The sequence below is a fragment of the Taudactylus pleione genome, unplaced genomic scaffold (genome assembly GCF_031769625.1).
Source record: "Taudactylus pleione unplaced genomic scaffold, aTauple2 ptg000136l, whole genome shotgun sequence".
Classification (NCBI taxonomy): domain Eukaryota; kingdom Metazoa; phylum Chordata; class Amphibia; order Anura; family Myobatrachidae; genus Taudactylus; species Taudactylus pleione.
This window is the reverse complement of record NW_028284538.1, coordinates 3,659,424-3,725,989: the sequence shown is the minus strand read 5'-3', so window position 1 is coordinate 3,725,989 and position 66,566 is coordinate 3,659,424. Positions and strand designations below refer to the sequence as shown.

The window sequence follows — 66,566 nt, the reverse complement described above, 5'->3', positions numbered from 1 at the left end:
TAAAATAATATGACTGTCCAGTGGAAAATTTTTAAATGTTAATACAAACCCGGTTAAGGCTTTTGGTGGCGATTTCAGATACAGCTATTGCTTGGCTCTCAAATAAATGTTTTAATACAAAAATCAACATCTGCTTGATCTTATCTTCTTTTTTTAATATTTTTAACCTTTTCCTTAGTTTGACATTTTCTCAGTCAATTGTAAAATGTTGTAGTAAAAATGTGCATGAAACTACATAAACAGACTTTATCCATAGGGCTCCTAGAGATCTCAGCATTGTTACAATGTAGCTATTGAATTATTTTACAAATTGAAACTTCAAGATAAACTTTAGATGCCAGCAATATTTGAGCAAGGCGCACATCTTCAACCATGTTTGATGTGATATTTACATATTTCCAACAACAATTTTGACTTAAACCACCATAACCCAACAAATGCATTTGTCCTACTGCTACTCACCGTAAAACCAGATACTGTACATGTTGATAATCCAACCAGTAGCGGAACTTGTGAGTGGGGGGCCCGTGTGCAAAATTGCTTTGGGGCCCCCTCCTCCACTCTACTCCAAGTTCAAAGTGGTAGAGGGTGACAGGGAGAGGCAAGAGGTAGCAAGAAGGTAGGAGGAGGGTGACAGGGAGTCAAGAAGGTGACAAGGAGAAGGGTGACAGGGAAAAGCAATGGGTGACAGGTAGAGATAACAGGCAGTGGGCGACAGGGAGAGGGGAAAGGCAGTGGGTGACAGGGAGAAGGTGATAGGGAGAGGTGACAGGCAGTGGGTAACAAGGAGAGGGAAGAGGCAATGGGTGACAGGGGAGAGGGTGAGAGGTGATGGGGAGAAGTAGTGGGTGACAGCTTCTCTGGGAGAGGGTGACAGGGAGAGGGAGGGGCTTTTTGTGACAGGGAGAGGGTAATAGGGAGAGGTGACAGGCAGTGTGTGACAGGGAAAAGCAGTGGGAGAGAGGGAGAGGTGACAGGCAGTGGGTGAGAGGGAGAGGTGAGAGGCAGTGAGTGACTGGGAGAGGGTGATAGGAAGAGGTGACAGGCAGTGGGTGACATGGAGATGCAGTGGGTGCCCGACACATTATACCACACTATAGTGCCCACACATTATGCCACCTGTAGTGCCTCCATATTATACTACACTGTAGTGCCCCCACATTATGCTACACTGTAGTACCCCCACATTATGTCACATTGTAATGTCTACACATTATGCCACACTTTAGTCCCCACACATTATGTCACACTGTAGTGACCACACTATATGCCACATTGTAGTCCCCACACAATATGCCACCTCTAGTGCCCACACATTATCCTACACTGTAGTACCCACACTTTATGCCACTTGTAATGCCCACACATTATGCCACCTCTAATTGCCACACATTATTCCAACACATTATGCCATCTCTAATGCCGACACATTATGCTACACTGTAGTCCCCACACATTATGCCACCTGTAGTGCCCACACATTATGCCATCTCTAGTGCCCACACATTATGGTACACTGTAGTCCCCACACATTATGCCACCTGTAGTGCCCACACATTATGCCACACTGTAGTCCCCACACATTATGCTACACTGTAGTTTCCACACATTATGCCACCTGTAGTGCCCACACAGTGTACTCATCAGCAGCATCCTCAGGCAGCCGGCAGAGCAGCAGTCACAGCCTCACAATGAGTCACACCCATTAGGCTGCGCTGCTGCTAAACTCCCATCAGAGCACAGCACATGCTCCTCTGACCCCACTGCAGAGACTACTGGGCTTTATTACCCAGTAGTGCACTGCAGTGCTGAACCTGACTGCACTGTGCCCTGGTCCTCTCTGTGTGTAGCTTCCGGGGGGTGGGGTCAGTCACAGCCTTGATGACTGCCCGGCAAGTAGCTGCACTGCAGCTGGCCATTTTCAAGGGCGCCGGGCAGCGTGGGCCCCTATATTGCGGTGGGTCCCGATGCAGTGCACCGCCTGCTCTGTAGGTAGTTCCACCACTGAATCCAACCATTTCTCAAGAATAGCAGGAATAGTGGCTTTTGGATTTTTACTATAAAACAAAAGATCATCTGCAAAGTAGAAACATTGAACCTTACTTGGGAGCAAAGCAAAACAAGCAAGTAACTGTGCAGCTGGACAAACCATGTATCAATGCAAGGGGTTCAAATACATGCTATTCAATTAGCCTCTCGAATTCGCCCGATAACTGTGTCAACACCTGTTAACTGAACGTGTTAAAGGGCGTTAACACTGGTTATCTGGCGTTAACACACAGAGGGGTCTATTTACTAAGCAGTGTTAGGCGATAGAGTGAAAAGTGATAAGAAAGTGATAAGGTACCAGCCAATCAGCTCCCAACTGTCATCTCACAGACTGTTTGAAAAATGACAGTTGGGAGCTGATTGGCTAGCATCTTATCACTTTTCACTCTGTCTCCTAACACTACTTAGTAAATAGACCCCTGAATCTGTGAAAAGTTCTTGGATTAGTGCGTTAACTGGCTGTTATCACCGGAGAGACCCAAAAAGAAATCCCCGCTAAGTGGGGCTAATAGAATAGCCTACAGCGATCAATAAGCCCAAGGTAAATTGCCACAGCTAATTTAATCTCCCCCTGAATGTCTAATTCTCTGTATTGACCTTTTGTAAACCTCGCTGAGAGGCATGTAACAAGTCAGGCAAAATTGTCTGAAATCTTGTTGCGTTCATTTTTGTAAAGATTTTAAAGGTTTGCTTAAGTAATGATATTTAACAATAAGGTTGAACCTGTTCTGGTCTTTTTGATTTTAATGAAACAATTATATGAGCTGTGTTAAATTTATTTGAAGTTATTTTGCCCTCTAGTATAGAATTAAATAACGCTGCTAAATGTGGGCAAACATAAATTGAGAGCATTTTATAAGACTCCACAATTAACCCATCTGGTCCTGGTGTTTTCCGAAACTTAATGAAGATATACTGTATGTTGACTAACTTCTTGTTCTGTGAATGAGGCTGATACAAATTTCTCTCTCTAATGGTGTACATTTACGTAAATCTGTCTGCTCAATATAGGAAGAACTTTTATAAGAGTCATACTCTATAGTTTTATAATGTTCTTTCAAGAAAATATTTTAAATCCTTTTATGGTCTACTGTCATATTTTGAGATATGGACTTCTTCTAGTATTAGTATTACACTCCATTTTGACACCACACTCTGTAACACTCCATTCTAATACTACACATTATGGCAGTCCATTCTGATACCACATAATATAGCAATCCATTCGCAATACATTCTGATTCTACATTTTATGACAGTCCATTCTGATAACATACTCTATGTCAGTCCATTCTGATAACATACTCTATGACAGTCCATTCTGATACTACATACTATAGCAATTTATTCTGATACCACATACTATAGCAATCTATTCTGATACCACACTCTACGGCAGTCCATTCTGATACCACACTCTATGGCAGTCCATTCTGATACCACACTCTATGGCAGTCCATTCTGATACCACACTCTATGGCAGTCTATTCTGATACTACATAGTATAGCAATCCATTCTGATACTACACTCTGTGGCAGTCCATTCTGATAACACATACTATTGCCATCCATTCTGATACTACACTCTATGACAGTCGATTCTGATACTACATTCTATGTCGATTCTGATACCACATTCTATGTCAGTCCAATTTGATAACATGCTCCATGGCAGTCCATTCTGATACTACATACTATAGCAATTTATTCTGATACCACATACTATAGCAATCCATTCTGATACCACACTCCATGACAGTCCATTCTGATACCACACTCCATGACAGTCCATTCTGATACCACACTCCATGACAGTCCATTCTGATACCACGCTCTAAGACAGGCTATTCTAATACTACACTCTATGGCAGTCCATTATGATACTACACTCTATGGCAGTCCATTCTGATACCACACTCTATGACAGTCTATTCTAATACTACACTCTGTGGCAGTCCATTCTGTACTACATACTATAGCGATCCATTCTGATACCAAATACTATGGCAATCCATTCTGATACTACACTCTATGACAGTCCATTCTAATACTACACTCTATGGAAGTCCATTCTGATAACATACTCTATGGCAGTCCATTCTGATACCACATACTGTAGCAATCCATTCTGATACTACACTCTATTAGCCATTGCAATCGCCTTCGGAGTATGAGAGCTCTCTGCGTGTCATGAGAGCTGCAAGAGGTATGGCTTGGCAGATGTTACTTGCATGCTGCGTGACTGCCCGATGTGCGTCGATAGTACTGATGTTTACGGTGTTGTACGTCGTTCGATGGATATGAAAGGCAGCAGTGGGTGTCAATATGCTCGGCTGTGCTTTGGGAAGCACTAGCATATTTTAGCAACTGCGATCCATGAGCGAATGCATTTGCTATTACATTAGAGTAAATCCCTGAATCAGGCCCAAAGTATTTTAGTTTAAAGTTACAGTCAGTATAAACTTAATTTAACGTTAATATATTTTACTGTCACTAGATGGCGATATAATGATTTTGTATGTCGATAATTAAGCCAGCAAGTATGCTGAAAGACAGGATCATTGTTTTCAATTAAAGATTTAAAGTAAAATGTAAAATGAAGAATTAGTTTGATATGATCTGTGTTGTGTGAGTGTCCTAGTGTTTGTAACTCTTTGTTATATATTGGTATCTAATACCCTGCAATTGAAAATGTGGGAATCATGGAGCAAATTACTAAGTGGAAAAAAATAAGTGTTCAATGTAATTCTGTCTTGCTCCCTGGCAATTACTGAAGATCATAGTATACTTGCAAAGTGCGGGATATTATTACAATTATTAACGTAATAACACTGTGGGCCTGATTCAGAGCCGCTCGTAAGCGGCCACTCGTTCACTCTGAGCGATGTTCTCACAACTGCGCATGCATATGGGTCGTAATGCGCATGCGCCAACCAGTCATTGCGGTCGGAAATCGTGCGCTCGCAAAACAGCGAGGGGCTGCTAATTTGATTGACAGAATGTACCGTTTGTGGGTGGTAACAGGGGAAGGTGCTTGAAACCTGGGAAGTGGAGATCTGAACGCAAGCGTGACAAACGGTCAAAACGGCATTTAATGGGAGTGCATAATTAGTAAAGGAGCGTCATCGACCACGTCACTTGGTTGTCTCTTAGCCTGAACTGCACGCAGTGATTGCGGTAGGAAAAAGCTACCACAAGCACTGCAAGCAGTTCAGATGCCTTTCGATGTTCCCGATTAATCTAATAAATACCGGAGATGACGTGTGATGCGAACGGCAAAGGGGCGTCTTTACAAAATAGCGAGCGCATTTTTCGTTCGCTCGCTCAGACATAGAGGCGTCAACAAACCGCAAAGAGCGAGCGCTCAATTTAAATAGACGGACCCTTTTTTGGAACGACCGTCCACAAATAGCGTCCGGGTCTGAATCAGGCCCAGTGTGTGAAGAGAGCATATGAGAAAAAAAATAGATTGTATATCCCACACTTTACAAGCACAGTATAATGATCATACAGTACACAGTCATTATAGCGCCATTTAATGACAGCAATCAAAACGTAATATTATTGTTTGTACATATCCTGAACAGAAGCAGTGAGACAACCACATAGTAAGTGGCATAGTGACTCTACCTCTCTTGGAGCCTAGTTATCATTAAATATTTGCAGTATATTCCCTGAAAACACCCCTTTTCTTGGGATATCCGCAAATATTTAGTATCCTCCAGATGCACTATAGAGCGATTGCACGAGAGAGAGATAGAGAGAGAGAGAGATAGAGAGACAGATGGGCACAAAATGAAAAAATAATATTTATTTACTCACGATCGGTCTATCACAGGCCTTTGTCAAGACAAGACAGCATTGTAGTATCAGGATCAACCCTTGGGTTGATCTGTGTTAAATATGGTAATGCAGCAGGAGGCATCACAGCATCGGAAAACACAGCATCGGATTCTCTGCGGAACATCGGCCGGCTAAGGTAAGGGTGGGGAACCTTTTTTCTGCAGAGGGCCATTTTGATATATATAACATTATTCACGGGCCCGGTGCAGGCCACGCCCCCTCTGTGTAATGTCACACGGGGCACAATCACAGGTGATTACAGCAATGCCCGAAGCATCTTGAGGATGCTCAGGGGAGCTGTAACGGCAGCGGTGTGACCGTGTGACGTTCCAGGCGGCACTCCTGCATAGATTTTGGCTGCAGGGTGCCATTCTAGGCACCCTGCTAGCCAGATTAGGCTAGAAGAAAAAAGCTCCAAGGGCCAGAGGTTCCCATCCCTGACTCAGGGACCCAGAGCTAAGGAGACCCATGGGGTCACGCAGCCGTTGAGAGGAAGAAGCCAGGAAATCTTCAACCGACGGAGATACTCGCTTCTTCCCTCCTCCCCAACAGCAGCGACACGCCTCGGCTTAGAGAATGGAGGGCATCGCCGCCTCCTCCTCACCCACAAACGGCAGCAGACTGTCAATCACTGACAATCTGCTGTCAGTTTACTGCGGGATCGCAGATCCATTCAGTACATGTGCAGAACAAGTCATGTGCCTGTGCACTGCTGAATAAGGCCCACAGCCTGTAAACTGACAGGAGCTGATTGGTTGGTACTTTATCACTCTTTACTTTATCTCTCTCCAAGGCTTAGTACATCTCTTCTATAATGAGGATCAATTAAATCAGAATACACAAATGTAAAATCCACCATTAAGGGATAGAAGAAAAATAGTCAGTTTCCATCTCAATCATAAAGCACTTTCTATAGAAATGGTGCATAAATAGAATTTAAAGAGATACAACAGACATGCTCGCTCACATGGCCTCTGTGATATAGATAAAGAGCCTGATTCTGAGCCACATATAATTCGAATGCGGCTGCATCTGACCTGTGGAAGTGGACAGCAGTGAAAAAAACAGGTAACGCTTACTAGCGCAGTTGATAAGAAATTTGTTTTATTCACATTTTTCCATTTCATTTATATTTATATTCATTTATATTTCTTGAGCTATGTTTTATATACAATAAATTTCAAATATTATTTTAACCATATTTATTGTATATCTCTTTTATGTACAGTATATGGACTACATTATGGGCATATCTGAAAAAGTATTTGTTTAGGTGTACCTACACAAATACGTCTTTTTCATTTGTTGGTGTTTATGGTCTCAGTGGAGTAGTAGGTGGCATCTCATAATTATCAAACAAGGGATTTATGATCATGTCCCAAAGATAACATATATTATATGAGATAAGACTTTGACATATATAAATGTATATTTGTACTGATGCGGGATAATTTCTTTTTGTGCAATTGTATTATGGGCAGTGGCGTATCTAAGGGGGGTTAAGCAGGTTGAGTCCTGGTCCAGGTTGAGTCCTGGTCGGCATCATACTAGCGGCGCCGCCGGCCGCCGGTCCAGGACACTGGTTTCAAGTCAGTGTAGTGCGGAGCACAGTAACAAACACCGCCGGCGGTACTACACGGCGGCTGTGTTTATTTTTGGCAGCCAATGAGAGTCACACAGACTCTCATTGGCTGCTGCACACACGGCCTTAGTCGGGCTGGAGTTCACTCATAAGCTCCACCTTCCGGCTCCCGCAGTAGGTGATGGGAGAGATGTCATGACGTCTCTCCCGTAGTTCAGAGTGGGCCTGGAGGACGGAGGAGCGGACAGCGGTGAGCGCAGGAGCGGGGATTCAGGTAAGTATTGTTTGTTTTTGTTTTTTGTGTGTGTCTCTTTGTCCTATATATGTAAGGGGCACTGCATAGTGGGGCACTACTGAAGGCACTGCATAGGGGGGGAACTACTACTGGGGGCACTATATATGGTATTAAAAGATTTGTTGTGCGAACATGCAATATGCAAATACACTGAGTGAATGTTATATCCATCCATTTTAACAGTATGGTATTCAGTAGTACAAATTACATCAGTGGAGCACTCGCCACCCAGCGGTTAAGTGGTGTATTACATGTCGTGGCATATCATTCGTTGTAGAATACTATGGTACTCCAAAGTACTGCACAGCCATCACATAACGTTCCATGGCGCGACACAAAGGCCTGAATGCTATGAGCAGCATACTAGCTGGGCCCATCTGTACAGCAACCTAGGGGGTAAAACTAAAAAGTTGGAGGGAAGACATCAGTCGCCGCCCATGGGTCCATGCATGAAATTAGCGGAAAGGGAAGGGGGACTGCACTCAGAATTCAACCAGGGAGCCCAAACTTGGGTTAAAACATGCCCCCAGTCATGGAGGTAATAAGTTATTTCCTCCATGGCTGCAATGGAGATGGCAGATCTGACTCTTAAGTACAGTACAGAGAGAAGTCGTGGGGAGGGTTTTTTTTCCAGTTTAGAGCAATAAGGGATTTCACTTCCGCCAGGATGTGTGCTGACAGTTTCTTAGAACATCTGCCAATCTCCTGGGGTGGGTAGCACAATAAAAATGTCCAGGGATCTTTTGAAATCGGAGCTTCCAGGAGGGAATTCAGGAGGCCATGAACCAAATCCCAGAATGGAATAATGTCAGGTCCACCAAATATAGATCATAGTACCAGGGCCGTGACCGTGACTATGCTGGTGCGACCATAGCACAGGGCACCGCAGGGCATGGGGGTGCTGTTAGGGCCTGTCAATTTTCCTGTTTATTATCATCATTCTCACTTGTAGCTTCCTCTTCTTTTATCCCCAGCATCTCCTGGCCTCCCCTATGTCTTTCCTGGTCCTTCCCCTTGAGGCCATGGCCCTTTTTCAGGTGCACTCTCTTATGTCCCTATTTAAAAAATGGAGGGGGGGGGGTGCCAATGCTCTCTCTGGCACAGGGCACTTAAAATTCTAGTTATGGCTCTGCATAGTACCCCTGCAGCCACAACCTTCCCAACAAACGGGTGAAGAAGACAGAAACATTTAATTAAATCTCTCAGGGTTATAACACCAACGATAACACATTTTGTATGTACAGCAGACTCTTTTATTTTGGTTGCAATAGAGCTTCTGGCTATGCCCAGTCTCATGTCGTCCCAGGCCCATCATCTAGAGGAGGTCCAAGATATCATTCCCAAGCAATTTCATAGGGTCTGATACATGACTTTATTAGCATCTCTACAACCAGAAAATTAGTATCAGTGCTTAGGACTACAGACTCTATTTAATTGAGTGGGTATGGCCTCACCTGCCATACACTTTTTGCTCCAGAGTTTTGACTATAAAAATGATTAGAATAATACAAAGAACATATTTATAATATGTTCTTATCATTTTTATAGTCAAAACATTGGAGTATATCTAAGTATGACAGGAAAGGCTCTGCTAACCTGCCTCACTTGCCGACTGCCCCTGGGGACCACTCTGTGTGCAGCACCCAGCTCCTGTCACTGAGGAGTCGGCAATTTGATTCAACCCTTGGCAGGTCGGGGCGCACCCCCTTGTGATGCCACTGCGCGTATGCATCCTAGACTTAAGCACTAAAAGGCCGCACATAAACAGCGCTTATTTACGCCCATAGGCCAGGTGTAGGCATCACAAGATACATCCAGATCTGCATTAGGAGCATATGCCCCAGGTCCACGTCAGGCATACATACACCCATATACACACACACCATTCGGTCATAATCACAAGAAAAGTTTGTTAACATTTGTTTTTTAAGCAAAAAAATTGCATTCGCTATTATATTTTGGTCGAAATAAATTTGAGTAAGAATGAAAGCTGTAAAAATATAATTTTTATAATAATCATACAAAGGGTCTGATTCAGGACAGCATGCAATTCGAACGCAATAACGATTTTCACGTAGTTGAGCGATAATTTGTAACTGTGCATGTGTGAGAAGTTCAGAAAACCCCTACAACACATGCAGTCCGATCACATACACAAAACGCAATGATCGGCCGATTGCATTCGTAATTGCAGTTGCGATCGGTAGTGAATCTGGCCCCTAGTCATGTATTCCATACGGTGGGTATACCAGATCCTAGAAATTATAGAGTTAATTGAAGGAGAAGCTTATTGTTTCCAATCGGCGGCTATCTGGCAGGTGGTAGCAGAAACTATTTGGCATATCGATTTGTTTTGGTGTTTAGTAGCAGTTGGATGACCCAAAGGGAGAAGAAAATACTTAGGCTCGCGCGGGATGGGAATCTGAAGAATATGGAATTTGAGATTGATAACTTCCCACCAGAGATTCAACATTTTTGGACACGACCACCATATATGAAGGAAAGTACCTGTTGAGGCACATCCCCTCCAAAAACGGTCTGATGTATCTGGAAACATTTTGATAAGGCGGAATGGTACATACCATCTGTACAACAGCTTATGAATATTTAATATTAACACAAATTGAGCTGGAAGTGGCATCTTCCCAAATCTCTGACCAATCATCCTCTTCCAGAATGCCACCCTAGTCCGTCTCACAAGCAATTTCATGGGGGTCATGCAACTGGGGTGATTCCTCAGTCAACAATGAGTATAAATCAGAAACTAAACCTTTAGTTGAGGATGTCTAAGGCAGAGAGTTTCGAATGTCAATAGGAGTCTCGAAATTAGCCGCTGTTTAACCTTAGAGTGGAAATGTCTAAATTGAAGAAACTGAGAAAAAATTCCTAGAGAGTATGGCCAGCTGAGATTGGAGGTCTGAGAAAGAAGGAAAGTAATCGTTCCCAATGATATCATTTAAATATCTGATACTGCCCTCTCTCCAATAACTAAATGGATTTCTAGGCATACTTGGTGTAATATCTGGATTATGACAGATTGGAACAATTGGAGAAGGACATGGGGCAATTGAAAATTTCTGATTGGCACTGTTCCAGATGGTCAGGGAGTGAGCAGAGTGAGCTATAATTGGGTGGGAGGAGATCATTCTAGGACGTTGTGGCCTGGGGAGAGATAGGAGCGATGATACAGTAGATAGCCCCAAACTATTCGCCTTAATTTCTGCACAAATTTTTTGCGCACTAGGGCTAGGGGCCTGATCCTGTAAGGATCATAATTGCAAAGCTGCACGCTGGCTATAGATATATGATTTATGCATGCAGGCAGCTTTGCAATTGCGATCCTTGCAGATATGGTAATGCAGCAGCAGGCATCACACCTCCTGTGCATTACTTAACCGAGCTGCGTACCATCGGCCGGCTGCGGTGACCCATGGGGGAAGGGTGTTGGAGAATCCTTAGATGAACACGAGGACACCTACTTGCCCAAATGAAATGGGAGGTATGAGACTGCAGAAATTTAAAGACATATGAAGGGACAAAGATCGGGAGGTTTTGGAAAAGGTAAAGGAGCCGAGGGAGAACGTTCTGAGTCTGTCAGATTTCATTTTAGAGAGAACACGGCGGTAATTAGCTTGGTGAAGTTGGTGATATCGATATGTGATTAAAACACCAAGGTATTTTATTTTCTGTGTATGCCAGCAAAGTGGGTATGTCTCTTCCAAGGAAAACTTAACTAAATTGGGGATATAGAAGTCTAAAACCTGTTGTATTGATCTTATATCCAGAATATTGAGAATATAAATCAATCTCAGCAAAAAGGGACTGCAGAGACTGGGTGAGGTTAGTCAGTGAAATGAGGACATCATCTGCATACAATGCAATCTTATATTCAGAAGAACAAACTTTTATGCCAGTAATGTCATTATTACCACAAATCCTCGCTGCCAGGGGTTTCATGATCAAGGCAAATATTAAGGGAGAAAGGGGGCAGCCCTGTCTCGTGCCATTGGCAATCCCAAAGGGCAAAGAAGTGATTTGGTTGACCATGGCTGACGGTGTGTGATATAATGCCATTACGCCATCCAGAAACTTTCCATAAAAGCCCATAGTTCTAAGCGCTTCAAATGCAAAAGACCAGGAAATATTGTCACATTTTATTCTGTGTCAAGCACCAGAATAAGCGAAGAGATGTTATGGATTGGATCAAGTGTATAACTCTTCTAGTGTTGTCTGGAGATTGTCTACCTGGGATAAATCCCACTTGATCAGGGTGAACCAGGTAAGTAAGAAGGGGGCCCAAACAATTGGTCAAAATTTGGGGATAAATTTTAAGAACAACATTTAGCAATTAAATTGGTCTATAATAAGAACATTGAGTGGGGTTTTTATCAGGCTTTGAGATCACCACAATATTAGCCACGGTCGAGGCTGGAGCAAAGGAGGCACCTTGCAGTATTTTATTAAAGAAGGAGGTGAGGGGCAAGCTCCTTCATATACTTTTTGAACAGAGAAGCCATTGGGACCTGGGGCCGCAGAAGAATGCATGGATTCAATAGCAGCACGTTTCCTCCATAGAGATACCCTCATTGAGCGCTGAGACCTGGGAGTCTGACAGATGGGGTAAACGAATGCACAAAAAATATGAACATAATCCCTCAGACTCCACAGGGGAAGATGGAAGGGACTGGGAAAGATAATAGAGGGAGCTATAGAATTCGTTAAATTCTTCTGCCATTAACTTGTGGTCATATGTGATTGAGCCTAATTATTTAGAATACAGCTTATCAATCATAACTAAGGCCCGTTTTCACCTAAGTTTATTTGCAAGCATAGTGTCAATTTTATCAGCTTTGTCATAAAAGCGTTGGTGAAGTTTGAAGAGTGACCACTGCCCTGCGAGAGAGAAGAGTATTCGATTGCCCAGTGATGCTCTCAATCTGAGAGAGATCTGGAGATTTGTTAATGCATAGCAAGGAGAGGCGATAATTGTCATTCCAGTGCAGGGGTGGGGAACCTTTTTTCTGCCGAGGTCCATTTTGATGTATATAACATTATTCGCGGGCCAGGCAGCTGTGGGCATCCTAAGGACGCTCCAGGCGGCACTGCTGCATAGATTCTGGCTGCAGGGTGCCATTCTAGACACCCTGCTAGCCAGATGAGGCTAGCAGGAAAAAGCTCAGAGGGCCAGACCAAATTATTCCGAGGGCTTATACGGCCCCCGGAAAGGATGTTCCCCATCCCTTTACTAGTGAAAGGATTTCTGGTGCCGCTTTCTTCTTAGCAGCAGAAGCTGCACTGATGAGGCTGCCCCTAGTGGTAGCTTTATGGGCTTCCCATACGATGCCAGGAGAGACATTATCAGCAAAATAATAGAGGATAGCTGACTGAATATTAGAGAAAGTTGGGGGATGTAATAAAAGGGAATCATCTAATCGCCATCTATGCTCACCACGTGGGTCTTGTACAAATCTAAAAGGACATATACACCTGTGTGGTCTGTCCGAGACAAAGGGGTAATGCCTGCATCAGTGACAACTGGGGCAAGGGAGAGCGATATATGAATCATATCAATACGGTAGTAAAATTGGTGAGGAGCAGGATAGTGAGTTTAATCTCTAGCAGAAGAATGTTGTAAGCGCCAGGTGTCACCCATGTTGTTTAAGAAAATCTGAGAGAACCAGGGAGGCCTTGGAGGGGGCAGTGTTATGTTTAGTCTTAGGGGAACCTTATCTATCCAGTGAGGGGTCAATAATCGTGTTAAAGTCCCCACCTAGGATTATATGGCCCTGCGCAACTCGTGTTAGATGCTGAAATAATTCTTTAACGAACTGGGATTGGTTGTAATTAGGTGCATAGGCAGAGACCACAGTAACAGTATCGGAACGGAGGATGACAATTACAATTAAATAGCGACCATCAGGGTCGGCCACAGAGAATGGAATGTTTTGGCGAATCAGGATCGCGATACCCCTTTTTTTATGAATTGCTTACCTTGAAGTTGAGAGTGAACACCAGTGAAATGGGTTTCTTGTAGTAATACAATATCTGCTTTTTCCCTCCTACAGGCCCCCCAGAACCACAGTACGCTTTTTAGGAGAATTCAGTCCATTACCATGTAGCTGTTTCTGCACTGGATTATTATCCCGTTTTAACCCTGTCCGTTTACCAAACAGCTTTCCAGTCACTCTCCCTCATCATTCCTTCAATGTCTCATTTGTAATTAAAAATCACATCCCATTAGCTTATTCACCATTTAAACATTAGAAGCTTGTTTGTGTCTGCAAATCATGCAGAGATTCTCTCGGGCTCTGTGACCCTAGACAAAATGGTGGAAGCCATTTTGTGGGTGAAACTACGATCAGTATTACACATCTCTGAAGCAAAGCTTCACTGGGGTTGCAGATGGTAACTTAGCGCATTATAGTAGTATTACATAATGGGGATGCAAAATGAAAATTTGATATATAGAAATATTACAAGGCCATTTTGGCATCCAGTGTGGGTACCCTAGTTAATTAGGGGAATGCAGTTAAGCAGTCAATGGATGGTCACTCTTTCCACAGGGACGACATCAAAAGCCAAATGCCAGCGGCACTATCCCAATACAGCATTTTTAATGTGTGGGCATTAGAACTTTAAGGAGTCTATTTACTAAGCAGTGTTAGGAGACAGAGTGAAAAGTGATAAGAAAGTGATAAGGTGCCAGCCAATCAGCTCCCAACTGCCATGTCACAGGCTGTGTTTGAAAAATTACAGTTGGGAGCTGATTGGCTGGCACCTTATCACTTTTCACTCTGTCTCCTAACACTGTTTAGTAAATAGACCCCTAAATATGCTTTGAAAATGACATGTTTAAAGTTATAGTGTCCGCACAGTAAAAAGTTCTTAGTAGCTTTTCTACTGTGTTCAGGATTGTGCTGCCATCATTCCGCTGTCAATGTCATCACTGTTGACCTATTGACTAATGACCTCACCTTTATATATTCCCAGTCAGGCTCTCAGGAGTACAGTGACAGTGTTCTTGGATAGAATGGCCCACCTTAACAAAGCACCGCAGGACAGGGTAAATATCACATTCAGACGCAGGTTACTGCACCAGGGGAAGGCTTATATTAACATTTGCATAATTTTGGCGCTGTGACTCCGGCAGCAACCGCAATAGCGGATGCAGCAGTGTCCACCTCTGAATAAGGCCCTTAGATGTGAGAGGGCCTGATTGCAGTGTAAAAATAAAGCTGTCCAGCATATGTGGGCTCCAGGCAAAGGCAGCCAGTATTTACCATGCATGCAAAAAAATACATGTATTTGCACCCCTTGCATTGTAACACGGAAAATATAATATATTAGGTTTCCTTTAGTTTCAATTAAGATGCTCTACCTAGTCCAGCCATTTAGAAACTCAAACTATCTGGTCTGCACTGATAACCATAACGGTTTTTCGAACCCAATCTTGATACAGATGTATCCAACGCTCATCGCTGCCGCGATGCGTACACACGGGCATATGCATCGCGGCATAATGCAGCATTTGCCGGGCTGCGACGAATCGCAGGCAAGGTTCACTCCATAGAAGTCTATGGCATGCATACGCGTACGACATAGGCACGGGCACACTAGTCACGCCATCCATGATGAACGTGGCTACATCTGTAATATCGAAATTAGTTTTAGTGTATTTTTTTTATAACTGCTTAACTGTAATTCAAAGCCCCTTGCTTGCAAGAAAAAAAACATTAAAAGTACATCAAACATGATTGAACATAATCTGCTAGAGTTTTTTTAATCTATCTCAAATTTCTAATTTGCAATTTATTAGTTGAATTAATTTAAGAAACGCTTTGAAACAATGTATAGAATCTCTACATGTCCTATGCAAGGTTTGTAGTAGGAATTTCGTGCACATTTTTGCTACAATGCTTTACGAGTGATATAAAAACCTTACAAAAACGTTAAACTAAGGAAGCAAAATAATAAAAAAGAACAAAAGGTAAATTAAAAAAAGGATAAAACCAAGCAACCATTGTTTTCTGTTTTACAAAATTTATTTGAAAGCCAGCTGTTAGCTGTACCTAAAAACATGACTTCTCAATGTCAACTTTACTTACAGTATATTAACATTTATATGCACCAATAGTAAATGAGACTATTTTGAATTCGCTGGTTGAATAATGGATGGAAATAGTTATTATACGGCTTTTCTGCAGAATTAGGACAAGTGAATTTGCTGGTCCACCTGGCACCACCATGGTCTGTATTCTAGAACTGCTGTTAACTCAAGTTCAAAGTGTGCATTCACAATTTTAAGATAAGGGGCTGAGATTCCCCCCACCCCGAAGCTATGATCTGCATTTGCATAACTGCAAAAGACAAACATGTGAACACATATATTTATTCACGTATTATCACAAATATTTCTCCTAATCTGATTGGCTGATGGATGTGAGCAGAGATCCACTTAGCTCGTGGAAAACTCACAGCTTTAGCAATTCACCTTTGAAGAGCTGACTACAAGCCAAAGTCAGAGATAAGGGAAGAAGGGTTATACAAGTACAACTACAGACTTTTTACTTAATAAATATGAGTTTCATCCTCCTGAGACCAGCAAATGGGACAGATATTAACAATAAGCTTTTTTTCTGTTACAACAATGACAATCAAACTGATTTCCAAATCAATTGCAGGATATAAATTATATAAATAGATCTAGGGGTATATTTACTAAGGTGAGAGTTTTTAGAAGTGGAGATGTTTCCCATAGCAACCAAATAGATTCTACTTAACATTTAACTAGCACCTTCTAGAAGATAATAGCTAGAATCTTATTGGTTGCTATGGGCAACATCTCCACTTCTAAAAATTCTCACTTTAGTAAATTTACCCCTTAGGGCAGTATTCAATTTGGCTGCGAAAAGTCAGAATCAGCTACGTCATTTTCGCATGTTTCAATTATCCCCGTATTCAATTACAAAGACTTTTCGCCGGTGCGAAAAGTCTTTGAAAAAAACATGGATAAGTTTTCACCATGGTTTACATGGAGATAAAAAGTGCAGAATTGGGGTTTAGGGGTGCAGGCTTAAAAAAAATAGCCTGCACCCCAGGGAATGTTCCCTAAAAAAAAAGTGTCAAAAAAAGTAACAAAAAAAATCGGGACACCCCCAAAAATAATGTTTCATTTTGGGGTGAAAAAAAAATGTGGGACAAACTTCTAAAGTACTGAAATTAATTTCTGAGGGGTCCCCAAGTATGCGGCAGGTGTTTTACAGAATGCGGGTAGTAGCGGCAGGTGCATTTTTGCAGAAATTTGAAAAATAACTTTAGGGACTTAAAAATATGCTTACACCCATTTTCATGTACCCCAAATTTGATGGGCATAGTTTTTTTTTGCAAAAAAAAAAAAATCTAAGTGCTATTCTTCACCCATTTTTCATAGCCACAATTATGCACCTGCCGCGGCTATTACAAACCCCGACTTACTTCAGCAGGCAAAAATGGGGGTGCCCATAGTGATCCCCCATGTCTAGACATTTTTAGGGGGGTCCCAGGAACAATTCCCCAAAATTCCCGTTTCTTTGCGAAATTTACCTTTCCGCCGGCTCCCGTTTTCGCTGATTCCTAATTGAATACAGGGATAAAGCGGGCACGCGCCCGATACTTTATCCCCGAAAAACCTGCGATATGGAGCAAAATGTCCAACACGGACTTTTCGCTCCATATTGAATACCCCCCTTAGTCTCTGTTCAATGTTAGTAAGTCTAGTAACGAATATGAGATACATAAGTGTTACATTATGATGTGATGTTTGCACATAGTTGAAAAGAACTGTGGCTTCAGGAACCTATAGACAAAATCTACATTATGCTACTTATTATAAATCTAGACCTGGGTTGTCCTAAAGCAACAGAAGTGTAACATTTAGTAATTGTCCTATAGACTCCAGAATCATGGCTTCCTTATGGTATTCCTGGACTAAAACAAAATGAATATATAATATACATTTAGGTGTATATTTACTAAAGTGCAGGTTTTTAGAAGTGGAGATGTTGCCCATAGCAACCAATTAAATTCTACTTTATTTATCAAGCACCTTCTAGAAGATAATAGCTAGAATCTGATTGGTTGCTATGGGCAACATCTCCACTTCTAAAAACCCACACATTAGTAGCTATGCCTCTTAGACTGTGAAAAACTGAGAACTGTACATGATGATCAGTATTTGCTGAAGATGGCCAAAATATGCTCTTCATTGTGTACCTTGTAGGATCCAACACCTAGAAGACAGACAAATTTGAAAAGCAAATAAATACAATTAAAAAAGCATTGGAAGGATTTTATGCTAGGCAACTGCAGTACTAAAATGTACATCTTATTTCTGCTTTTACTACCTACACGTATTAAAGTGCGAGCCTGCAACACACAGATATATTCTAATGGACAGAGCTTGGTCTGCAAATCCTTTGTGAGGCTACCATGTTTGTTTGTTTTCTTTTGGAGGTGGGGGGGGGTTGCTACAAATTGCAGATTTACCGATACCCCCTCCCCCAATAATTGCCACTTGCCCATGCACGGCCTGATGACTGGGCAAGTGCAGTAGGCCATCCGGGAATCACAGCTTGCAGTAAAGTTGTTTCCTTGATGTCATATGCTCACTTATACCCCTTTTAGACATAAGCCGGGGCTCTGACACATGTCTCAGCTAGGGACCCCCTTTCACACTACACCTTGGACTCTGGAAACTCCCGGGTCAACCCCGTTCACACCGAGCCCTTGTCTGTCCAGGAATTCAGTGTGAGTCATTGAAAGGGGATGTTCTTTTTGGCTCACAATAATAAGCTCATGAAAACTGGGTGGAGACTTGGCTGCTGGGTGATGGGTGAAGACTTCATCTGAGCTGTTGCGAACGTTTGAACCCATGGTGTCAGAAATAGCATCTGCTCCACTGTCAGGTACTCTGGACTACTTGCAGATGATCTCATCTGTAGGCGCCAAACAGCCAATCAAGTATTTACAGCCCAACCCGGATCTAAAAGCGCAGGTCACACCGTTCACACTACTGGTGATCCGGACCTGGGACATCCGGCCTGGGTCATGTCTGTTCACACACAGCCGAGACCTTGGCTGAGCAGCAAGCCCCGTCAATATCTTGAGTCGAAAGGCTGTGTCTGACGGGTATAAGTCTGTGGTTGCCATTCGAGTGTAACAATGGGAAAAAGTTTTATGCCATCTTGGCAATGGACAATAAAGGCTGGTTCACTGCTGGTCAAATTTCCCTGTAACTTTCTGAATTTTTGGCTTACAGTTTTAAGGGTGAGATGTATCAAACCTTGGAAAAAGATAAAGTGTAGAGATATAAAGTACCAACCAATCAGCTCCTAACTGCCATTTTATAGGCTAGGTATAAAAAAATGACATAGTTAGGTGCTGATTGGCCTAAGGGATAAATTTACTAAGATTTGTGTTGGTACGAGATTGCTATCTCGGGTGAAAATATAACTTTTTTGCATATCGGGAATTTGCTATTATTAAACTCGGGTAATTTTTTTTTTTTCAAGTTTTGGGGCTGAAATCGGGTGCCTCAAATTCGGCCATTTTGATCACTAGAAATGAATACACCATGGGCTCAAATTAGAAGTAACTTTCATTCACTTCAGCTTACATCAGGAATTTACCATTATTCGTTTTGCTATATCCGGCCATTTTTACAGGCAATTCGGGGGCTAAATAGAAGTTTCAAATGCACCACCTTCTGATCTGCAAGCTTCCATCAAACATACGCGAATCAGTGTGATTTGTGTATGTTTAATAAAGGAACTTGTTTTTTAAGGGTTAAAGTTAAAAAGCATTGGCGATGGGTCCCTCCCAAAAGACATAACCAGCCGCAGACTGGTCAGCTAGTTCTGGTTCCTAAGATTACGGGGAACAAAACGTGTAGGGTTCCCCCCGTAAATTTAGAAACCAGCACCTGGCTCCGGCCAGTCCTGGTTTTAAATATAGGGTGATTCATTTTTTATATATGAAACCAGCACCGGACCCAAACCGACCGGGGTGTAATGCCACAGCCAGGAGACCCTATCACCGGGTCTCTGTGGCCAGTGCATTCGAACCCCAAGCCGGTCACCCAAAGCCAGGGATCTCAGGGGAGTTGGGGACCCCCCCAAGAAGGGATCTCCCCTCTCCTGAAATCCCAGGCTTGGGCTGAAGCCCAGGGCTCTTCTCTGCACCACTAGGCTGTGGGCACGGGGGTAATAATGTGTTAAATGGTTAAAAACTATTGTATTGTACAGTGGAACTACAGGTGCCAGCATGCCTTGGGGCTTCAACATGGACAGGATCGATCAAATACACGATCAAATAACTCAATCCTGTCAAAACCGGGATCTTGGTAAATTCCCGATTTTTAAAGTGAAAAAAAGCTGCCATTTGTGATCAGTCCTATCAGAGTTGAAAAACGGGACAAATCGGGAATAACACGAATCTTGGTAAATTTACCCCTAAGACTCTTTTCAGTCAATGCACTAACACTGCGCTTTTCTCAGTGCTAAGAAAGATCCTGCATCGCCATTTATCGCAGCAATTCAAGATGTCTTAATCTATCATTTTTTTCTTTAGCTTTTCCGTTTCTACAGCCGCATTAATATACTTTTCAGTTGTACCTTAATACTGCCCAAATCTGACCATTGTTCACGGAGCCACCATATCTGTGGGTGCATGCCAGCTTTATACTTTGTACAGATATGCCCAGAAAGCTCACTGGAGAATATAACAAGGCTAAATAATGCAAAATCGCATAGGGATCTCCACTTTTGGATAATCCCTAAATCTAACCAGTGCTCCCCATTTAGCTGTCAGCCAGTGGTCCCACCAATGGAATTCCAACTTTTCCATAAATAATAATGCTGATGTGACAGAAGACACATGTAAAATAATCAAACCGGCCACTAAGACTACAGACCTTCCGATAATGATTTATCACCGCTGAAAAACTGCCAATATGTCTTGTCATTGGTGCTTCCTCCCAGCTGGTTAATGGTTGTCACAAACTGGCCCCAAGTTGTGGTTTCTGTAGCAAAACTAGAGAAAAGAATTACAGCTATTACCATTGAGTGAGATGAAACACAATTATCATATAAATAAACGTCAGTAAGTAAGGACCAGTGGCATTAGTATACGCTGATGCCTATTATAGACCTGTAGCTACTTAGCCTACATTTGGTGAAAAGTATTTCTGTAGTTGGGTTGCATTTGGCACTTGGCAAAATCTGTCTTGGGAGATGGATTAAACCCAATAATGGTAACCAGGTAGTCTGATGCCTCATTAGTTCCCAAAGGAATAAATAACTAATTTATATAAACTGTATACTGGCGATTCAGCAGCCGAAACAGCAAGTATGACCTGTTTTCAGTGCCAACAGAGTGTGTTTGACCGATTGACATGGTAACAGCTTACACAATTAGCCGCCATTACCGGCAGTCGTAATGCATAAAATGTGTATACTGTACCATGGTCATAGCGACTACACATCACAATTACACCCAAAAATATTAATCATAAGAACCAAAACCCCCAGTGTTGCAAACTAATACAAATATAATTTTTACATAATCTTACTGCTGTTCCTGTTCTGGTTTCTATTACTCATCCTGCAGCTATAATTTGGGATCCTGCCTTTACATGCATGTACCTGACTTGTTTGAGGCGACACTGTATGATCCATTGCCTGGCCGTGGCCTGCTCCTATTTATGCTTTCTCTTCCTGGACCGGAATTTACTGTGTTTATCCTGTATTCTTTGGAGCTCTATTAAATCCATGAAAAAAATCGTAATGTGGATGACTTTGTGTGGACCTATATAAAACTTTGAGATAAGCCCAATTATATTATCCAATTCACATTGGTGGCATTTGCACTTGTTTGCACTAGGAGGCGCCCTTGTCATTTATTGTATTTCATATTGGAGGAGGTGGTGTGGATCCTGACAAGGAGCTTGGCTGTCCTACACTTGGATTTTCCTGTGCACTTATACATTGTTTAGACTTTGTTGAAAAAAATCACCTGTTTTGGACATTTTGTACTTTTTTTTAATTCACTGTATTGTTGTTGTATACATTTTTTCAGTGCTAATTGTTATATATATATATATATATATATATATATATATATATATATATATACAGTCAGGTGCATAAATATTGGGACATTGACAGAATTTTCATATTTTGACCTCTACTCACCACCACAATGGCTTTGAAATGAAACAAACAAGATGTGCTTTAACTGCAGACTTTCAGATTTAATTTTAGGGTAATTACATCCATATCAGGTGAACGGTGTAGGAATTACAACGGTTTCTATATGTGCCTCCCACTTTTTAAGGTGCCAAAAGTAATGGGACTATCAACTCAAAAGCTATTTCATGGACAGGTGTGGGCTATTCCCTCATTATTTCATTATCAATTAAGCAGGTAAAAGCTCTGGAGTTGATTCTAGGTGTGACATTTGCATTTGGAATCAGTTGCTGTCGACTCTCAATATGAGATCCAAAGAGCTGTCACTATCAGTGAAGCAAGCCATCATTAGGCTGAAAAATCTAAACAAACCCATTAGAGAGATAGCAAAAACATTAGGTGTGGCCAAATCAACTGTTTGGAACATTCTTAAAAAGAAAGAACGCACCAGAGAGCTCAGCAACACCAAAAGGCGCGGAAGACCATGGAAAACAACTGTGGTGGATGACAAAAGAATTATTTCCCTGGAGAAAGGAAAACCCCTTTACAACAGTTGGCCAAATCAAGAACACTCTCCAGGAGGTAGGTGTATATGTGTCAAAGTCAACAATCAAGAGTAGACTTCACAAGAGTGAATATAGAAGGTTTACCACAAGATGTAAACCATTGGTGAGCCACAAAAACAGGAAGACCAGATTAGAGTTTGCCAAACAACATCTAAAAAAAGCCATTACAGTTCTGGAACAACATCCTATGGACAGATGAGACAAAGATCAACTTGTACCAAAGTGATGGGAAGAGAAGAGTATGGAGAAGGAAATAAACTGCTCATGATCCAAAACATACCACCTCATCAGTGAAGCATGGTGGTGGTAGTGTCATGGCGTGGGCATGTATGGTTGCCAATGGTACTGGTTCCCTTGTATTTATTGATGATGTGACTGCTGATAAAAGCAGCAGAATGAATTCTGAAGTGTTTCGGGCAATATTATATGCTCATATTCAGTCAAATGCTTCAGAACTCATTGGACGGCGCTTCACAGTGCAGAGGGACAATGACCCGAAGCATACTGCAAAAGCAACCAAAGAGTTTTTTAAGGCTAAAAAGTGGAATGTTATGCAATGGCCAAGTCAATCCCCTGACCTGAATCCGATTGAACAAGCATTCCACTTGATGAAGACAAAACTGAAGGGAAAATGCCCCAAGAACAAGCAGGAACTGAAGACATTTGCAGTAGAGGCCTGGCAGAGCATCACCAGGGATGAAACACAGCGTCTGGTGATGTTTATGCGTTCCAGACTTCAGGCTGTAATTGCCTGCAAAGAAATTGAAACAAAGTATTAAAAAGTGAAAGTTAGATTTAGTATTGTTTAGTTTGTCCCATTGGTCCCTTAAAAAGTGGGAGGCACATATAGAAACCATTGTAATTCCTACACCGTTCACCTGATTTGGATGTAATTACTCTCAAATTAAATCTGAAAGTCTGCAGTTAAAGCACATCTTGTTTGTTTCATTTCAAAGCCATTGTGGTGGTGAATAGAGGCTAAAATATGAAAATTCTGTCAATGTCCCAATATTTATGCACCTGATTGTATATATGTATATATATATATATATATATATATATATATATATATACATATATATATATATATATATATATATATATATAGACACACAGATACTGTATACATACAAATATACACTGATCAGCCATAACATTAAAACCACTGACATGTGTAGTGAAAACATTGATCATCTCATTACAGTGGCACCTGCCATTGGGAGATATATTATACATCGCCGAAAATGCCTACAATGGGCACATGAGCATTATAACTGAACCATGGAGCAATGGAAGACGGTGGCCTGGTCTGATCAATCACATTTTCTTTTACATCATTTGCGTGTGTGTCATTTACCTGGGGAAGAGATAAACATGGTTGTGCTATGGGAAGAAGACAAGCCGGCAGAACTAGTGTGATGTAGTGTGAGCCATATAGCAACTTTCAGTACTTAAAGGATCTGCTGCTAACGTCTTGGTGCCAGATACCACAGGACACCTTCAGAGGCCTTGTGGCGCCCATGCCTTGATTGGTAAGAATTGTTTTGGTTGCACTATTTTGCATTGCACACTAGCAGATTCATGTGCAGCCCATCCTACACCTCTAGAGACCCTGATAATTACAGTAAGTATACAACTCGCCGCAAGTTGCAGTTGTGGATACTAGAATACTGGAGGTATACAATATTGCTCCTAAAAGCAGCCGTCCCTACCAGGGGCGCCGAGAGGGGGGGGGGGCGGGTACAGATTACCAAGGCCCGGGCTTCCTGAGGGGCCCGGCGCCGCTCCCCCTCCCTCACAGCAGCCCAGCACACAGCGTGTGCTGAGCTGCAGTGGAGACTGCTGTGGCTGCTGAGCAGCAGCCACAGCAGTCTCCTATGCCTGTGCGGGGGGAGGGATCACACTGATCGCGCCCCCCCTGGCTTTGAGCAGGGCTGAGGGGGCCCAGAGCGCCCCCCTCCCAAGTGCGCAGCAAATATTTTTTTTTCTCGGGAAGGGGGCGTGGCCACGCTTCCCGCGATCAGGCCACACCCCCTATTACCCAGGCCCACCGCGGCTCTCAGCAGGCCTGGTCCCTACATCACCTACCATTGCTGATTCCACCACTAGTTGACCCAGCAATGTTAGTGTGCATGCATGAAGGGGCAATCAGGACCTCCTTCCCATAGGAAGGAGCAGGGCTCCAGGAAGCATCATCATAACTAGGGTGGTGCGACCAGTGCCATGGCACAGGGCACCTCAGGGCAGGGGGCGCTGTTTGAGCCGGTGAATTTTCCTGTTTATTATCATTCTCACTTGTAGCTTCCTCTTCTTTTATCCCCAGCATCTCCTGGTCTCCCCTATCTCTTCCCTGGCCCTTCCCCATGAGGACATGGCCCTTTGTCAGGTGCACTATCTTATGTCCCTATTTTAAAAAAATGGGGGGGGGCACCAATGCTCTCTCTGGCACAGGGTACCAAAAAATCTAGTTACGGCTCTGGGTTCCAGCAGTCCAACTCCAAAAAACTTTATTATGTTTTCAGAGTTAGCTGGATACAGTGAGACCACATCGGGCCCCTAGTAATTCTGGTAATGAACGGGCCCAAAACTTAAAACTAGAGATGTGCGGTTCGGTTTTACTGAAATACAAACACGCCCGAACTTAGGGGTTCTGGGTCGAATCAAGTTCCAGTTCGGAATCACTTTGGGGTTCTGAGTAGAACAGAGTTCCGGCTCAGGTCTGCTGTCAGTTCGGAACTCAGATTTAAACTCCGAACTTGGGTTTTGGATTGCATGTAAACAGGTCCAAGTTACATCATTTTAGCTGATTTTATGGATTTTTTTAATTGATTTTTATTAATTTTTAGGGAGTCCAAAACCGCACTTCTCTACTTAAAACATGCTTAAAATAGAATTTTGCCTGTGTATCAGGCCCATAATTGATGACGAATAAGCCCCCTAGTCACTGACTTTAATAAATTAAGTGACTTATTAGCAACAGTGCATGCAGTAGTACAGATGATTTTTCCTTTTTTGCTTATTTCACCAGTCTACATGACAAGCATACTAAAAGCAAAATAGAAAATGTCACCAGAACTATTTATTATGTTCTTAGCTGTTATACAGCCCAGCACAGACCACTTTGAGATCTTAATGGAGGCCAACAGGCACTAATCTCTATATACATGACACATACTGTTATTGCAACCCAGGAACATTTGTTCAATCCTAAACAGCAACATACTTTTAAACACCCTGTTCACACAATTGTTAGAATAATGCAATGCAGGCTCAGGTGGCTTGTGCAGGCATGTTTCCCTCGCCCATTAATCTGCCACATTGTTATAAATATTTACGCCCTAATACTCATTGCTATTTACAGCAATTCCTTTAGCACTTTTACACTGTGGGCCTGATTCAGAGCCGCTCGTAAGCGGCCGCTCGTTCGCTCTGAGCGATGTTCGCATAACTGCGCATGCATATGGGTCGTAATGCGCATGCGCAAACCAGTCATTGCGGTCGGGAATCGTGCGCTCGCAAAACAGCGAGGGGCTGCTAATTTGAGTGACAGAATGTACCGTTTGTGGGTGGTAACAGGGGAAGGTGTTTGAAAACGGGGAAGTGGAGATCCGAACGCAGGCGTGCCTAACGGTCAAAAGGGCGTTTAATGGGAGTGCATAATTAGGAAAGGAGCGTCATCGACCACGTCACTTGGTTGTCTTTTAGCCTGAACTGCTCGCAGTGATAGCGGGAAAAAAATCCTACCACAAGCACTGCGAGCAGTTCAGATGCCTTTCGATGTACCCGATTAATCTAATAAATACCGGAGATGACGTGTGATGCGTACGGCAAAGGGGCGTCTTTACAAAATAGCGAGCGCATTTTTCGTTCACTCGCTCAGACATAGAGGCGTCAACAAACAGCAAAGAGCGAGCACTCAATTTAAATAGCCGGCCCCTTTTTTGGAACGACCGTCCGCAAATAGCGTCCGGGTCTGAATCAGGCCCTGTGTCCTTGTGAATCAGCCACTAGAACACCACTGATCACATGTAAGCAGAGGATACATATTCTACAGCAGGAACAAGCAGGCTGAGAACTTCACATATGTTCCTGTCTCACCAGTCACAAAGCCAACATTATCCAGCACCCGCGCCATGATCCCTTACCTGAAATACTTCGGGTCCAGCTCAGCTGCCTTCTCCATAACCTGCAGCACAGTGGATCCTTCACTCACAGGCACAGAAAGAGAGTATTTGAAATAATCCCCAATCAGGTCATTATAGATGGTGTAATATACAGAGATCAAAGGAGCTACACAGAAAGAGACAAAAGCAAGAGGTATTATAGGCACTCTGGTGTCAGCTGGCTGTAAAAACATTAGCATATAAAATAACCATAGTTGGTAGATGAATATATAGAAGGGGTTGGGTATGAAATACCGGCAGCCGGGATACCTGCTGTCAAAATGCCGACAGTGGCATCCCGATGCTCGGAATCCCAACAGGGGTCGGGTAAGTATACAAACCCACCAGAGGTGCACACTTCCTCATTGTATAGATGGTTACTAAGGGGTATATTTACTAAAGTGTGGGTTTTTAAAATTGGAGGTGTTGCCCATAGCAACCAATCAGATTCTACTTATCATTTATCTAGTACCTTCTAGAAGATAATAGCTACAATCTGATTGGTTGCTATGGACAGCATCTTCACTTCTATAAACCCGCACTTTAGTAAATATCCGCCTAACACTTTAATACAATCTGTGCCCCTATTACTCTCTAGCACAACAGACACAGCAGGTACTGATATATTTGTCAGATCGTCTCAATGTTATACAGCTGGTTAACTATAAATCTGGGGTTTATTCTCCTGAACTATGCCATAGACAGACCATACATAGGACCTAGCACAGCAAGCAGATTATAATTGTGTTACATGTCCATCCATGACACACTCACCTGCTGATCCCTGTCCGGCTGTATCTTGCACACAGAGCAGGCAGGCCACGCAGAGCAGATACACTAACATGCTTCCTGACAGATTGCACATAATGGTCTGAATGTGGGTTGCCTTCTTCTATATATAACCACAAAGCCACCCAATCAGTAACCGCTTCTCTGTAATGCACCAAAGCAACACCTCTCTCGCTATCTACACTTTACCTGTTTACTGTGCAAATAGCAGGCACTTTGAGGACCTGTTCTGATGGATAGATCCCACTGTGTATATTGTGTTGTCCGATTGAAGGACCTGATTCAGCAAGGATCACAGTTGCTTATACGCACGCAATCGGCAGAATAATTCGCACTGCGCATGCGTATGCATCAAAGTGCGCCGCCTGCCCGAACCTGACGCTGCGATCGGGACTGCGATTGCAGAGGATACGCAGACCCATGGCAGAGTGAGTGACAGGAAGTTCCGTTTGTGTTTGGTGACCAGAGGCAGATTTTTCCTAGGGGCTGCGAGGCTGCAGCCCCCCAGTAATATCCACCACCTCTGTCTAGCCAGTGCAGTCTGTGACTGCACTGGCTACACTGTGTGACTGGCAGTGGCTTCCTATTGGAAACGCTACCTGCCAGTCACATACACCACAGGCAGCCCCAGGAGGAGGTGTCTCCTCCCCCTGGGGCTGCCAGTCCGGGCTGCTATTAGCAGAAAGCGGCTTCCAGGAGAAAGCCGCTACTTTGCCTTTACTCCAGCCCTAACCGGCTCCAAGGGGCCGCAGACGATGCAGCCCTTTGGATGCCGGTGGCATGCGCGGCTCCCTGCCGCCAGTGCACATGCACCGGTCCCGGCGCCTGACAGATTGCGCAGGCGCCGGAACCCGGCCAGGAGGACTCAGAGCAGCGGCGGGAGGGTGATTGCACCCTCCCTGCTCCCTCTCGTTTTCAGCAGCGGCAGCCCCCCTCATCGAAGAAGGCAGGAGCCACCGCTGATGGTGCCGGCGGGGTGGCTAGACGAACGCAGGCGTGCCAGTGTGTCTCAACTCCGTTTCAGGGGCATGCATAAATTAGTCACTGCGATACCAGATGCAGCCTGAGGCCTCATAGTGTACACAGAAGTTAGCAATTCATGAGTGAGGTCTGACCTGCCTTATCTGTGCGTATGGGTCCGATGTTACTCGATGTTACCGATTGTTTTGCTATATTGCTAAAGTATACGGATGTGAGTAAGGGGAAGTGGGCGTCCTTATATTAGGCTGTGATCGCAATGTGAATGCACACAGTTACATATCACCGCTGGTATTAGTAACTGCGTTGTGTGTGTATAAACAGAATAGCGATCCTTACTGAATCAGGCCCGAAGTCTCCACTGTTATACCTAAAGATTGGAAGCTTGCAAGCAGAGCCCTCTTACCTCATTGTCTGTCTATTGATACACAGTCTTATTTTATGACTGTGTTTGTTCCTTATTGTAAAGTGCAATGGTATATGGTGACCAGATGAGAATAAATAATAAATCAATGAGGACTAAAAGTCTGCACAGGACAAGAGTCCTCACTGTAGCAGCTCATACTGTCCGCCACACTTACCATTGACATAACCTTCAAAATGTTGGCAACTGCCACCTTGTTCTCTTACAGTTCAGTTTCCTACTACCAAGTCTATTTCATAGGTCAATGTTGATAAGGCGTTAGATGTGCCACAAGGAGCTGGAACTTGGGCACACTAAGTGGAATCAGGTTCACCTCTAACCTGGCTAATCAGTTTTGGAGTGGAAAGCGAATACTCCATCTTGTTTTTTTAGTTTTTTCCTTGGCACTGTTCAACAGGATGGAAGTGAACTTGGATCCGCCATCCAGCAAACCTGTACAACCTACAGGCATCAATAAAAAAAACCACCACGTATTTTTGGGGCAGCTTTTCCTGGACCAAGTCTAACAAGCCTTTCTCTAGTGTTGGTCTTGAGACCACTTTGTGGAGCTAACCCATTTTACTGCTATCATACTTCTCTTCCTATAATATGTTATAAAGGATCTTCCAGGCCACTTAGGTTATTATACAAACACATAGTGCCAGCTTGTAGAATGTCATATACTACCTCTATTCTGCTCCCTCACCTGTGGGCTTCACTACTTGTACAACACTACCCTGACCATCAAGTGCCAATAGTTGCAAGCAGAGTTCCATGGCTATGTGCGGTTAAGTATCACTTAATTTTGGTTTAGTAGATTGAGGACCATGTTATAGCACATAGACATAATCAGTGCTGTAGCATGGAACCGCCACAGCAAGTGTATTGTACAGCTATACATGCTCTGCTCTTGCTATGCCCAGGACATAATAAGAAACCAAGCACATTAGTGCATGTGTAGCTTAAAGCATTTATTGATAAGCAATTAAATGAATTGGGTGCATATGCACCCATGTAAGAAGCTTAAAGCACCCATAAACATAGCATATTTATGTGCAGATGCTCAGCTGCAGATATCTCTAGTCTCAAATATACAACTCTGCATCAGCAGGGTATGTGCCATGTTTCCATCCAGAGGATATTTCTCTATGAATGCTGGAAATTGGATACGGAGATGAAATATGTGCATATTTTACACCAGGTGTAGGCAACCTGTGGCACTCCAGATGCTGTAAAACTACACATCTCAGCATGCCCTTCCACATTTTTGCTGTTTAATTATGCTAAAACTGTGGCTTGGGATGTGTAGTTTAATAGCATTTGGCCTACCACACATTGCCTACCCCTGTTCTACACATGGCATGTGAGTTAGATATGTGTGTTGAGATTATATAACATCTGGTGATGAGAATGAGCTACGGAAAAATGAGCTACAAGGAGGAGGGACCAGAGTTTTTCTGGAGTCCGCCGGGCTCCCAGAAAAGTGAAGTGGGGATGGGGAGAATAATACCATATATTACAGGTCAGTGGGGAGGAGGCGAGGCCAATTTGCAGGGTAATATGATAATTGCATCATTTAGGCTCCACCCCACTTCATAGAACCATGATTTGCGTCATTATGTCATGAGGGGTGGGGCCTAATGGCACAAATAGTCTATCCCTGCCCCCTGCATCTCCTCTCTGGGCTTCTCTCAGGGGGAAGGGGGGGTTGGAATAATTGAAGTAAGCATACCGTAGAACTACATTAATAAATAGACCCCTAACAATGTGAATAGAGAGTGCTCATACAGTATCTTTTGATTCAGTAATGTGGGACTCACAGCCAAGATGTACTAAACATACAATAGACAACGCTAAATTATTGATAACAAATGCAAAATTCCCAGAAGGAAATATAAGTAAAATAGCATTACAGGTTACACAGAGAGCCAAGAAACACCTGTGTGCTCTGTACAATATCTCCTGAGAACAGATTCCCTGTATTGCCTGATGCCATTATAACAGCTCGGGGAGTCTGCCCCTGGTACCATGTGTATATGTAAGAAAGGCTCTCACCATTATCTCCTGGGCACGAAATCCCTTTCACAGAAAGATAACTTTTACCCCAGAGGAACGGCAGGACCTGTGCAGCAGATATGGGAATGGAGAATTTCCCCTGTGGTATCAGATTTATGACTGCACTTATTGTTTGGGGACAAGCCCAGGAGGCTGCGGGATAGTAAGCCTGGGCAGCTGTCAGAGCCTAGAAAACATTATTATTTATCATATTAATATGTAATAATTATAATAATGATCATATTCATAATGCATTACTATGTCATCAGAGATCACTATATAAATGTTATGTATGTATTATAAATAATATGTTGACATTAGAGAGAACATATTACAATGGAACAATATATAAACAACATGTTGCAGAGGGAGGTGGTCTGTGGGCAGTATTGCATTTATTTATAATATACAGAGAAAAAATATATGGTTAATCGTCTGTAACTGGCATCAAGGTTGGCAGAGGAGAGCACAGGGACTGATTCAGCATGGATCACTATGGCGATCGCAGCTGCGGTTACGCATACAGGTCTGCGGAAATATGCTAATGAATGCAATCGCAAAGCCGTAGCACAGCCAGCATAGAGATGCCCACCACCGCTATCTCACATCCGTAATACCTTGCTGTGCTGTCTATACATCAGGAACATCAAGTAAAATCGGCCCCTCACGCAGAATTACAGCAGGTCTGACCTTACTCAGATATTGCTATCCTTGTCGCACGCAGTGAGTACACAAGCTGCGTATACCATCGCAGTGGCTAATTTATGCACGCCTATTCAACAGCGTTCAAACGGACAGGCACGCCTGGGTTTCTCCGATTGCTACCCCATCACCACCCCCCAAACGCTGACCTCCCGTCACTCACTCTGCAGTGGCTTTCTTTCCGCATGGAGTAATCGCAGAACAATCGCAATGCAAACTCACACACGTGCACTGCGATGCATACACATGCTCAGTACGCACCATCAACTGATCTGCGTACGCTGTTGCAGTTGCGATACGTAATAAATCAGGCCCATAGTCCTCTATTGTTCTGTGTAATGGGCCGTTACAGGTCTTCTTCCTACCTGCCAAAAAGGCCAGAGGTGTCTTTTAAACGTCCATCCACATACAGTACCTATATGTGATGGTGGGGAGTCTGCTAAGTGTATAGACTGAAATGTGCTGAGACTTTCTGGACATTTTGAAACTGGTCATCCCACTTCTAGTTCTTATGTTTCTCCAAATGTACCTTTGTCACTTATGGAATTTCCCCTACCCAGACCTGGAGGTACAGTATGTGAAGTGCAGAATACCTCTTTGAATAATGCTAATTACGGTAATTTAACTTGGATTTCTTAAGAAGCTGAACAGTCATTAATAGTCATTTGCCGTGCCAATAGTGAAAATCCATGTTCCTGTATGGAAATATGTTGGAAGGGACACAGCAGGTTGGTTAAAACGTTCTTTTTATGGATGTTTAACCAACCAAGCCAGGACTTAGGCTGTAGCTTCCTAGCTGTTAGATCCGTCTTGACTTTATATAGCAGGGGGAGGTGGTTTTGGGAAGTATTGTGCAGGGGTTTTGTTGGCATAAAAAACATCCCCTAAACATGTTATACATTCTGGGTCTTATTCAGACCCGGTCGCAAGCCCCGATGTGCTCGCAACCGGGTCGATGGGTGCCCTGTGCACGCGCAGGGGCTGCACTGCGCTTGCGCAAGCCCCGGAGCGAGAGAGAAACTCTCTCGCTCCGGAGCTCGCTACAAAAGGGGCGGCGGTCGATGTTGATCGACAGCTCGCCCTGTTTTGTAGGCAGGCCGGGGGGTGGTTTCCAAAATGGAGGCGTTCCTTAAGGAATCAGCAGTGATGTCAGTGTGGAGTTTCCTGCTCTATCAGGGCAGGAAGCTCACTGGGGCTTGTGGTTTCCGAGACCCAACCTTAGAGTCTCGTCGCAAGCCCCGATGGTCGCGATGGTGATCACCATCGCGACCATCAACCTGGTCGGTTGCTAAGCTGTGGGTGGTAACCCACAGCTTAGCTAGCGACCAGGTAGGCCGCGCTAAAAAAAAAGGAAGCGACCGCCCTCATTCAGAAAGAGCGATCGCTTCTTGCGACCGCCTCTGAATGAGGGCCTCTGAATGCAGTTTAAAATACATATATATTTGGTTTTGCCAAAATCTTGAAATGTAACAAGTTGTGGGGTGTATCTTATTTAATTGTGAGGACAGGGATGCATGTGACAGTGTAATATCAATTGCTGGAGATGGGGGCAAGTGGTCACATCCACCTCTATTTAAAACAAACTTCATACATTTATTTATTACCAGTTATTTATATAGTGCACTGCACACATATTCCGCAGCGCTTTACAGAGAATATTTGTCCATTCACATCTGTCCCTGCCCCAGTGGAGCTTGCAATCTATATTCCCTACCACATGCTCGCATACTTACACACTATGGTTAATTTTGTGGGGAGCCAATTAACCTACCAGTATATTTTTGGAGTGTGGGAGGAAACCGGAGTACCCGGAGGAAACCCACGCAAGCACAGGGAGAATATACAAACTCCCCACAGTTAGGGCCGTAGTGGGAATCAAACCCATGACCTCAGTGCTGTGAGGCAGTAACGCTAACCATTACACCGATATATCCAATTTGTTTTCTAGCTGGTGGTGACCTTAGTATTAAACTGAACAATAAATATGGTCCTGATTCAGCAGTTTTTTGGGAATCTACGTGTGCGCAGGACCCATTCTGCGAGTGTGCAGAATGAGTCCTGCATAGTCACACGCAGACACTTCTATGCCTCTGCCTGATTGACAGGCAGATGCATTTAAGGGGATGTGCAGAAGCGGGACGGCCGGCGTTCCCAGAAACGGGGACTTGTTTGCCACGTTTTCCGGGAGTGTCCACCTATGATCTGCGTTGCTCAATGCAGTGTCCTAGGCTCGCAAGCCGGCCAGCTTGAGTAAACTGAGGCTTACTCAGCTGGCAGGAGGCACGGTACTGTGCGGGGGCGGGGAGAGCCTGCGTTCCCAGAAATGGGGGCGGGTCCGCCCCGTTGTCCGGGAGTGGCAAGCCCAGGGACTGCACGCAGTGTCCTGGGCTCGCAAGCTGGCCGTCCCGGCGCCTTCAACCATTGACCACCGATGGTCGCGATGGTGATCCCAGCCTACGACATCCGTCGTAATGCTGGGATCGCAAATGCAGCAGGAGTTGTCATACACCTCCAGCTGCATTTGCATAATAGCAAGGACGTAATTGCAAAGCTGCCTGCGTGCATATATCATATATCTATAGCCTGCGTGCATACAGTACATCATATATCTATAGCCTGCGTGCATACAGTACATCATATATCTATAGCCTGCGTGCAGCTTTGCAATTGCGATCTTTGCTGAATCACCCCTTATGATAATAACAATGTTCATGGCAGCACTTAGGGTGGACGAGAAGTTTTAGGGGTAAAGGAAGTGCAGTTATATTCTAGGAATAATGTCGCAAAAGCAGTGAATGACTAATAGTAATCATAGTAATAAAAGTGATGGGATATTTGAGATCAAAGGAAACTGTTGTGTCTTAGACTAGGAAATGTGAACACTTTCTCAAATGATTAATGTCAACTCAAAATATATCACTGAGGACCTATTAGTACCTACCTGTCTACATACAACATCAGCCTATTAAACTAGAATACATGAAATAGAATATGACTACATTAACATAATGAAATTAGAATTAAATGTAAAGAATGATGAAACCTCAAGTGATTTTCTCTCTTTACAGAAAGTGGTGCCACGAGGATCTCTCCTTCCATAGGTATGATAACACCCGTGACTGATGACCACTGGGGTTACCTTCTGCCAATCAATCACACCATATAAATGAGCAAGAGGGTTTCTGTACCTGGCCAGCCAGCCCAGTGCTGTAGATGTTCCCAATCAGTCCATTGTTCTGTGCTGCTATGATCAGGTCCAGCAGTATAGACAGAGAGCTCTTCACTAACGTCACTGTCTGAGTGGGCACATTTTCCATCTGAAGCAAACACGTCAGTCCCATCGCTGCCACAGCTACAGTGTCTGTAAGCACAGGGTTATGGGGAGAATGCAAAATAAAATAAAAATTAATTCTTAAGCATGTATAATAAAGATCAGTTCTAAAAAAGATTCAGAAATTCACCCAAACTTGTGGATACATAGAAAAAAAGGGAAACAAATAAAATTCCTTAATTTCATATTCACCCCTGTTTTACTGATATTTAAAAAAAAAAAAACTTTTTTAAAACATCATCAAAAGTGGGTGTGGCTTAGCATTAGTCAGAATAAAAATGTTTTAGTTTTTGTTTTTTATGGATAATTACAACGAATAGTTAATTTTTAATGTGAGAATTTAGGCTTTAAGAATACTGTACATTAATAGAGGTTTAAATACTTTTGCTGAAACCAGTCTATGCCAGATTTGTTTTGCAGCTTTTTTTTTTGCACGTTTTCATTTCCTTCTTTACTATACCCTATAGAAATTTTTTGCTTTTTAATTTTTGTAAAAACAGCTATTTCTTCCATTCCATATTTGATCGGCAAAAAATCCAATTTATCATGACTGTTATTTGCGGTCACAAAATTATTCACAAAATGTACCACTATTTGTGTGCGCGTCATTTATTGGATCCTTTTGATTACATACTGTGTGTGGTTCATAATAACAGTAAACGTTTGTCTTTAATTTAATTTTGTTTATTTTTTTGCCTTTCTAACTTCAATGTTTTTGTTTATTTATTCTTAATTTTTTTTTACTATTAATGGTTTAGCATGTTTTAAGATGCTTGCAGTATTAAAGTCTCAGCTGCCTTTGACACCTATTCATATGGGGCACTGAGGGTCTTACTAGACCATTTATCCACTACAAAAACCCCAGTAATCACATCACAAGGGCTCGCTACCAGTCACTATGTTTTCAGGTTAAAAAAAAATGATTCTAAAAGGTGCTCTAAGGTCAATGCTACCCTCATCAAATAAAATACATTTCTACAGTCCTCTAATAAATAGTTCCCTTAAATGCAAATACGAAACCTAAATTCCACCCGCACCATGTGGAAAAGAAATAAGATCAATGACACACTGAATTTTTGATGCAGAGAGAAAAGGAATCTCTATCACAGGCATAGGCAACCTCCAGCACTCCAGCTGCTGTGGAACTACATATCCCAGCATGCAATAATTTTAGACCCTGTCATTTTTCAAACACAGCCTGTAAGATGACAGTAAGGAGCTGATTGGTTGGTACTTTATCTCTCTCCAAGGCTTAGTACATCTACCCCATAGTCACAAAAACAGATTACTAGCAACATATCATTATTCCATCACAAAGATTTACAGATATGAAGAATGAAAATGTATCTATCATCATCTACACCCAAAGCCACAATTTTGGGTGTAGATGATGATATGTTGATGATATGGGTTGTTATGATGAGAACTGCAATTGCATTATTAGCATTTTTTGTTGTTTTTTTTTTTGTTTTTTTTAAATAATCCACATTTTAGCAAACTTAGGGCCTATTCAGTATTTATCACAAATGCAACACTGAACGCACATCGAGCAATTGCTTGCCATCGCGCATGTGTAAAAGCCGCAACTGCGCGTGCATTAGCATGTGTGTTCTGCTGCGTACTACACGGATTTACAGCTGCGATCCATACTGAATCATCTTGGTCCAATGTATTTCACATTACTCACAACACATAACTAAACATTGATGAAAGGTCCCCATTAAATTGATGTTTCAGCTTGTAGGCTACGTTTATATACTCACCTACAGAAGACGTGAAACCAGATGGGTGTTCTGGTGTAGCTTCAGCCAAAGCCTCTCCAGCTGTAATAGCTGCAGGATTGGACATCACACACAGTGCTAGGACATCAAGGGCGACTTGGTACCAGGTTGTCAGTGGAGAATGAGAATTTGCTGTAATAAGTTCAAATGTTCAGTTAGTGGAATTCCCACATATTCCTTCATTGTACTTAAATTGAAAGAACACCAGTGGGAACGCATACAATCTGGAGGCACTCTATAATATCTGGCACATTGGTAACTGGAGCTGACTTTCACCAGAGACCACATTATTTGCTTCTATGTTATTTGTGGCAGTGAACAATGAAGCCTAAAACCTTTGTTCAGGTAAAGATTGAATAGGAAGGACATACAGGCCTTATTGAGGAGTTGATGACAATTAATCAATGACTTAAGATAAGCACTTTAATATTTGACTCCACGTGTATAATGGAAAAAAAAAAAGACAAAAGTGTACACTGCAGGGAGATAAGTGGGTATAGCAGATTGCGTATAGTGCACTCACCTGTGGTAAGTGTCACATTCACCTTGGATAATCTTAATGGAACCTGAATGTATACGTGTACGGGGCGGGCACTCCAAATAAGTGTTCCAAACAGGATATTTACACTCATTCCAATGGTGGCACATACCAACTTTATCTGTAACTCTCTAACTATTGATGTAATTTCTCTCTTTTATGTGGGATGTTGCAATCTATGTCACCAACCCAAACAACGGTATCTAAATGGAATATCAACAGTCAATGGATCAACAGTCAATAGGTCCACACCAGATGGTCGACATGCAAAAGGTCTACTGACAAACAAATGGTCGACAGTTCAAAATGGTTGACACAAAAATGATTTTTTATTTTTTATTTTTAGGGTTAGTTTTAGGCACTAGGGGGAGGGTTATGGTTAGGCTAGGGTTAGGTTTAGGCACTAGGGGGTAGGGGAAGGGTTAGGCAGAGCCGTAACTAGACTTTTTGGTGCCCTGTGCCAGAAAGAGCATTGGTGCTCCACCATTTTTCAAACAGGGACATAACACACCCAAAAAAGTGGAATGGCCTCATGGGGAAGGGTCAGGGAAGAGATAGGGGAGGCCAGGAGATGCTGGGGATGAAAGAAGAGGAAGCTACAAGTGAGAAAGATTATAAGCAGAAAATTGACAGGCTCAAACAGCGCCCTTGTCCTGCGGTGCCCTGTGTCATGGCACAGGTCGCACTACCCTAGTTACGGCTCTGGGGTTAGGCACCGGGGGGAGGGTTAGGATTAGGGTTAAATTACAAAAAATGTATCAACCATTTTTGAGTCGACCATTTGAACCTGACAACTTTTTAACCCTGTCGACCTTCTGCACTGTTGACCATTTGTTAGTCAACCTTTTGTACCTGTTGACAATGGGCCTGATTCAGAGCCGGATGCTCTGACCAGAGCGCTCGCTCTGAATCAGGGCCCTCCTCCATGAAAATGGAGCGTCCTCCTGGACGCTCGTATAGCTGTGGGTGACCACCCACAGCTATAGCGAGCATCCATGATGATGGTCGCGATGGTCAAAGACCATCGCGACCATCGGGCTTGCGACGGAGACCCTGCGGTAGGGGCTCACTGCCGCAAGCCCTGGAGTGATTTTGGCTCTATCAGAGTCAAAAGCACTCCCATTGACATCACTAGTGATGTCAGTGGGGCCGGCTTCAGACGGTAGGCGTTCCCATGGGAACGCCTCCATCTGGCCGCCACGCCCCTGGCACGCCCACCAAAGGGGGCGTGCTGTCAATCAACATCGACAGCACGCCCCCTTTGGTGCGAGACCCGGAGCGACAGCTTGGCTGTCGCAGTCCGGGTCTCACGCATGCGCACGACGGAGCTCCCTCCGTCGTGCGCATGCGCAGTGGGGCAACATCGACCCGTTTGCAAGCGTCCTTTGCTTGCGAACGGGTCTGAATGACCCCCAATGTCCACATATTGTGTGTCGCCAAACTAGTGTCAACCTATTGGCTGTCGATCTAGACACTGTCAATCTATTATACCACACCCTCTAAATAACTGAAAGTGACGGAACATCTCCCATCTATTTTAAAATTCTTCACAAAAAAGTTACAGAAATTGGGGGAATGTATGCTAGGTGGGTTGCTATGTGCGTGCAGGGGGGATTGTAATTGCAAAAGCAGAGCAATAATGAAAATGTAAAAGGACCAAGAAAATACATTTGTGAGTATAATAAAAATTACTGTTATAAACTCACCAATACAGTCCAACTCTTCATGAGTCTTGGTCTCTAAGAGTTCTACAAGGTCGATGTTTTCTCCAGAACCATAAATATTGGTGGGGTCAGAACATGAAGAACGAAGAGCAAGAACATAAAGTGCAACTTTCCCTGAGGTGAAAGGTTGATCTAAAAGGAGTGCAGAGACATAAAACCTATTAGTATGATACATGAAGATATTATTCTTTATAGGAAGCCATAGTATCAGCTAATACATTCCTGGTATCATATAAACCAACATTCCCCTGACTGAGTTGGAAGTAAGACCTTCTGTACTGGAGTCTAAAGCTAAGTAGACACTTGAACAATGTAACAAACTATGCAATGGTCGTTCCAATGTCACTAATTCCAGAATACACGATATCAGCACGATATATCGGATTTTATCCAATTAATTGTTTCTCCTGTACACTATGGGTCTGATTCAGAGATGGATGGATGGATTCAGAGATGGACACAGCTCATACACTGTTGCTGCTTCTTTGGACAGAGCAGCGATGTACAAATATGCTAATGCCGTAGGAGGCACTTGAGGAGAAAAGACGCCTCCTAACAACATTGCAGATCATCTGCGAGACTATTGGTCATCTGAGTATCCTTGAGGTTACTCAGATTGGCCCTCACAGCACTGTAGCCCAAGCCATTGGAAGATGCAGACATTGGCTTCAGCACTCCTAGAAAATGGGGACAACACACCAGTGGCAGTGCAGCCAGTGGCTTGTACCGAGGCCCGCTGTGGTGCAGGGGCACATGGCCGCTTGCATTCAACAGCACCGCTGCACCCGCCGCCAGTGTCCCCCAGGCCCCACAGTATTTAAGTGTAGTGCAGACCGCAGTGAGAGCAGTGGCAGCTGTCTGTTTATTATAGCAGCCAATGAGAGTCAGACAGACTCTCATTGGCTGCTGCATCCATTGAGGGAGCCGGCTGGAGCTCACTCATGAGCTCCACCTTCTGGCTCACCCCGCAGCAGGTGATGGGAGAGACGTCATGACGTCTCTCCCATAGTGCAGAAAAGCGGTCCGGGAGGAGCAGTCGCGGCAGGAGCGGGGATTCAGGTAAGTTGTTTGGTTTTTTGTTTTGTGTGTGTGTATGGGGCATGGACACTGGCACTGTATAGGGGGGGTCGCTACTGGGGGCACTGTATAGGGGAGGGCGCTACTGTATAGGGGAGGTGGCCGCTACTATGGGCATTGTATAGGGGGGGCCGCTACTGGGGGCACTGTATAGGGGAGGGTGCTACTGAGGGCACTGTATAGGGGAGGTGGCCGCTACTATAGGCACTGTATAAGGGGGGCCCGCTACTGGGGGCACTGCATAGGGGGGGCGCTACTGGGGGCACTGTATAGAGGGTGTGGCTGTTACTGGGGGCACTGTATAGGGGGGGCTACTACTGGGGGCAATGCATAGGGGGGATTACTACTGGAGGCAATGCATAGGTTGCTCTACTACTGGGGGCACTGCATAGGGGGGACTACTACTGGGGGCACTGTATAAGGGGCACTACTGGCGGCACTGCATAGGGGGATCACTACTGGGGGCAAGGTATATGGGGCACTACTGGGGGCACTGCATAGGGGGACCACTATTGGGGGCACTGCATAGGGGGGCTCAAAGCATATTCTTGCACCTGGGCCCACCACTCTCTAGTTCCGCCACTGTGACACACCCCCATTTTCCGGAACGGAAGCTGGCAACGCCTCAAATGGCCACAGACTGTCAATCAGACAACACTGACATAGATATATTACACATTTTTATGTAAACCCAGACAGTAATTGTATAATACATCATACAGTAGCTTAGTTACTAATGCAGATCCACGTATCCATGCAGACTTTCTGCTGTTCTGGTACAGAAATTGTAGAGTGACAAAGGGGAGGGATGGTCAAAGATTGTTTTAATTTGCCTGTAAAATCCCTTTAAGGCTTTTCTATTTCCCATGCAGGTTCCACCACTACTTTCATACACATTGATGCACTTTTATTATAGTGCACATTTAAGCCTTTTAAGGGTGTTCTCTGCCTAAAGCAAAAAATAAATATGTACTACATGGGGGCTGTACAAGTGTACATGGTAAAGTTGTGTGACTCATTCCTATTGCCCACAATCAGTCTATGTTTTTATTTTTACCATACTTATGGTATTTCTGCAAGAGCTCCAGGAAATCTGCAATGATGACCTGCAGTACTTAAACCAGCACTGAAATGGTTACTGCAGACTGCATTTCAAGACGAATACCTGGATATGTGCAATGCTCTCACACAAACATATCTCTTGCACAACCGTGGAGAGTCACAAGGAACATACATGTTGCAAAACATCTGCTCAGATTAATCACGTCAGAAAACTATGCAGTATAAATTACAGTAAGGTGGATCTTGGAATAGGGTACAAGAAAACTCCAAAATATTTGTTTAATGGTGGGAGCAATTCAGTACAATTGGAAATTACAATGTATTCCACTAGATCTAGGGGCCTATTCATCAACACTAAAATAACGTTTTTAAGGACATTTTCCTTAAATAACGTTATTTTGGTATTCATGAACAGACTTAACACAGGAGATATCACAGATATCTCCTTGCTAAGTCCCCCTGCGTTAATTTCCACACTCCCCATACATTAGTACATTAGTATGGGGATGTGGAAATTATGGTATTCATCAAATTCCGAAAATTATCAATTTTGTGAGGTGGCGAATAGCAGAATCCACTAACCTGTATCCGTGTGTGCAGGTCCCCCGACGAGTCCCTCCGGTGCTCTGCTTTCGTACCCCCCCCCCCCCGACTTACCTGTCCGCGCAGCAGCCTCAGGCTCCGGAGGCTGGTCTGTCATGTGTGCTCCCCAGCAGAGCACAAGAAAGTTTAGAAAAAGAAAAAACAATTTTTTTTTTTTCTAATCTGTCATGTGGTCTGCAGGGAAACCACATGACAGACCAGCAGGACGGAGCCGGAGGCTGCTGCGCGGACAGGTAAGTCGGGGGGGGGGGGGTACGAAACTTACCGCATCTGTTGGCAGTGCTGCGCATGCGCTGGTTTTACAGATGTAACAGCGCATGCGCAGCACTGTTTCCAGACGCGATAAGGTAGTGTAGGCAGGGAAAAGTATCTATTTCCCGAAAAGCTGTCATCGCAAAAATGACAGCTTTTCGGAATAGATACTTATGGAGAGGTGGAATGATGAATTCCACCTATACTTAGCTAGAACTCCATGAGAGTTCTAAAGCTAATTATCTCCATTGAATTTTTACGTTTAATGAATAGGCCCCCTAGTCTTTTTATATTTAGTGTTTTGTACTATGATCCTCTATAATACATTGCGACTGCATATGCTACTATTGTGTATAGGGAGATTAATTAGCAACCTGTTGTGTCTTGTGCCTATAAAAGCAAACCAAAAAAAAAAACCCACTAGTAATAAGATACAGAAATAAAATAAAACAAAATAAGGTGGTGTCTTGTTCTCAAATAAATATTAAATTTTAAAATAACACACAGAATTAAATATTTGCTTTAATGCATTGTTTAAATAAATATTAATGGAACCATGTTCAATTCGGAGAGTTCAAAGAAAATTGCATATTATATTCAGGGGAGAAAGCACAAGACATGGACTCACTTTCAGAGACTTTACGGACTGTGTCTTCTCTCAGCAGTTTTATTAGCGTCTCTCGGGCAAAGGAGTCTGGGACATCTCCTATGTTCAATGCCAATAGGACACTGGGGTCTGGGATAACGCAAGGCCCCACACTTCTTGCCATGTTCAATGCCAGAGCTGTGACAGAAGACTTCTGTGTGTCTGGAACAGCTGGAGAAGAAAGAGAAGACCTATTATGTAGCTTTGTACTAAGGCCAAGGAGGGCTCACTCTCACCACTCATCCTCAGGTGTCCTATCACATTGTCACTCACAGCAGACAGCATTAGCCTTGCAGGGACAGGTGAGGCTGAGGAGCCCAGCACATAAGATGAGCAGCTTCATCCTGATAGTCATGTACAAGTAACTCACTCCTTCTTCTTCCTCCTACTTATACCTTACTATATCTGGCACATGTCCATGTGTTGAGCCTCACATCCCTGTTTACATGCTCTTTCTCAACCTGGCATTGTGAAAATTGGCTGCAATGCTGCATAAATATATATTTATACATCAGAGGGTTGCACAGTACAAGGCACGGCTAAGCTCTGTTAGCTGCCAAGGGGAGGAGAGAAGATTTTGACAGCTTGAAAAGCTGCAAATGAAGAAAACACATTAAGCTGGTGCTAAACTGGAAAAAAAACACTTGTTTCCAAACATTAAAATGAATCCCATTAAACAAGGAAATGTGAAAGATTGGTTTGATAAAACAGTATAGGGTGTGCAGGATATAATAGCAGAAGGACATAGTAAAAGGTGACAGAATAGAGAATACAGAGGTGCCAGTGGGAACAGGGTTTCCATATGCTTGATTTAGGAACAATGCAAAGAAATATAAAGCCACATCAAGTATGCATAAATAACAAGTACAGTTAAATCACAATATGGTGCTTATACACTGAAGTGCCAAAAGTCATGGAATAGATGCCTAGCATCATGTAGATACACCTCTAGCCTGGCGAAGTGCAGCCACACGACAATGCATCGATTCCACAAATGGACGGAAGACCTCTGGAGAGATGTTGACCCAAGCTGTCTGGATAGCTTCCTACAGCTCCCTGATATTTGTAGGTACAGGATCTTGGGTGCGAATAACCCTCTCCGCCACGTCCTATAAATGTTTGATTGGGTTAATGTCAGGTGAACGTGGTGGCCACACCATTCGTCGAAACTCTCCAGAATGTTCCTCAATCCAATTATGGACAACTTGGGACCGATGACACTGTGCATTATCCTGCTGGAATATTCCATAGTTGTGGCAGTACATGAAGTCCTTGAAAGGCTGCAAATGGTCATCAAGCAATTCAAACTAACAGTTACCGGTCAATGACGTGTTCAGACAGACCAGCAGACTCAACCCATGCCACGTGAACACACCACACACCATTATGCAACCGCCACCAGCCTGCATGCACCTTGTTGACCACTGGGGTCCATGGCCTCATGGGGACTGCACCACACCAAAACCATACCATCAGCCAGAAACAACTGGAACCGTGACTTTCCGGGCCATGCCACATACTGTATTGCCAGCTCTCAAGGGTCCAATTACGTCACAATCCCAGGTGAGGCAGTGTGTGCGGTGTCGTAGTGTTAACAGTGGAACTCTGGTGGCTCTTAAGCTCCTATATATCCTATATCCCATCGAAGCTAAAGAACGCTGCACTGACCTGCTGGATATGCGTCTGGTACCTCTTGCATTTCATGTGATTTCAGCCCGTGTCACTTGTCTGTTACTATAGACAATTCTGGCCAGAAGCTTCTGGTGACTAGTACCCGTGGTCGGCCACTGTGCTGTCCATGGTGGTTGGCAATACCTTCCATATGGTTTTCCCAGTACACATATGACATCATAGATCAAGGAATGTTAAATATCCGCACAACTTCGGAAATGGAAAGTCCCATCTGTCAGACACCTATTAACATGCCCCGTTCCAACTCCAATAATTCGTGTCTCCTTGCCATGAGCAATGTTTCCGGTGTTCAAACTGACTCTCTTTTTCCTCCCCCAAGCTCTCTTTTCTCTCCTAAGCTCTCTCTTTTCTCTCCTATGCTCTGTCTTTTCTCCCCCAAGCTCTCTCTTTTCTCTCCTATGCTCTCTCCTTTTTACCCCAGCTGTGTCATTTTACCTGCTGGCTCATTTTTCCACTCCAGACCATTATATTCTGTATAGACTCCCGTTACATCATTTGTTCTTCCTGCAGAGATTCCCCCCCCCCTTCCCCATCCTATTCTTTCCTAACTTCTTCCCTAGATTACAACCATGGCAAGTGGGCTTCTGGAGCAAGATGGCCTCAAAATGGGGGAGTTGGGTGGACTGTGGACGTGCCTTACAAAGTACAGAGTTGGCGTAGCAGGGTGCTCTTGCGAGACCATACAAAAATTAAATTTCAGTTTGCAAGTAAAGTAAAAATGTTTAGTTTAAAAGAAACAGAGCAGGAAATTAAGGAGAAAGAGTACTGACAGGAGTAAACATAAATGCTAAGTGGCATTAGTTTATTGACAGTCATTGGCAAACATTTAAAGAGTGTCTTTTGCTTTTCTTTTTAAATATCCAGACAATCATCAGCCACAACTAATTGAGTCACATATACATGAACATGCCTTTATAGTGCTCAGCCTACGCTCTCTCACAACTTCCCTCCCCTCGTTCTGACATGTCTAAGGAGATTTAACTGTATGACAAATATATAATTGCATTAAACAGCTACAAGCCGGCGTCCTTGCATTGTGCTGTAACTCCTCTGTGTGCCTGTTACTCAGGTCCCTTAAAGAGCCTTGGCCCTCATTCAGAGCCGCTCGCAATTAGCGCTCGCTCGTTCAGAAAAAGGGGGTGGCTATTCAAATGAACGGTTCGCTCCTTGCGGTCTGTTGCCGCCTCCATGTCTGAACGAGCGAACAAAACATGCGCTCGTTTATTTGAAAAATACGCCCCCTGGCCGCTCGCATCATACGTCATGTCCGCTATTTATTAGATTAATCGAGTACATCGAACAGCGTATGAACTGCTCGCTATTCTCTTGGTTGGTTTTTCTTACCGCAATCTTGCGAGCAGTTTTAGCTAAAAGACACCCAACTGACGTGGTTGATGACGCTGCTTTGTTAATTATGCACACCCATAAAACGCCCGCTTTGACCTTTAAGCACGCCTGCGTTCTGATCTCCACTCCCCGTTTTCAAGCACCTTCCCCTGTTACCACCCACATACGCCTCATTCTGTCACTCAAAATAGCAGGCACTCGCTATCTAGCGAACAAACAATTTTCCGCCGCACAGACTGGTTCGCGCATGCGTATTAAAATCCGTACGCATGCGCAGTTGTGCAAACATCGCTCAGAGCGAACGAGCAGCCGCTAACGAGCGGCTCTGAATCAGGGCCCTAGATCACAGTTCTCACCTTAGATGTGGCAATATGACAGAGTGTGACTACCTCTACTGGAAGCAATGGCTAAACCGCCCATAGCCTATTTACTTTAAGTGGTTAAATGAGGGTGATGGCAGAAAATACGTCCCATGATAAAGTGATCACTGCCCAAATATTTTTCCCAATTGTCCTATCTTCTTTTCACCCTACACAACAGAGCCAATCAAAGTGTAGAACTAGTGGCGTTTCTAGTGAGGAGGGGGCCCGTGTGCAGTCTCCATCACGGGCCACCTCCTCTCCGTTCGGCAGCCGGCAGCGCTCTGAGCTGTGCGCGGCCAGCGCCGGAGTTATAGACTCTGGGCACTAGAGTGTGCCCAGAGTCTATAGCGCATGCACAGGTCACCGGGAAAATGGCCGCGGCGGCCATTTTCCCTGTACTGCGGATGCACAAACGATGGGAAAATGGCCACTGCGGCCATTTTCCAGACGTTTTTACAGCGCCAGATCCTCACACCGACGTGGGACTCCGGAGAGAGGTAAGTATATTATGGGCGCAGGGTGTGCGGTGCGGGGCCCAACACACCCTGCACCCATTAGATACACCCCTGTGTAGAACCCAGCGGATGGACTAGGGGCCTGATCCACTACTGATCGCAACTGTGATTGCAATAGCGATTACGCACGCAGTCTCACTGAAATAGTATGCTAATCCATTGTGATCGCTATTCCATCGCAGCACTACATAAGGTCGCCCACTTTACCTTACACACATCCGTAATACTTAGCAAGACTACGAAACCATCGGTACGATCGAGTACCATCGCAGCCTCATGTACACTTGCAGAAGCTCTGACCTTACTCAGAAATTGCTAACTTCCTCGCATGTTATGAGACCTCACACTGCATAGGGCATCTGTGGATAATTCATGCACGCTGTGTGTTGAAACACACTGGCATGTCTGCATCTCGTCAACCCCCCCGTCACCACCCACAAACGCACTTCCTGTCAATCACTCTGCGATGGGTGTGTGTAGTCACTGCGATCGCAGTCCCAATTGCAGTGGCCGGTTCGCTCATGCACACTACGATGCATGCGTAGAATTGCGTGCGTATTAGCAACTGCGTTCCTTGCTGAATCAAGCCCTAGGTGACAGGTTCTCAAACAATGCAGAGGAGAATCACAAGTGGAATAATTAGCTCTAGCTTTTAAAATGTCAGTGAGTAATAAATGCACCTGTGAACTTGCTGGGTGACCTGGAAAACGTGAACTATGTGGGGTCCTGAGGTCAGGATTTGAGAACCACTGGACTAGGTATTTTATTAATCCTCTTGCAAAATACTGGTGCTAATCACCCATACTCCAGAGAAAACTGGTCTTTGACTTCTCAGCAGGTCCGGTCTTCCAGCCTTCAAGATCAGTATTGTAAATTGGATTAGTTCAGCTTCTATGTTGATTGCTCCTATGGACGTCACTTATTTTATTACCCATGTTTTGATTATTCAGGTGCAGCCTGAAGTACTAATATGTATTTAACCTGCTTTTGTTTAGCACACTTTTCTGACACCTCCTGCTTAAAACCCAGAAAGTCAGAAGGATCGTGAGGCCCAGCTTTCACGGCCTGTATTCATACTGAAAATCACTCCTGGTTTTATTGAACATGAATTTATAGTACAATAGAAATTTGTTCTTATCAATTCCAGTGTGGCTGTCATGTTTGAGAATGATAATCACAGGTGTAATGTACCACTCTTCAGGGAGCTACAGCACCTGCATAGGATCAGATGCTAGAAGCTGCTTTCAAATGTGAGCAAAATTCTATACATTTATTGAAAATAATGTTGGTAGGTGCTGGGTATTTTGTGCACACAGGGCCTGATACAGAGATGTACGCTATTCCGATATTTATAAGGTTGAGCGATTATCGGTCGACTGTGCATGCGTCATGGATACACTGCGCACGTGCTAAGACACCTTTGCGTTGATGCTCGCAAAGAGCGAGGTGCACTGAAAATAGTCAGGGTGGTTGTGGACAGGAACAGAGGAAAAGACTGGAAGCAGTTCCCTTGTCAGATGAAGTAATGCATTATACAATAGTTGAGATTTCTTTTACCATTTTGAAGCAGGTTGTGAGGCCCTGCTGGAAATTATAAAATCCGTTAACATTTTGGAAATGGTTCAGAGTAGTTTTGCCAAGGAAATATTTGACTGGAAAGAAAATCTTTGTTCTTTTTAAACGTATGGAGCTTCTGGGCCGGATTCATAGGTGGACACTGTTGCGGCTTGGACGGAAGCGGCTGATTTTTATGAGAACCCGATATGGCATAATGCACACAAAAACATACTTTTCACTCATATGTTGGTCAAAATGATCCAACAATAATTTCTTTGTTGGAAAAAGTATGAAAAGCTATGTTTTCAGCTACTGGTGTGATCCCCTTGGGCAACGTCAGCTAAGAGGATTTTTGTCCATTCTTGCTTATAGAATAGCTTCAACTTATGAATGTTGGTGGGATGTGGGTGGGCTTACATGCATGTACACCCTGCTACAGGTCCTGCTACATCAGGTTTGGTTTAAGGTCTGGACTTTGAACCATACATTCCAAAACTAGGGATGTGCGCCGGAGCATTTTTGCTGGATTTGGATTTGACTCTGATTCATTATCCATCTTTGGATTTGGATTTTTACAAAAATTGACAAAAAAAAGCTGAAATCACATAATTTGGGATATTTTTTTTTTTCCTTGAGTATTATTAACTTCAATAACATTAATTTCCAGTCAATTTAGACCAGCTCACAATATTGCTTTCACCATTATTGGCCAAAGGCTGCAGTGAGCTGGCTGGTTACTAAGCGACAGAGCAGCGGCACAGATAACGCAGTTTAAAGCACATCTATGAAACATTGCCACTCACTGTGGAGCCACAGTACTTATGTGTTATGGACACACAGAGGGCTAAGGCCCAAGGAATCATGGTGCTTTTGTAGGAGTCACAGTGCTTTTATACACGGAGGGCTACTGCCCAAGGAGTCATGGTGCTTTTATACACAGAGGGCTACTGCCCAAGGAGACACAGTGCTTTTATACACAGAGGGCTACTGCCCAAGGAGTCACAGTGCTTTTAATTTATACACAGAGGGCTACTGCCCAAGGAGTCACAGTGCTTTTCTATACAGAGGGCTAAGGCCCAAGGAGTTATGGTGCTTGTATACACAGTGGGCTACGGCCAACAGAGTCACAGTACTTGTATACACAGTGGGCTACTGCCCAAGGAGTTACAGTACTTGTATACACAGTGGGGTACAACCCAAGGAGTCATGGCGCCTGTATACACAGTGGGGTACAGCACCAAAAAATAATTTTTTTAATTCTTTTTTTTACTTTTTAAGCTGCATACACACACAACGATTTTGCTACCAACGATTTTATGAACGATTTTCTGTCAGATTCTTTAAAGTGTAATGAACGATTTTTTTTTTTATTCTTTAAAAACATTTTATTTGCCGGATCACATGGAGTAACAGAAATCATAGAAATCAAAAACACATTTGAACAAATATTTGTCACAAAGACGTTCCAAATCTCACAAAAAAATAAAATTCGAAAAAAGGAGAAAAAACACATAAGTAAAAATAGTCTGAGTAAAGAAGAGAGAAAAAAAAAAAAAGGAGAAGGAGAACAGAGAAGAGAAGAAAAAAAAGGGACCCCGGGGTGGGTCACCTGACTAAAAATAAAAAATATATAAATAGTCGCACACGTGCGCACAAATTGTAAACACATATCTGCATACACATTTACATACACCCATACATAGAGACGGTTTTTACAAAGCAAAAGGGGAAGGAGCAGATTGGGAAGCTAACCACGGGCTCCATACTTTCTCAATAGATTTAATAGAATGGTTAATCATGCTAGTCATATATTTCATACGATAGACGTACCAGATACGAGGTAAAATAGACTGCATAGAGGGGGAATCGAGCTTCTTCCAATCCGAAGCTATCTGACATTTTGTTACATAATTTAACGATTTTTTGAACTACAAATGATTTTTGTAACTTCCCTTAATGAAAATCGTTCAGCTGGTCAGTCAGAATGAACTACAAACGGGAACGCGCATGAACAATAATCGTTCACCGTTATAACTCAGAAACTGAACGATTTTTTCAACGATTGAACGATAACGACGTCATTATAGTTAAATCGTTCAAAAAATCATTACGTGTGTATGCACCTTTAAACTTTTAACTTTCTTGAAAGTTTCTTTTACTTTTTTAAACTTTTCTTTTTTGTACACACAGCCACTTGTGAGTCTCGACACAGCCACTTTAATCAGCAGAGTAAAAGAAATGGATAACAGCGCTAATGAGAGGCATATTGGTCTATAAAGTGGGGTTTAAGAAATTAACCCTATAACAAAAGGAAAATTATAGATCTATATATGCCCTCATTAGCGCTGTTATCCATTTCTTTTACTCTGTAACCTATTGAGGAGATTAACAACACCCTTCTTTTTAACAGCTGCTCATTGATAAGCGCCACTCTAGCTGTTTCTTTTTGTTAAACAGCAGAGTATAGCAGCATGCAGTGTGCCCCCTATACACAGTCACTTTACCAGCACAGCCACTTGTGCGTCTGGACACAGTCACTTTAATCAGCAGAGTATAGCGCAGAATACATCAGCGTGCAGAGTGCCCCATATACACAGTCACTTTACCAGCACAGCCACTTGTGAGTCTGGACACAGTCACTTTAATCAGCAGAGTATAGCGCAGAATACATCAGCGTGCAGAGTGCCCCATATACACAGTCACTTTACCAGCACAGCCACTTGTGAGTCTGGACACAGTCACTTAATCAGCAGAGTATAGCGCAGCATACATCAGCGTGCAGTGTGCACCCTATACACAGTCACTTTACCAGCACAGCCACTTGTGAGTCTGGACACAGTCACTTTAATCAGCAGAGTATAGCGCAGAATACATCAGCGTGCAGAGTGCCCCATATACACAGTCACTTTACCAGCACAGCCACTTGTGAGTCTGGACACAGTCACTTAATCAGCAGAGTATAGCACAGCATACATCAGCGTGCAGTGTGCACCCTATACACAGTCACTTTACCAGCACAGCCACTTGTGAGTCTGAACAGTCACTTTCATCAGCAGAGTATAGCGCAGAATACATCAGCGTGCAGTGTGCCCTCTATACACAGTCACTTTACCAACACAGCCACTTGTGCGTCTGGACACAGCCACTTTAATCAGCAGAGTATAGTGCAGCATACATCAGCATGTAGTCTGCACCCTATACACAGTCACTTTACCAGCACAGCCACTTGTGAGTCTGAACACAGTCACTTTAATCAGCAGAGTATAGCGCAGAATACATCAGCGTGCAGTGTGCCCCTTATACACAGTCACTTTACCAACACAGCCACTTGTGCGTCTGGACACAGCCACTTTAATCAGCAGAGTATAGTGCAGCATACATCAGCGTGCAGTCTGCACCCTATACACAGTCACTTTACCAGCACAGCCACTTGTGAGTCTCTGGACACAGCTACTTTCAGCAGAGCAGTGCACAGCGTGGGAGTGAAATGGCGCCAATGTTCCGGTCTCGGCGCATTATGTAGAGGTGAACTCTTGCTAGAATCCGACGTCAGGATGACGTTCGGCCTCGCAGTGGGATCCGAGTCAGACAGGAACACCCGGGCCTCGACTCGGATGAACTCGGGTCCCCGCTGTTCGGAGCAATTCAGATTACACAGAATCCGAACCGTTCATCCCTATCCAAAACATGAAACTATTTATTGTAGACTGACTTACTGCGAGACACACCTTCTGTTGAACTTCATAATTTCTTACCCCTGTAGAATTTGCTGGTACAATCCAGAATTCATATCCATCAATGATGGCAAACTATCCTGGTCTTGTGGTAGCATAAAAGCCCAAAACTATTGTAACTGTCATGTCCGAGTTTCACAGTTGGGATAAGGTTCTCATGTCAAGTGGTCTTCAGCAAATGTTACATGGATAGAAATGTTCTTCACTGAGAATAATGGCTTCCTCCTTGCTATCCTCCTCTGCACGTTATCCTTGTTCAGTTTTATGAATTCTAAGTTCAGTTATAAATAGAATCAGGATATATAAAGCTGTGTTGTATGCTGGCCATTATAGTAAGCGTAAAATGAAAGCCAAGTGAGCAGCCTGGTTTGGTTTATGGGGTAGGGGGCAGTGCCCAGTGTATGAAAACTGTGTAAAAAGATGGCTAGTAACTCATGTAGTTATTGTGCATGAGACATCACCACCTTCCAATATGTCACTGTCAGGGAGACACCCTGAAATAGTAGCAATCTCTCTCATTGCATGATTGCATCTTACACCCATTGTGAAGCTGTTATATATATATATATATATATATATATATATATATTGTGATAGGATCACTGGTAAAGTGGTCTGTGGCAGGTACATTTGTCCCAGATTCTTGTCCTATGTGTTTTAAACCCCCAGGAGAAAGTCTGCAGTGTAGCAGGCTTGAGTCTCGGCTTTTTGAAAAGCCGGTTTGGGTCCTGGGGGTTGTGGGTGAGAGGAGAGGGAGGGCTCCACCCACGGCCACTCCAGGTTTTTGGCCTTTCAGCCTGGTAACAGGCTCATTAGGGCTTCCAGCTGAGAGTGGCCAAGATATGCTTGGTTTGTTTGGGGCTGAGGGTCTCACCTGGGAGAGCAGACAGGGAGTTTGCTCAGACACTTGGAAAACCCACCTGTAAGTGCTGTGCCTTTGTTGCTGGTGAGGGCATTAGGCCCTGCCAGGTTCTTGTAGTGAGGGAAGTCACTTGTAAATTTAGACCCCAGACAGGGCTAGGATTTATGTTTATGTTTTCTTTATGTAATTTCTGATATTGTACAATAAAAACTGTCGCCGACCAGCTTGTACTCGCGTCCAGACTGGTGTGCTGTTTCCCGGCTGCTGTGTGTGTAAGGAAGGAGTCCATCTACCCCAGGAGAGGGACCCCTAACCCGACTAACGTCACAATATATATATATATATTATGAGATACCTGTATATACATTCAATTGGGATCATTAGTATACTTTCCCTGCATTGGTTATAATAAGGCACATTGATCCCATTGGCTACATGTATTTTCTGAAAGGTATCAGTGTTTTTTTTATCAACAAGTCAAGCTTTGGGGCTCATTTACATTTGTATGACACGCCCCCAGATGTAGCAGTACACGCCCACTTTGATGTGCGCTCATAGAGGTTGCTTTTTTTAAAAAAGTTTTTTCAAAAGTAGGCAAGTATGACTTAAAGGCAAAGCTTTTACAATAACTGTATTAGCTAATTCATATACTGTAATATCTTGTTCCTGTGATAAGTCTGTCCCCGCTGTGTTTCTGTGACCAACAGATAAGCACTTATTTTAATTCATTGCCCGGCCATCCAGTAGTGAGTCCAGTCTTACCAGTTATCCAGCATTCCTGATCCATAGTACGTGGTCCGGGAGGTTCAGCCAGATTAGGCTATAAAGAGGTGCTGCAGCAGCTACACATTGCCAAAGAAGCAAAGGGTTCCAACTACCAGTGAAGGAGCCTGGTAGTAACAGCAGTACAACCAGGCACATAGATACTTTATACTGCAGGGATAACTACAATAGCATCTGTGCAGTATGAAAGCTAAAGCCTTGTCTGCTGTACACCCAGCAGAGGAAGGAGGGTCAGGTAAGGTAAATGGAGAAAGACAATTATGGTTGACATTAGTTGTTTTAAAGTTTGTACAGTAACTGGTTCATGTTTATTATCTTCACCATAGTTTGTCTCCCCGTTCCACCAGTGCTGCGCAGAGATCCAGTCTGCAAGGGCTCCTTTCTTATTGGTGATGCTGACTTACAATAGCCACATGCACTTTCCCCTTCAGTAACTACTGTACTATTGTCATTCCACTACATTATGTATAAAGTGTTCTGTAGGCTTGTGAGCAGGGCCCTCTTACCTCTTTGTCTGTCTGTTATTACCCAGTCTTATTTTATTCCCAATTGTAAAGAACAATTGATATACAGTATATATGCTATAAAAGTAACTGTTAATAAATAATAAATACAGTATAGGCACCTTAGGTCATCAGTATCAGAATTTGCATATCCTTTCTGTAAGTGTATAAATACATCCTGTTTGTACTTTGTAAAAAAACAAACTTTGTAGATCCTCCCAAATGAAGAGCACAGTCACCTTTGTCCTTTATATGTGTAAATATGTCTTGCAAACCTGACATTTTGCATTCCTGAGCACTAATGACTTAATATAAACCATAAGATAAAGATCATGTAATCGTCCTACAAGTATCTGAAGGGGATCGGTATGAAATCCCGACGCCGGAAGACCGGCACCAGTGAAGATCCCGACAGCTGCAAAGGTAAGTAGTAAGTACTAACTAACCTAACCCCATCCTAACCCTTCCTTAGGGGTGCCTAACCCTAAACTCCCCCCCCAAGTGCTTAACCCTAACCCCCCCCCCCCCCTGTAAGTGCCTAAACCTAACCCCCCACCCCGCAGCCTAAACCTAAGTCTTCCGGGGGGGTGCCTAACCCTAACCTCCCCCCGGGGGTGCCTAACCCTAAGCCCCCCTTCCCCTAGCCTAACCCTCCCGGGGGGGGTGCCTAACCCTAAGTCCCCCCCCAGGGAGACCATAACCTTCGATTGGTATACTGAGCACCGGGCTACCGGCGTAGCGACGCCTGTCATTAGACCCCTGCCAGGATTAGACAGTCGGGATACCAACGGTCAGCATTTGGAGCGTCGGCATCCCGACTGCCACCCATCTGAAAAAATCTGTTGTGTTCTTCTTGATATAATCTAGCTTTAGCTAACACAGGGAGAGACATGAATCTGAAAAAATATTTCCCACATATCTCATTATATTTTTTGAAACTTGTACAGTATTTATATAGCGCACACTTCTGATGCAGTACTGATGGTATGCAGATTCTGCTCACACGTCCAGGGGATGTAGTTAAGATGCCGGCGTTCGGGATGCGGGTGGTCAAAATCCCGGCGCCAGAATTCCAACCTGAGGCCCGAATACCAGCGCCGGGATCCCCACATCACTTGAGATGCCGACGCCAGAATCCTGATAGCCAGCATCCCGAATGTAAGTATAGCGGGGTGGGTTAGGTTAACGCCATGGGTGGAATGGTTAGGTTTAGGCACCACCGGGGGAGTTAGGGCTGCGGTAGGGGCGAGAGGGGGGTTAGGGATAGGTTGTGGGCAGGGGGGTTAGGTTTAGACACCACCGGGGTTGGGTTAGGCACTAAGGGGTAGGGTTAGGTTTAGGCCCCAAGGAGGAGGGTTGGGTTTAGGCACTAATGGGGAGGGTTAGGCTGCGGGGGGGAGGGTTAGAGGTAGGATGCAGAAAGAGAGGATTAGGGATAGGGGGTGAAGGGGGGGAAACCCCTGTCGGGATTCTGAGCATCGGGGTGCTGCTGTCAGTCTTTTCACTGCCGGCATCCCAAATGCCGGTCTCACATATGTATTCCACCTCCAGAGCTTGCAAGCAGAATGTGACTTCTGGCAGAAGCCACCAGGACCCATTCCAGCAGCTTCCATGTTTGATCTCATCTTTAATATATAAATGCAATAAAATTTTGCAATCAATAGAGGTTTTTAGCATAATCATGGCCAAGGTTATGGGCCTACCCACCATATCCAGGTAACCTCTTTCGGGTAGGTCCCTAACATACTAGGGTTCAAATCCAGAGTGCAGGACCCCCCAAAACTGACCCAGCCAAGCTGCCCCAGGGCACCACCATAGTAAGAAAAGTGCAGTGTAAGGAGATAGTTAGAAGCAGCCGCAGCTGCATATAAAGAATGAAAATAAAAAAGTGAAGTGCATATATATTAAACACACAGTGAAGGGTTAAAATGTGTTATAAAGGAAAATGTGTTATAATGCAGTGCCCTGAGACAGATCAACCAACGCAATCCAGGGGGACCCATGCCCCGAAAATGAACCAAAGTTGCACTACAGTATATAACTTGTAGGACTTACCTAGAATTGTGCCTAATACCAGTGTGCATATACATTACCATACTCCATGCTTTTAAACCAATAAGGAAGGGTGCTAATCCAGAATGGGGGCGTCTGCTATCCCTCAGAAGTGCAATAAAGCATATTAAATGGAGTATATGGGAAAGATTTCTGGACTGCACAACCTGACTATATATATAATGGGAGGTGCTACCTGATGAGACTAATTGCAGGCACAGAAACAGACAAATCTCAGGTGCACAACTCCAAATTATTAATGATATATAAATGCAATAAAATTTTGCAATCAATAAAGGTTTTTAGCATAATCATTCTTTATATGCAGCTGCAACTATCTCTTTACACTGCACTTTTCTTACTATGGTGGTGCCCTGGGGCAGCTTGGCTGGGTCAGTTTTGGGGGGTCCTGCACTCTGGATTTGAACCCTAGTATGTTAGGGACCTACCCGAGAGAGGTTACCTGGATATGGTGGGTAGGCCCATAAGCTTGGCCATGATTATGCTAAAAACCTCTATTGATTGCAAAATTTTATTGCATTTATATATATTATTAATAATCTGGAGTTGTGCACCTGAGATTTGTCTGTTTCTGTGCCTGCAATTAGTCTCATCAGGTAGCACCTCCCATTATATATATATTCAGGGTGTGCAGTCTAGGAATCTTTCCCATATTGATCTCATCTTTCCTATACACTAGTGTTTACCTAACCATATGTTTTTGGATTGGAGGAAACCAGTGCATCCGGAAAAAGTCATATAAACACCAGGAGAACATACAAAACTCCGCACAGTTAGGGCCTTGGTGGGAATAGAATCCAAGACCTCAGTGCTGGGAGACAGTAATACTAACCACTACGCTAATCTTGCTGCCAATTTGTATATTTGCGAATATTAAAATAACTTTTTAGATTTTTTTTATATATTATTACATTGTCGTTTGCATCAGCATTTGCACACTGCAATATTACTAAGGAGCAAGTGTACAAAAAGATTACAATGAAGAGTTTACAGGCGTCACGTGCCTCAGATTCCTGACTGGGGACAAGAGCCCTCATTCAGAGCCACTCGCTATTTGCGGTCGTTCGTTCTAAAACAAGGGGTGGCTATTCAAATGAACCGTTCGCTGTTTGCGGTCTGTTCACACCTCTATGTCTGAACGAGCGAACAAAACTTGCGTTCGTTTTTTGGAAAAATACGCCCCCTGGCCGCTCGCATCCTACGTCATGTCCGCTATTTATTAGATTAATCGAGTACATCGACAAGGGTATGAACTGCTCGCTATTCTTGGGGTTGGTGTTTGCTACCACAATTTTGCGAGCAGTTCTGACTATAAAATAACCCAGTGACGTGGTCAATGACGCTGCTGTTTTAAATATGCACACCCATAAAACGCCCGTTTTGACCTTTAAGCACGCCTGCGTTCTGATTTCCACTCCCCATTTTCAAGCACCTTCCCCTGTTACCACCCACATACGCCTCTTTCTGTCACTCAAAATAGCAGGCATTCGCTATTTTGCGAGCACATGAATTTCGGCCGCACTGACTGGTTAGCGCATGCGTATAACGATCCGTACGCATGCGCAGTTGGGCTAACATCGCTCGGAACGAACGAGCGGCCGCTTACGAGCGGCTCTGAATCAGGCCCAAGGTTATGAAGATCACTTTTGTCAGACTCCGCTACAATCTAGCAGAATTCCAAAGTTTGTTATGTTTATATAGAAGGAGTGTCGGGATCCGTGAGATCTGAGGCAGCTGGATAGCTAGGTAATAGAAAAGATAAAAGGAAGACGGAAATAACTGTGATATTTACTCAGCAAACACCGGGATAACATGGAATGAAAGAGGAGAATACTACACATACAGTATACTAGTTAAACTAGATAAGCTACTTCTTGCTCAGAACAGCATGTTAATTGTTCATGTATACATGTAAGAACAATAGATTTTTACTTCAGTTAAGGAGTGATTTCACCAAGTGTCATTCAGTACCTTGGGATTATGGGGAAAAAAAAACTAGCACTGTTTATATCGGTGATCGGCAACTTGACATACTTCAAGGGCCTCACGTGTGGACGTCCAACCTTTAAAATTAGACATACATTAATCTTAATTTCAAAAATGAAAAAACAGCCCCCAAATGACCACAGCACCCTCACATGCCCCTCACTTGCTCCAAAGCTCCACAACATGCCACTCCGATGCCCCAAATGCCCCACAAGCAAACTATGTTCTCAAATCGCACATGTCCCCCAACATACCTCCTAACATGCATCTCAAACACCACTCCATGCCACCCACATTACCCCCTTCCTGTGGCGTAACAACAGTCCCCGCAGACCCTGCCGTGGCTTGGGGGCGATTAAGGGCGGGAGGCGCAGGGCCTGTTGCTACACCAGTGCAGTGTACATTCTACATGGCACAGGCCGATTCATATGTCAGCCAGTGCCAGCTGCCTCGCTCCGGGGATTCGCGTTCCCCTGTGGAACACAACCCAGAAGCTGTCATAAGCGGTGTCCACCTCCCTCAGCCTCCACTGCCTGCCCACCCCCTTGTCTCTATGTAATGGGTCACGCTGTACCCTGGAGCTGCTCCCTGGAGGTCCGCTGAACCACGCAGGGAGCAGAGGGGAGGAGACTCAGGACAGGGGTAGGCGTTGGCATGCTGCAGTGTGGATGGAAGTACAGTAGGAGGAGCAGGACACGCCAGGTGCTGCTTTCCAGTCACTCCACTGTCTATAGTAAGAATAGGGTAGGCTAATGCGCTCTGACATCAAAACAACTCGTGACATTAATGAGAGCAGCTAACTGGTAAGGATACCACTATCCTTAAGGAATATAATTTGGATCAACATTTGCGGTGTTCCATGTAAGTGCTCGATCATTAAAGGTTTGGGTTTGAAATAATAAGCCTCTAGTCTAATTGATCTACTTAGTGTTGGAGCTGTTATTTTAATTCTCTATGTATACTAATTAGACAATATTCTCTATAGGTAGAGGTATATGCCTCATATATTGTGTCCCTACTCTGTTATTGGGTATTGAATATTTAAATTAATGTAGTAAGTGTTATTTTTTTTTCTGGTTTTTATCCCTACCCTCATATGTTCACTCCCCCCTCCCTTTTGTGTTATAGTGTTACAATTTGCGGTTTAAACCTCAATAAACAGAGTAACCAATTATCAAATAGTTGACACACTCTTTATTGCAAAATCCAACGCAGGCACAATACTGCCACCGGCAAATTACCAAATATAACATTCTCCAGAGTAGATGTACAGTATTTTGAAAATTTCATAACACTTACTACATTCATTTAAATATTCAATACCCAATAACAGAGTAGGGAATATTGTCCTCTCACTACTACTTCCATCCTGCCCCCTGCCTCCCACTATTACTCCAATCCTGCCCCGTTACTCCCATCCTGCCGCCTGCCTCCCACTACTCCCATACTGCCCCCTGCCTCCCACTACTACTCCCATCCTACCCCCCTGCCTCCCATTACTACTCCCACCCTACCCCCCTGCCTCCCATTACTACTCCCATCCTGCCTCCCACTGCTACTCCCATCCTGTCCCCTGCCTTCCACTGCTATTCCCATCCTGTCTCCTGCTTCCCACTACTACTCCGATCCTGCCTCCCACTGCTACTCCCATCCTGCCCCCTGCCTCCCATTGCTACTCCCATCCTGCTCCCTGCCTTCCACTGTTATTCCCATCCTGCCCCCTGCCTCCCATTACTACTCCCATCCTGCCCCCTGCCTCCCACTGCTACTCCCATCCTGCCCCCCACTGCTACTCCCATCCTGCCCCCTGCCTCCCACTGCTACTCCCATCCTGCCCCCTACCTCCCACTACTAGTTCCATCCTGCCCCCTGCCTCCCACTGCTACTCCCATCCTGCCCCCTGCCTCCCACTGCTACTCCCATCCTGCCCTGCTACTCCCACTGCTACTCCCATCCTGTCTCCTGCTTCCCACTACTACTCCCATCCTGTCCCATAGACCCCTGCTTACCACTATTACTCCCATACTGCTCCCTGCTCCACACTACTACTCCCATGCTGCCCCCTGGCCCAGAATTTTTTTGGCAGTGTGGGGCTCGGGGGAGCAAAATGTATAGTTCCTTAAAGTAGGGAAAAAGATTATTTTTCACCTACTTTCGATATTAGCAACAGACCCATTCATTGTACCGGTAATGCAGGTGATATCACTGATATCTCCTGATTACCTTTCATCCCCAATGCAGTTTATCATCCCCATACACTAGTATGGGACCTTCTTTCATCAAACTCCTAAAACTTTCAGCTTTTTCGTGGGAACTTACACCATTTCTGAAGGCATTAGTTCCAATAGCCCTATTGCCTATGGGAAGGATCAGGGTTGTGAAGAGGGCATGTACTATTGTAGACCCGATGGTGTAAAATTCTGCCGCTGCTAATTAGTGGCGTAATTATTAGTGTAAGGGCTGCGGGGATAGCGGCTTCTCGGAGCTGCTGTCCCTGCATTGGAGTAATATTGGATTGGTCTGATAGTATTGTATTAGCCAGCGCAACTCACGGAGAGCCGGATACATAAATAATGGGGTGATGGATAAGCCCCTAAGTACCTTGTCACAAATGGTGTTACACTTGCAGTTGTCTTATCCTAAATCATAAAATATGGAAACAGGTCCCATAACAGAGACACTACGCTCCCTCCTAGAAAAGCATTTATACTCCCTCCATACTAACCCTTCTCCCCCAACATTACCAGTCAGAAGTGAGCTAAAGGGGAATTATGCCTTCTCACAATGACCCATTGTCACTAATGTTCCCCTGATCTCAGGGATATTACCACATTCTGGGCTGCAAATAAAAATGCCTCTAACAAAATAAGGGGTGCAGTGCTCCTAGTATATGAGTCACTTCAGAATAAGGGAGTTCCCTGTGCTTAGCTTAGAGGCATCACCACAGAATAGGGCTAATTCTAAGTTGGGCTCTACATTAGCATCTTTGGCCATAGTTACGCCTGCGTCTTATGCTAAGGCTAGTATAAGCCTTTCCTCTGGTGTAAAGCCATATTTCTGAATACATAAGAGCTGGGAAGCCCACTTTGAATGGCAGCAGTCACAGTCATCGGAAGCTCCATCGGGATTTGCACCAGAACATCCTAGGTGCATAATCTCCGTCAGAGTATGGCATCTAAATAAACCACCCCTGCAACACTCCCATAACATGCCTATATCTCAGTGCGTCTGCATGGAATATCTTACTGCATCCTCATAGCGACCTCCCAGTCTCCACCCAGAAGCACCTGATACATTCCAGAGTCCGTACTGCTCAATCAATCCTGCAGGTCTGTGCGGAGACATGCACCAGGGTCATTTTAAGGATTTAGACGTATACACAGTGGCCAAAAATCGCCAACCTGTGCAAACATCAGCACTGCATGTGATTCAGGATCGGACCCAATGTTTTTATTTTCCTTCTTCTGTAATAAATGCCACTTGATTGCTAATGGTAATGGGTGCACACTGTGATGTGTAAAACTTTGATGAGATGCTGCAGAGACTTCGGGTGTCAGTGCTAGGGAGGTGCCCAGGCAGGGCGATGGTGACATGATCGTCAGGAAGTCAGCAGTTTGTGTTTTTAGCCCTCAGGGACAACCATGAATAGAGAGATTGCACAGACAGAAACAAATGTTTTGGTGCACAGTAGGGATGGACATTCGACAGTCTGCATCGATCTTTTGTATCAATATGGGATCGGCCTTGTTGCATTTGATACAAAAATAATTATACAAAATAATAATAATCATCATGATCGCTTTATTGTCATTAACAAATTCAAAACATGAACTGTCAACGAAACATATGCAAGTCATACACAGCATGGTTTCACCAAGATGATCAGTTACTTGCTAGATCTTACTCTATTCCCAAAGCTGAATCAGGCCCTCAGTTAGGCAAGATTTTCGCTTATGCAGAAGTCACATTTTCTCCAGTGGGGTAACAAGCCGAGAAAGTGCTAGAGCCCTCAGAACACAAAGAGCTTCCCTCTTCAATCTATCCATGAGCCCTCGGGTGGGACTCGTACGCTCTCTCAGGATATCGCAGCTGCTTTTCATTCTTATTATGCTAAACTGTACAATCTGCGTGATCCTAAATCCCCAGAAAAGATTAATACCCTCCGGGGGATTGGTAGTCCAGTATCTTCGTGACGTATATTTTTCTACTGTTACAGATGAAGACAGGGCCTGGTTAGATTCCCCCTTCTCCCTGTCCGAGTTAGAGGAAGCTCTTAAGTCCATCTGGTAAAACCCCGGGCCTGGATGGTTTCTCTGTTGCTTATTACAAGTCATTCCCGGAAGTATTGCTTCCTAAAATGCTACTGTCCTTTAATTCGATTACAGATGGTTGATTTTTCTCACCCAAAACCCTTGAGGCGCATATCACCATGATCCCTAAGAGGGGTAAGGACCCAGCCCAATCTTCCAGTTATCGCCCTATATCAGTGCTTAATGTAGACATTAAAATATTTGCTAAACTCCTCGCCAATCGGCTTAAGCTTCTGCTCCCAAATCTTATACATTTGGACCAAGTTGGATTTGTTCCAGGGAGAGAGGCTCGGGACAACATTACCATAGTTATAGATCTGATACACTTGGCTGCTGGTGGTTCTGTCCTAGTTGTCCTCCTCTCCACTGATGCTGAAAAGGCGTTCGATAGGGTTGAGTGGCTGTTTATGCAGGGGGTCCTCATACATATCAGTCTGGGACCTGAATGTCTACCCAGAATAATGTCGCTATACCACATTCCCTTCGGCTCGGATTAAGGTTAACAGGGTTTTATCTGAACCGGTTGTTTTATTCCACTGGTAGGTACAATGCTCCAGTAACTCTGTCTGGATGTGTAAAATCCCCCCAAAAATGGGGTGGGTTGCTAGGATAGTTAGAGGCTCCTTTAGGGTGACTCTATCCACAGTAAGGATATACTATGTCTCCTCTGGGGCACCCATAGTGCAGCAACTGAAAGTAATAAAAGTGATCCAATTGGATAAGTCAATTAATGTCTGGGTAGTAGGTGTGTCCTTTGAGGGGGTTACCTTCCATAATTATGTACATTACCCTAAGTCTTATGTGAAAGACCGGTGTGTGGTCACACCTAATTGCTGCAGTGGAGCTGGGGATGTGAGGGTAACCTTGTGCTTCAGGTGCCTCTCTATGTTTCAACATACGTGTCCCTATTCTGTCATTTGTAAAGTGTCCTGTGGGACAGAGTGTCGCTTGCAGCCGCAGCATCCCGCGTGTATGGCTTACCGGTGGTAGTCTTCGGTAGCCGTGTGGTCTCCTCTATCTTTGCACTGTCTGGGCTGGATAGCGGTATGTTGGTATGCCCTTGTCCAGTTGGTGAGTGCAGCCGCACTGACCATAAGGTGTCCGTCCCTCCGGCTACTGCAACGGGTGCAGCCCGGATGTACAGGTTGCCGGGTGATGAATCCTGAGTGGAAAGCACAGTAAGTAGTGGCAGCGTGAGGCTATGCACTAGTCTCTCTGTCACTACTAGAATAGCGTGTAAGGCAAGGTCTAAAGGAATGGTTTGCTCGTGTGGATCTTTATATGGACATGGAAGATCTATGGTTGGGAGTTGAGAAACAGCGTAAATTTAGTGCTACCTGGCTCCCTTGGCTTGAGTTTAAATCCACTGATTATGTCAATGCTCTAATTTGAATAACTGGTGCTCTAGGTGGCACCCTTCCCTCTCACCCTATCCTTCTTCAGTCCCCCTCTTGTCTTGTATTTTGATTGTTATGTATGTTTTACATATTTACTCCAGTGGATGTTTTATTTTGCTCAGTATTGTTATACCATCTGTTTGTGTTTTTTTTCTGTTTGTGTTATTATTTTGGAAACCAATAAATATATATTGCAAAAAAAAAAATCTCCATCAGTGCACTATTTATTACTTAACCTGAGTATAGCGGTTGGAAGTAAAAAATAATGTTTAATCGGCTGGTAAGACATAATATCGACCCAGACCACTTGTTTAGGAGTAACATATTAAACAAGCCATATTTTGGATGTGGCTGATCAGTTAGTATTCCATGCGCCTTCCTAAGAATCCCCTCTCTATATATTTCCTGAATACTTGGTAGTTATAAACCAATCACTTGCCCGGCTGCCTTAAACTAATCTCTCCAAAGAGTTACGCTCTCCACTCTCTCCAAAGATTACACCCCGCTGTCCTAACCACGCTCTTCAAAGATTTAAACTCAAAGATTTGGAACTGTGCAGTTCCTAAACCACACAACAATGCAGTAAATCAGTATACTTTCCATGAAACAATCATAAAATTAAACAAATTTCCATACACATACCTGAGCACGCACTTTCTTTAAAAGTATAGGCGCTGCGGATGCCTCTTTTTAACCACCGACTGAGTATGGCCAAACCATGACAGGTCATTCAAGATATTTATTCTCAGGAATTTGATTGAATACACAACCTCAGCAGCCAGGCCATCGAGCCCTATTGGATGAAAAGACCGCCTCTTTGACCTCCTAAAAACAACAATAATTTATTTTTTCGTTTTTGTTGCATATAAATGGGCCTTTTCATTGTGTAAATTATTGGGGCATTGTTCCAGCACGGAGACAGCTGACTTGTAGAATCCTTTCCTTGAAAGTTAACATTGCGGAGTCTGACTCTACAGCGTTACTGCAAATGCGTGAACTTGGATTCACGCATGTGCGACTTCTGGTGGAAGGAGCCTAGCAGTGGCCAACCTAGGACTCTTTCCCATAGGGAAGCAGCAGGGGTGCGGGAACAAATGCCATTTGAAGCTGACAATTGCTCCTGCAGTCAAGCTCTGAAAATGTAGTATTTTTGGAGCTTGATGAATTTAGGCCCCCATACTAGTGTATGGGGCTGGCGGGCCAGATTGGGACTGAAAGGTAAGCAGGAGATATCTGTGATCTCTCCTGCGTTACCTTTATAATGAATAGCCCCGACACTAACATTTTCACTTACTTTTGTGTAAATTAAATTTTAACCCGCTTTGGTACAAATTAAGTGATAATGAATAGACCCCTTAGAAATAGGGGATTTTCATAACTCATTTATTGTCCTAAAAATGAAAAAGTCATGCATGCACGGAGGAGGAAGAGACGCCGGGGAATAAGTAAGAACAGGAACATGATTTTTGGACCGATCCTATTGACACATCATATTTACCTGCGGAAGCAATAAAAATAATTGTGATGTATCGGTCATGAAGATCCATCCTTCCGAGAGATCGATCTTCAGTGATCATTGCCAAGGCTTGTAATTGTGATTAATATTCAAAAGCGACTAAGAACTGTGCTGTGTATAAATTACTGGCGAGGGAGAGGGAGGCTCTCCATTGGTCTCTCATCAAAGCAGCCCTGGAGGGCAATGAATTAGATTAGCCAGGGGCTCGCCATTTTACACAAAAAAGACAGTCTACGATATAAAATTGATCATATTCCTCCCCTCCCACATGAGGGTGATGGGGCAGCTGTTTAAGGGGATATTCACCTTGAATACAGCCCAATCTATGGGTCTAAAGGAAAAGAGTTCCTGGAATATGTTTTTCGGAAATGTGTAGTGAACTACAGCTTACGTATCGTTGTGGATTATATACAGCACAAGATCTTCTTTGGATAACACATCGCTCAGATTAGCAGCTGTTTGTGACTTTGTGGCTCCTCCAAGCTTTTGTGGGAATGTAATATCTTTCTATATGTAGTATTTGTTGATTAGTGCTCACTGCTGTCTTTCACTAAGTGTATAATGTGAGTTCTTATCGTTAATTGAGCACACTTTAACAATAATGCAGCCCCAAATACACTATTTAAAGGATCACCACCTTTAGTAGACACATGTAAATAACAAATATTTGTGTATTTGGTCGGCACTACTTGTTAAATAGAATTGAAGTCTATAAAGCAAAAAATCAAAGTTAAATCAAATGTTGAACAGCATAAATTACCCAATATAGGGACAAATAATTATTCCAAAGATGCATCAAACATTTTAAAAACAAAGTGAATAAAAAACAAATAATGAAATATGGTAGAATTACAAATATTCAGCCTCTCACAATAGTAGATGCTGCGGTGTGCTAGTGCTCTGTATAAGCATATGGTCCTGGGCTTAGCAGCTCATGCCACCGCAGAAAGCATAAATGTCCACAAGGCGGCTGTATCTGGATGTCTCCTCTGTTCCACATGCATTCGGTTGCAACGCGTTTCAGATCCCTATAGATCATCAGGCAAAGATAGCATGTGTAGGCAAAAAGCTGGGTTTAATACCTTCAGGAATATTCTGATTGGAGCGTCCGTTCCCGCTCAAAATGGTGTGTCCGGATGAAATCCTTCCTCCATTTCCCGTGGAACCGGAAGTACGTCTACTCCGTATCACCAGAAGTGTGTGGTCCGTGCGTACGAGATTGATAACTTCCTGCGGAACTTGAAGTTCATATGTGTCAAATCGTAGCA

At 43.8% G+C, this 66,566-nt stretch overlaps 1 protein-coding gene across 1 annotated transcript; it reads right to left on the bottom strand.

Moving 5' to 3' along the window:
• Positions 1-15,789: 15,789 nt before the first annotated feature.
• Positions 15,790-43,114, bottom strand: LOC148522921 (cobalamin binding intrinsic factor-like). Its single transcript, XM_088473562.1, has 9 exons — positions 42,935-43,114; positions 42,644-42,832; positions 39,004-39,153; positions 36,742-36,891; positions 34,836-35,008; positions 30,946-31,132; positions 26,703-26,847; positions 20,719-20,837; positions 15,790-18,037 (listed from the first exon to the last, which is right to left on the bottom strand). Exons 1-9 carry the CDS (start codon positions 43,014-43,016, stop codon positions 17,976-17,978), a joined length of 1,257 nt encoding a protein of 418 aa, XP_088329688.1. The 5' UTR covers positions 43,017-43,114; the 3' UTR covers positions 15,790-17,975.
• Positions 43,115-66,566: the final 23,452 nt, after the last annotated feature.

What these genes read in the sequence shown, in the direction of transcription:
- LOC148522921 (XM_088473562.1), bottom strand. Translation starts at nt 43,016, where the DNA reads ATGACTATCAGGATGAAGCTGCTCATCTTATGTGCTGGGCTCCTCAGC. An exon ending in AGTCCGTAAAGTCTCTGAAA is followed by an intron (nt 39,154 to 42,643) that starts GTGAGTCCATGT and finishes CACTCCTTTTAG; the next exon opens with ATCAACCTTTCACCTCAGGG. An exon ending in TGAAGAGTTGGACTGTATTG is followed by an intron (nt 36,892 to 39,003) that starts GTGAGTTTATAA and finishes AACTTATTACAG; the next exon opens with CAAATTCTCATTCTCCACTG.